This window comes from Meles meles, chromosome 19, assembly GCF_922984935.1.
Source record: "Meles meles chromosome 19, mMelMel3.1 paternal haplotype, whole genome shotgun sequence".
NCBI lineage: Eukaryota > Metazoa > Chordata > Mammalia > Carnivora > Mustelidae > Meles > Meles meles.
In genome coordinates, this window is record NC_060084.1 from 2,261,663 (window position 1) to 2,332,605 (window position 70,943).

Genomic DNA, 70,943 nt, shown 5'->3' on the forward strand with positions numbered 1-70,943 from the left:
CCACTGCCTGGTACCTAGTAGATGCTTAATAAATATTTATTGAAAGTTAATGAATGAATACGTGAGTGTGAGTGAATGCGCTCTTGGGAAAATGGACGTTTTTAAGATTTATTTTCTCATCTGGAAAACAAGGCTAATGTCATTGTGAGCGTCGGATAGGACCCTCACGTAGGGCACTGCGCACGTGCATGCTGGCACATAGTAAGTGCTCCCCGCGGGACTGGGTGATGCTGGTGGTGGTGATGATGGTGGTGACGGTGATGATGGTGATGATGAGGAGGATGATGGTCATGATGATGCTGAAGCCGGTGTTGATGATGGTGATGATGATGGTGGTGACGGTGATGACGGTGACGATGATGGTGATGATGACGGTGATGATGGTGATGTTGAGGAGGATGGTCATGATGATGCTGAAGCCGGTGATGATGACGGTGATGACGATGATGGCGGTGACAGTGATGATGGTGACGATGATGGTGACGGTGACGGTGACGGTGGTGATGATGAGGAGGATGATGGTCATGATGATGCTGAAGCCGGTGATGATGATGGTGGTGACGGTGATGATGGTGATGATGACGGTGATGATGGTGATGATGAGGAGGATGATGGTCATGATGATGCTGAAGCCGGTGATGATGACGGTGATGACGATGATGATGGTGACGATGATGGTGACGGTGACGGTGGTGATGTTGGGAGGAGGATGGTCATGATGATGCTGAAGCCGGTGACGATGCTGGCGATGGTGATGAGGATGACGGCGGTGGCGGCGGCGATGGAAGAGGAGAATAGAAAGGAAAACGAGGAAAGGAATTTACTTTGCCAACCGTCACTGACAGACCAACGTTAAGGCTGGAATTCCATGACCAGCTCTAACTAGAGCAGTTTCTCTGGAAGCATAAGACAAATGAGGGCTCTGCCTTGGAACTCCATGTGAACTCACCCTAGTGGGTTGGGGTCAGACTCTGGGCAGTGGCTTGGCTCATTAAACAAATGACCTAATTTAGTACTTAAGACACCCAGAATTTACTATCCTAATTTGTCAAGTCATCCAGAACAACCAAACCACAAACAGTTGGCCTAGTAGGTTTTAATGGAATTATAGACAAAATTCAGATGAACCACACAGTAAAAGGTTCAATTAAAGTGGAACTGACAATTCAGTCTCTGGGCCGCTGAGGGGATTTTACGGGCTGGAATAAATCTTCCGGCTAATTCTTTCATCTTGTCCTTTCCATTTTTAGCGCCTCTCAAGGAGACGGGTTTATGGAGCTGGGGCGGAGGAAGCGGGAAGTAGGAAACAGGAAGTAGAAGGTTCTATTTTGGATGTGGCGACTGATAAGCACGTTCAGGCCCCGTTTCCTTGGGGACCAGCTGTGGGAAGAGGTGGTCCCACTGGCCGGCGGGGGGGCCCGAGAGAGTGAGACACTCCACCCGGGATCCGGCATCTGACAGGAGCCACAGAAATTTAGAAATACCCACCGAAGTGTGGTCACCACAGTATGTATTCTTTTAAACCGAAATCTCTGGTCATGCCTCCCTCGATGACTGAGGTGACATTTGGCATTTTTCTGCAGAGCTGCAGAGGCGGCAGCGCTTGCCGGTTTCACTGTTTGGAGGCGGTGGAAGCCGTGACGGGAGTTGTGTTGTGGGGCGCTCCCCCCGCCCCCAGATCTCCTGGCCAGCTGCCTTCTCACACGGGGAGACCCGCACACTTCCCATTTCGAGCCGATCTGGTTCTCACATCAGGCGAAGCCATGGTCTTTGGGGAGAAACAGAGCACACCCAGGAGATGCAAAAATGTAGGAACGAGCGTGTTTATATTGTATTTGCATTAATGCTTCCTAGAGTTTGTCTTCGAAGCGAAGAAAGAACAATGTGTGGAAGGCTCTTAAGCCCCACAGCATCAGCTCGAAGCTGGGGTGTGCCCCGGAGAGCTCGAAGCTGGGGTGTGCCCCGGAGAGCTCTTCTCTCCGTCCTGAAGGGCCCACTCGGGCAGCCGGTGGGGGCAGGGGACAGGCGGCAGCGCGCGCTCCTCTGGCCTGGGCCTGCCCCGGGCCACCGCTGCGTGTCATATGGAGTGGATTAGCCTCTCTCACACTGTCAACTTGGGTGTTCCGCGCACAGCCTGTTTTTGCTGGGGTCTTGGTTTTGCTTTTTGTAACGGCAGGAAGTGCCCCTCTCGGACCACATGTGAAACCGTGTGGGAACGGCGGGGAGGGGCGAGTGGGGTGTGGACATGAGCCTCCGCTCCCGGGTCGGGGCGGGGGAGGCGGGGAGGGAGAGATGTGTGCGGGCCGGTTTGACGGTACGGCCGGGCTGGCGGGAGGACAGGGAGGCGGGGGGCTTCCTTGATGGAACCCGCCTGTCGCCGGCAGGGCCGCCCCCGTGGCAAGGCCGCGCAGCATCACGGCGGGGCCATTGAAGCGCGACAGGCTGCAGCTGCTGCTGCATGTGCTCTGAATTTCCTGCCGGCCTCGCCAGACGTGTACCGGAAATGGGCGGTCAATGTTTAATGGGTCGCACCCAACCAGACAATTAACGGGTACTGTCATTTAGAGACTCCCAAAGGCGTGCGCGCCCGTGCAGAGCGGGATCGAGGGGGCCGTTCTGTTTGGACTTCCACGACGAGTGGACGCCGGGTGCCGGGGCCTCTGGGCTCACAGAGAAGGGGCTTCCTCGCCCGTGGATCCTCCGTCCGCCTGTTCCCTCCGTGGCGGTGTCGGGGGGCAGACAGCGAACACAGAGGGCAGCAAAGGTCCTTCTATGGCCTAGGAGCTCTCCGATAGGATCAGAAATCCAGTCGGGTTTCGGGAGGGTTGTGTGTGTGTGTGTGTGCGCGCGCGTGTGTACCTGCGTGTGAACACATGCACACCCGAGCAGGTGGGGGGGCCGTGTCACAGCCAGGCCAGCTTCTCCTCGTGGTGGGTCCCTGTGGCCGTCTCCCCCCAAAGCCCCAGGCCGCTCCGTTCTGCCCCAGCACCTTTCCAGACCCACCGCTAGCCCGAGGACGCAGGTGTCGTGTCACTTGCGCTGTTACAAAGGGGAAACTGAGGCACCGTGGGCTCAGAACTTACTACCGGCAGAGCTGGGAGCTGAGCCCAGAAATCTGGACGCTAGAGCCCTGCATTGATAGCACCACCGAAGGACACGTCAGAAGAGAAAACACTGCAGCTCCATACCCGGCGATGGACCGGCTAAGGTGTGGACACCATTTCCTTGAGCTTTCCTCGGTGGAATATATGTGTATATTTTTTTCTTTTACAAAATCAGTGTTTTGCTCTCGGTGGCGTTCTGTACCCTTGTCCTTAAACACTCCTGCCTGGTGATGACTCCCCATCATTCGCGGGCAGACCCACGGCTTCTGACAGTAGCGTCCGCTCCATCGATGGTGACGCGTCATATGACCCGATCAGTGCCTTGTCTGGACCTTTGGGCTGCTTCCAGTTCCCTGGGTTACAAAGCACGTGCATCCTTGTTTGTATCTCTGATTATTTTGATGCTTTTGCTGTCGGAGTGAAGGAAGCTGACATGGAGAAGGTGCTCAAGTCAGTGGGGGCTGGGAGCCGGGGGACGTCGACTCCGCTCGCGGCCTCGGTGGGCTCCGGCCCAGAAGGCGTTGGGCTGGGTGGAGTCGTCCCAACTGAACGTTGCTGGATTCCAACCGGGGCAGTTCCACGGACTGATCACCAACAACAGACCGTGGATATTCCCCAGAATGCAGACAGAGGGAAACGGGGGCCGAGCACAGCTCCGGGAGAGGGTCGCCGGCAATGAGCCCGTGGGAGGTGCCGTTGCTCCGTCCGCTCCTGGATCTGGTTCACTCCTTCCAGGACTGTGCCTTTCACCGCGGTCCAAGAGGAGTCCGTGGGCTCCAGCCTCTGCGTCGGGGTCCGTCACCCAGTCCCTGGCAGGGTCTCAGGGCTCACGAATCAGAACCGGCATTTAGCGGGAGCCGACGGAGTGACGCTCATGCAAGTCGTCCCGGAGACCTTAGGTCACTCGCGTTGATCCCTCTTCCACGCCCTGCGAAACAGCCCCGGGGGAGTGTAGGCGGCGATTCGGGCCTGTGGGCGCTGTGCCCAGGCTGGCTCTTCCAACACCCCACACTGTGCCTCAACTGTGCCGACGTCGGGATGGCGGTCGTGGTGCTGGCTACCGGGTGGACCTCAGCCGCCGTCCCCCCCGCGGCCACCTGCGTGAAGTTCAAGTCGCCGGGTCAAAGGATGGCTGGGAAACAACATCTGAAAAGACGGGCGATAGTTCATGACTGACGGGCTGGACCTGGCTGTCCAATAAATTCTCTACTCGACGCCGCAGTTACGCTGACGACCCTCAGGCGCCCTTATCAGCACTTGACGCTCGTGTAAACCAAGCCTCGTTAACGACAGGATGAAAGCGGGGACACTGTGCAGGCCGCGCCTGCTGCCGTCCTCGCACTTTGAAGTCCAGCTGCTGATTGCGCCGCCGCCCGCAGACACAGAAACGGGCAGGTCGTGCCGACGCGCCCCAGTTCAGACGTTGATGCCAGCTGTCCCTTCTGCCAGAGGCTGCTCCTGCTCGCGGTCACGGCGGAGCTGGCCTCACGGGGCACCGTGACATCGTACCTGAGAGATTTTGAGAATCAGTCCGAGATGTTTTTAAGTTTTTACACATTGTTCGTAATGCTTAAAAATAGGATATTTTATCTAAAAACCTAGAGCTCCAGCTTTTCCTCATAAATTGGAAGACGTGCCCACAGCTGGACGTTCCCCATGGTGGCGGTTGGCTGGATGTGGGGAGGACCGTCCCCAGGGCAGGCCCCGCATGCCCTGTCGTCCTGCGCCGGCTCTCTGCATCTGTAGCCTCACGGCCTGCTGCTATCCACGATGGACTCGGAGAGACTTTCAGGGTCTCTCATTCTGGTCCTTAAAACCCCCAGTAGGAGAGAAGAGGGTAAGAGAGGCGTGGAGAGAGCTCCCAGCTGGAAGTCACCCGGCTGGCAGTCGGGCGTTGTGTCTGGCCTCCGCCGTGGACGTCATGTGGGGATTACAAGCACACCTGATGTCTGTCCTCCTCACCCGTGTGCCTTCGAGGCAGGAGTGACCTCAGGGGTCCTTGAGATGCTCGGCCCCTCTCTCCGCCGTGCGGTGTGGGGTTTCCATTCCTCGCCTCCCTCCCAGGGTAGGGAAGTTCATGCCAGTGGGCATGTTGGAAGGAAAACGAACTTGGGGGCTTCTGGGTCTGGTGACACCTGCCTAGGTCGCCGAACAAGCCACCAGGCATTTCTGGGCCTCAGTCTACAAAGCAGGAGGGTTGGGACAGTCCGTCCATGTGAATCAGAGCCCTTGGAGATCCCTTTCCCTTGTCCAGGTGACGTGGTCAGTGTTGAGAGACCACAAAGTCTGGATGTGTCCCCACGGCTTCAGGAAGGGATAGAGCGTTCAGTGTGGAGAGGACCTGGGTGGTGGGGGGCTCGGGACCTAGAATGTTCTCACTGGGGCTTCACCTTCAGGCCCTCCCTTCCGGCCTGGGTGACCTCAAGCAAGCTTTTCACCTCTCTGGCTCCCAGTTTCCTTATCTGTCCAATGGTACTGACCTTGGATGTGTTCGTGTTGAAATAGGATCCCAGATGTACAGGACGTGTAGCCTGGTGACTGGCTTCAGGCACTACAAGTCCCTGGGGACACAGGATCCTAATTCTGCCCCAGAGACTGGGTGCGCTTGGCGGGCGCACAAACCCCGTATAGCTCCCTGAGTTACCTGCCGTGGATGGAGCAGGCCCCCTGCCCACCCAAAGCCTGCCTTGGGCTTGCCTCTGCCCTGTAGACCTCCCGTGAGCCCAGCGCCGAGGGGTCAGAAGAGTCGGCAGGGTCCCAGCCTGCAGAGAATGACTCTTGTGCTGAGAATGTCAGAGCCGTGGGGGAGAGAGGGGGAGAGAAAGAGGAAGGAAAGACGCACGCGTGTGGGGAGAGGTTATTGCGTGAGCAGCCGGATGCCCAGTGAGCCCCCTCCTCCCCGACCGGGGCGGCGAGATGGCCTGCCGAGGCGGGAGATGCTGGAGGAGAGCGGTGAGGGTTCTAGGTTGCAGGAGTTGAAGAGGGACTGCCCAGGGACTGAGCGCGGGTGTGGGCACTGTTGGTTCGGGAATGCGGGGCCGAGGCAGAAGAAGTCATCGAGGACGCTGGAGGTTTCCGGGCAGACAGAGGGGGATGGTGTTGATGTTACCAGAAGGGTGGAGCGGTCGGAAGGGTAGGCTGAAGGGGCAGGGCAGGTGCACAAGGCTCGGGGTGTCGGGACATTTGGCTCAAGAGTCTCATCCAGTTTCCTTTGGGAGCCCCGGTTGGCTGGGATCCATGTTAAGAGACCTCAGCTCTCTTGTTCGGAGCAGAGTCACCCCACGGTGTGGAGTGGGTCAGTCAGTATGTGTGGGAGCCGTGAGTGAGCTACCGAGACTGAGGTCAGCCTGACCCACTGCGGGACCCGCCTGGTGACGTCTGCGTGGCCCCGAGTCGGTGTGGCAGGAGGACGGCCAGGACTGCGTTGGCGGCTTCGGTGGCACTGGGTGCCAGGGTAACGGCTCAGGTTCTGGACGTCAGGACTGGGGGATGTGGTGTGGCGGTCGGGATCGGAAGGAAGGCTACGGTTGCAAGGCGGGGAGCGGCCCTCGTGTGAGTTTGTGGGGACGGCGCTTACCAGGGTCCCGTCCCTTGGTCATCTCCGTGGTGGGAAGGAGATATCGGAAGACCCGGGGCACCCCACGGGCTGCACGTCAGCATCACCCAGGCACCTTTTAAAACGAGCCTCCCCCCGCGCGCCCCCCCCAACGGTGCGTACCTCGACTGTGTATCCAGGATCGAAAGTGATCCCATCCCGCTGTTGTAGCGGCGGGTTTGCTGGTCCGCCTCCTCCCTCTCTCGGTGCTGCTCACAGGCCTGCCTGAGGGCCCAGGCCTGCAGTCGTGTTTACCGAGAGTAAGAAGGGATGAGCCGTGGACTGTCCCCCAGCCAGCTCTCCCGCTGGGGACGAGTGGAAGAGGGGACATGCCCTCCCATCTTGGTCCTGCCATTCTCTGGCTGTGCGGCTTGGGAACGAGCCACTTTATAGCCCCGAGGTCCAGGCTCCCCGGGGTCCCCGGGTTCTGTCAGCCCAGTCTGCTCTGCCCGCACTTGCTTCCGCGCATACCGGCTGCTGCCCAAGACGCTGGCACTCACGGGCGTGGATGTGCAGGCACCCTGGCCCCGAGTTTCCGCTGACTCTGACGGCAAGTGGCGTTTGCTCGGCCTCGTTGGCCCGCGGCTACCGGGCAGGCATCAGGGAACGTGGGCTCTCACAAGTTCTTCAGGCCTAACCTCCGGAAGACAGTTCCTGCGCGAAGGACGGCCCCCACTCGGGGCTTCTGGGCCCTTTCGGAAATGCACCTTCCTGCGAGCGCGGCCAAGCCTGACCCCGCTCTCCGAGGGTCCTCCCCTCCGACTTCTCTTTTCCCCGTGTCGGCCCCCGCCGCGGCCCTGTTTTTGGGGTCGGGCCTGCAAGTGCGGGGCTCACGCAGGCCCACCGGCTGCTGCCGCCCCTGCCTCCTCCTGTCTCCTCTCTGTCCTTCCCTTTGAGGTTGGCGGGGCTCTGCTCAGAGCGGAGGAGGCAGGGGTGCCGAAGCCAGGAAGCTGGCCCTGGTGGTTCTGGCCGGGATGAAGGGCAGAGGCTCCAAAAGTCTCACCAGAGAGCTGGGGGATGGCAGCCTTCGAGAGCGCTTTTTCCAACACAAGAGGTTTGGAAAGGCTTCAAATACCCCTTTGACACCTGTGCTCAGAGACCATGGCCTGCCCGCTCCAGGAGAAGGTTTCCGGGCCCACCGCGTACCTCGGGTGAGTTCCTCCCCAGCTCGCCCCGGGGCTGGTCTGAGCCGCAGACGCGCAGCCCAGCCTGGAGCCTTTGATGGGCCGTCACACCTTTCTATGCCTTTCATTCAGGACGGACTTGGAAGCGGCCACTAATCGGATTTGAGTTTGGACAGCGGCCTGTGGCATGCGCGGCTACACAGAGGCCACCTGGCCCGGGGTTGGTGCTGGGGCTTTCGCCAGGCCACGAGGTTGGGCCTGCAAGGGATCCAGCGCTCTTCCATCCCAAGGGGGGCATAACTCGAGCGGGGAGGAGGAGGCCTCCAGAACCCGCTGTCCTCCAAGCACGCTTGTGTCCGTAAGGGCAGCAGGAAGAGGCGGGGAGGCAGGCTGCTTGGGCCTGAGCCGGAATGTGAGCTGGGTTTGCACCTCTGAATGTCTCTCTGTCCTCCATGTGTAGGGGGCCGGGGAGAGGGGATGGGGACCAGGGACACACGGGAAGCAAAGCTCAGAACACACACCTCCATAGTGCGGTCGTTCACCCCACGCGCTGAGCGTCTGACCGATGCAGGGAGTGGTGTTCACTCCGCACCGTCAGAGGAGACGAAGCGTCTGCTCCTTCAGAGGTTGCGGGTCGGGACACTGGGCACGAGCCGGGTTCCACATGCAGGACGTGGGCCCCGAGGTGGGTGGCTTGACGTCCGCGAGCCTCCGTTTCCTGCTCGTGGAGGGCTTCTGAGGATCCAGGGAGCCGAAGCAGGAGCAGTCAGGGCCGGCCGGGAGCGAGCCCAGGGCCGTGGCGGTGGCTCTAACACACGGCACGCGTGCAGCTCGGAACACACTTAGGCACTTCTCTTCCCCCGTCACCCGTTCCTGCCCGCATCACGGCACTGCCCACACGTGGTGACTCTGGTTCCTGTGCCTGGTGACCCCGGAGCGTCCCGTCTGCAGGAGCCCCCCAGGTTCCCCATTGGCGCCCTCAGCCTCAAACCAAGAGCCGGCACGTGGCGTGTCCGCCCGAGCGCCCTCCCCCGGTGCCCGCCCCTGTCCGCTTCTCTGTCACGTGCAGGAGGAAGGGCTGCTTCGCCGTGGTCTCCAGCTCTCCCCACTGGAGTATCCGCTCCAGGAGAGCAGGGATTTCGTCTCTCCTTCCCTCTGTTTTTAGAGCGCGCGCAGTCCGGAGCAGAGAGGGAGGGGGAGTCTGGAGCCGGCTGTGCGCTCAGCGTGGCACCCAAAGCCGGTCTCAGTCGCGCGACTCTGAGACCCTGACCTGAGCCGAAGTCGAGTCGGACGCCCGGGGCCTTCCGTAGTTTATGCTTTTGTGATCACTGATTTACGGCCAGTGCCTGGACGCGTCCTCCGTGCGAAGGGCCTGACACACAGGAGCCATGGGCGTGTGCTGTCCAACAGCTTCGTGGAAGGAGAGACGTTGTGTCGTGACCACGCCGACGGGTTGTTGCGGGCAGGAAAGGCTGCGGAGAGACCAGCGTGTTGTAGCTCAGAGGACAAGCACGCCCAGGAGTCGGGCCCCCCCAGTCCCAGTCTCTGTCCCTCTGCTTCCCGTCCCTGGGACTGCTGCCCGTTACCCTCCCAGAGCCTCAGCCAGCAGGGGAGTGACCGCGGGGTCTGCGACCGAGACGCGGGGGATCGCACCGCAGTCATGGACCGGAGGCGTTAGTGCTCGGCCTGCCACTGGGCTGTGATGACAGTGTCAGCCGCTGTTGCAACCACATTGTGCCCTGAAGCTGGTCACTGGAACAGCTGTGTCCTGTACTTCTGCCGGAACAGCAACACCTTGTCCTCCTGCTACAATCCCTGGTAACTTTCCGTGTGCACCTCTGACTGGGCAGTCGGGGGATGTGTCCTCTGCATCGGTGACCGCTGCGGGACCTCAGCCGCTCGTGGATCCGGTCTGCTGCTGGAGCCGGGAGCCTGTGTCTCCCGTCACTCCACTGCGGTGAGACCCCCGTGACCCATCCCTGCCCCTCCGCCCCCAGCGGCCCACTGAAATGTGCCTCCAGACCGTCCTCCTAGGGCACGGTGTGTGCACTGGTCTGAGTTCAAACTGCGTGCTCCCCAGCCCTGCTGCCCAGGCCTGTATTTCCAGAGCGTCTGCTGTCTGCACGGTGGCTGCGTCCACGGCCGGCCGAGCTCGGACGGTCGGAGGATGCCTCACCCGTCTACCTGCCACATCTGGGACCCATCGGTGCCGTCACAACCGTTCATGTGTAATTTCTGGCTGAGACTTGAAAGTCGAACCACCGCTCCTTTGTCTAAACAGTCACTACCGTTGTACAAAAAGCAGGCCGTCTCTGGCCGAGATGCCGGGCCAGAGTGTCCATTCCAGTGCCCCTCGTGACAGAAATCAAAGGGGCTTGTTTACTCCCACATGGAAACTTGCGAAGTTCAGCGTCCCCCGGGAGCAGCTGCCTCACGGGGAGGAAAATGCCCCCTGAGAAGCTCACGGTAACGCTGACGGGGTTGTTTACGGAGACGGTCTTCTCTGGTTAGGAGTCAGACATCCTGAAACTGTGGGCAGCGGGGGCGTGGCCTCCAGCTGGGGAACGGGACCGTGGCCTCGAGGGAGGGCTGGCGGGCTCCCCTATGGCCCGTCCGGCAGCCAGAACCTCCCTGCTAGCTTGTCCTTCTCTCCCCTTCCTCCCAGGCTAGGGGCAGAGGCAGGCCAGTTTCCGAGAGAAAGTCTCCTTTGTTTCCCCTGCAAATGTTTTCATTAGAAAGCAGCTTCTCCCGTGTGCGTCGTCCCTGACCTCTTGGAGCCCCGGTCATCGGGTTTCAGGACCACGGTTTGGACAGCTGCACACACTGATTTGACAGGTATCTGAGCAGGGCGGCGGCTCACCGCACCCAGGGAGGCCCTGGCCCGCGCCCCCCCCCCGGCCCTCCTACAGACAGGGGCCCTGTGGAGCGTCTGCCCCTTCCATGGCCAGCTGTCCATCAGAACAGGTCCAGCAGCCCTTCCGTGGATGGGAGACCCCCCATGTGGCCCCGGCTTATAATTTCTTTAATTATGCCTTCAAGGGGACTGGGGAGGGGGGCTAGTGGCTGGCCGACTTCCGTTTCTCCCTCCTGCGCCTGGCGGGGTCCAGAAGACTTCCACCGGACACAGTTCTCGGGGACGAGGAGAGTGAATTGTAGGAGGGCCTCATGCACAACACGCGAGCCCCTCGGTGCCCCCAGTGTCTTGTAGGGTGGATGCCCGCTGCTGGCGGGTGCAGAGCCTGGCATGGTCCTGCGAGGCTTTCGGAGCTGCCCACACCACGCTCCAGAAGCCGGGGGCTTCAAACCACCTGCTCTTACTCTGTCCCGGTTCCAGAGGCTGGAAGTCGGAGGTCGGGGCATCGGCAAAGCTGTGCTCCCCTGCGCCCTGGCGGAGGCTCCTTCCTGCCTCTTTCCTGCCTGTGGTGCTGCCGCCAGCCCCTGACTTACGGCCACGTCCCTCCCGTGTCCGCCTCCACCTTCACGTGTGTGTCTGCCGTCTGTGAACGTCTCTGTCCACATTTGGCTCTTCTCAGGCACCAGGCATTGGCTTCAGGACTCACCCTGCTCCCATGGCCTCCTCGTCACTTGATGGTGTCTGCAAAACCTGTTTCTGAATAAGGGCTGGTCCACGGGGATGCCGTGTCCATGGGGACACCATGTCCACGGGGATGCCTCTTCCATGGGGATGCCACGTCCATGGGGATGCCACGTCCACGGGGACACCTTGTCCACGGGGACACCTCGTCCATGGGGACACCTTTTTCCAGGGGGACACCTTGTTCCACGGGACACCGCGTCCATGGGACACCGTGTCCACGGGGACACCACGTCCACGGGTATGTGGTTAGAGCTTGAACAGGTCTTTTCAGGGCCCACAGCTCTGCCCAGTGCAGAGCTCGTCTCTGCAAGGGCGCGTGTTGCTCTTCTCATCTGTAAGCAGGGAAGCTGCCTGGCCGGCCTCACCGGCTGATACGGGCAGCAAACTGCCGAGAGTCGTAGCAGGTTCATGGCCTGGCCTGGCGCACAGCAAGCGGGATACCAGGTTTGTTCTTGCTCTCATCCTCGGGCACAGGCCTCCAAACACAACACAGAAGGAACGGGGTTCGGGGTCAGACGCACACCGTCTACTCCAGTGGCCTCCAGTTCCCGTTAGAATAAAACCCGCGCAGCCCCCAAGCCTCATTCCATCCACCTGGCTGGCCATGTGCGCCTCTCTCCCTGCCACGTGACCCTGGCTGCTGCCGACTGTCTCCCGCGCCTGGAAGGCTCTTTCCAAGGCCTGCAGTGGCTGGGCTGCTTCTGGCTTCCACCTGCCCGGTGGCCGGGAGATCCCGCGGGACAGCTCCTGTCACCCCAGGGCCGTGCCGTCGCGTCGCCTTCTCCGTGCCGCTAGCAGGGTGTCATCACACGGAGGGTGGAGTGAACTTGGGCTCGTTGGTCTGGAACGGAAACCCCATGAGGCCGGGAGCTGCCTGCCCTGGTCTTCTCCATGTGCCCCTGGCACGGTGGTCACTGCGTGGTCTGACCTCCTGAGCCCCTTCTGGGCACCTCCATGTGGGGGCCCGTGGGGAAGAGCAGAGCTTGCTTCCGACCGCCCACCTGGTGTTGTCCTGCCCTCTTCGTTCCTGTTGAAGTTCTTATTTTGGAAAGAATTGGTGTCCACCCATAGAAAAAGCCCCAGATGTTACTGAGGACCCCCACATTTTGGCCGCCTGGGTTCACCTTGGTCAACATTTAGCTGAGTCCGCCCTTTTGTTCCTTTTCTTTCTCATGGTCATATCATGGTCATTGCTTACTGCTTTACTTTTGCTGAACTCTTTGAAAGTAATCTGTGGGCTGTGTCTCTTCTTGCCCCGGAAAGCCATGAGCATTGTGCCCTAGGAACAAGGACATTCTCCCGTATAACTACGAGGCCACAGTGTGCTCGTGTTCCCATGTCCTTCTGTGTCCCAGGACAGCGCTTTACGGCAACCGCCAGCCTCGACCCAGGCTTCAACCTGCACTCGGCACATCCCAGTCATCGTGCCTCACTAGGCCCGTGAGTCTGGAATGTTCTCAGCCGGTCCTTGCCTTTCATCGCACCAGCACTTTGCACGAGTGCAGAACTGGTAACTTGCCTCTCTGCTTAAGTTTGTCTGACAGGACTTACCCGTGTTTACACGTTCTGGGAAGTTCAGGGTTTTAGAGATGAGGGGCTTTTCCATTATTTAAAAAAAAAAAAAAGACTTCACCTGAAAAAAAATCAATACGGCTCTGCGGTCTTCACCAGGAGGCCGGGCTCGTAGTGGTCCATTCACAGCCCCAGACTCCCTGCCCCCTCCACACTGCCCCCGTTCCTCCCCGCTTGCAGGAAATATTGACCCGTGGGTAGGGAGAATGGAAAGCTGAGAGAGCAAAGCCACCAAAACTGCCCAGCTCCAAAGAACTCGGGCATTTTCTTAACAAACAACAAACAAGGCATTTGGGGCGAGCTGAGCTGTTTATCTCCAGATCTACAATGTGTGTTGACAGAGATCTTACTTGGAAACTTTCTTTCACAAAGATTAGGACAAATTTTCCAGTTCGTAATTACAGGTATGAGAAAACGGTCGGGGGGTTTGGCCAGGAGACAAGGCAGGAAGGTTTCCTCTTCATTCTTAGCCGGTGTAATAACAGCAAGAGCCGATCTCAAACAAGATCCCGACGACTCGCTGATCTGAATTATACAGCGTAATAGTCCAATGGGTAAATTAATGGTGACATCTTCTAATTTTATTTGGGCATATCAAGAATGTTTTTAAGCCCAAGTGCACGATGGCATGTTTGCAACCAGCTTTAAATCATCCTTCAGCCTGGCTAAGAGAGGCGGTTTGCAACATGGACTCTGCAGCTTGGGTTCCTGTCCGTAGCTGCCGCCGCCCGCCAGAGCCTGCCTCAGGCAAGCACTCACTCCCTCTGCGCCTCAGTTTGCTTCTCCCAACAACGGGCATGATGCGCATAGTACCCACGGGTTGGGGCGGACGCCGTCACGCACAGACAGTGAAAGATGAAGGGAGTTTGTGTGGCTGGCCCGAGGTTGCACAACCGGGCTCAAGCCGGTCTCCCAACTCTGATATTCTGGTAGTCCTGCCCATGGAGCTACGTCTCTGCCACCCGGACGTGGGGGCAGCTGTACAGGCTTTGCTCAATAGGACGGTCCCAAAAACCCACACGCCCAGATGCGGGTGGGGTTGCCCTCCATGCCGGGCTGTGTGAGGATGACCAGGTGCGGTAACGGCCTGATGGCTGACCCGGGGGCTCGGCCTTTATGACAAACGTAGGAAGCAGATGTGTTTGAAATGGTGCAGGCAGAGACCTCATTTCAGGCAGAAACTGAGAGGCAATTATTTCGTGAAAGAAAGAGCACTGGAGGGAGTTCTGGGACGGAAGCCAGGGATTCTCCCCTGGTCCCAGCATGAAGCTCAAGGGCTTTGGCCCGGACCACACAGCCAGACAGTGATGGGCCATACTGACTGCGGGGCCCATTTGACCCCAAGGCCTGTGCTCGTAGCTGCTTCCCTACCCTGCCCTCCTCAACTAACTTCATTTAGCCTCGAGGAAACCAGTGGCTTGAGACACAAAGGCAAGATAGAATTTCACGAACGGTGGTTGTTAGATGCTGGTGATGACCGCGGGCTCTGGGATGGCGGATTCTCCATGTCTGTGTCCTCACTCACCTCTGTCCAGTAAGGATTATCCACCTCTACCAACTGCCAGGGAGAAGACTCGGGTCTAGTTACCACCTCAGTCCCAGCCTAAAGCTTTGCTTATTTAACTGGAGGCTGCCGTCCTGAACAACAATGGCTTCATAAGGCCGTCCACTCGTGTTCTCACGATGCACTTATATTACTCTGAGGGCCCCAGTAAGACAAGTAGGCTTTGGTTATGTATTTCGTGCTTAATCTATTCAGAGCCTCCTTTTGCAAAGGATCATAGACTCGTGTTTGATGACCGAGTCAGCAGGTGGACATCCGCAGTCCACGTACGCACGCCCAGCACTAGATTTGCTCCTCGAATCGGACACTTGGAGATCCACCCAGGAATTATAAAATCCAATGATGCAAATGGTTTCGTTTCTTCACCTGGAACACAGGCCAGGCCTGTTAGGTCCGTGAGTCACCAGAGCCAGCTCTGAAATTACTTTGGCTTCTCTAAAATCCAGACCAACTCCTAAAGATAAAGATTTGCCATCCCCAAAGATAATCAAAGATAGGACCCCCACACAAGTAGCTTTGAAATGACAATAAGCAGGGAAAGACCCTTTCTAGAATCATGTCGGGGACTGACAACGTCATTAAAGCCAGCGGCTTGGTTCGCTTTAAAGGGCCAGTCCTTCGGCGGTCATGGTAGTGTATTAAAAAACCCCACTACTCACATCGGAGCCATCTCGACTTAAATACTGGTCAGTCTTCACATCAGCCTGGCCCACGAGCTGTCATCACGTCTCCTCTACAGATGAGAAAACAGGTCGCAGTTGTGCCGAATTCAAGTCACTCAGATCACACAACCAGCGAGGGCTGGAATCAGGACCCACACCCGGTGCTGGCCTCTGACGTGGGGGCTGTGGCTGCCGGTGCTCACACCGTCTTTTTTTTTTTTTTTAAGATTTTATTTATTTATTTGGCAGACAGAGATCACAAGTAGGCAGAGAGGCAGGCAGAGAGAGAGAGAGGAAGGGAAGCAGGCTCCCTGCTGAGCAGAGATTCCCCATGCGGGGCTCGATCCCAGGACTCTGAGACCATGACCTGAGCTGAAGGCAGAGGCTTTAACCCACTGAGCCACCCAGGTGCCCCGCTCACACCCACTGTCTTATCTGACTGCCGTTCTCACAGGTTCTGACTCTGGCTGCACACTGGATCTCCGTGGGAGCCCTTGAGAAGTGTAGGCAACAGAGTCCACCCAGATCAACTCAGCCATGATACATGGGGCTAGGACACTCCCAGCAAACGTTGGAAGTTTCCCACGGGGTTTCTGATGTGCGGCTGGGGTTGAAATCCCCGGGGCGGCCCATCCTGAAGGGCCCCGTCGGCCTTGAGCACAAGGCTCATTCAGGTTATGTGGGTACATACCCCGTCTTACAGCTTAACTCCCAGGATTCCTTCGTCCTGCCCCCAGGCTGAAAGCAGTGCTGTGCCACTCAGGGTAGAGGCAGGGTGGTGCCCATGGGCTGAGTGACATCCGACAGTGTCTTCCCGGTCAAGCAGAGAAACAGCATAAACATACCGGAATGTTGCTTCACCTCCGCCTCGGGGCTCTTGGGTGGCCGCCATGGGGCTGTCAGCCTCTTAGAAAGTGTCCATCTGCTCTAGGACAGCCACCAGACAGCAAAGCACACAGCCCCAGCCTGGAGCCGTCTCACACCAGAGCCCGTGGCCCGGGACAGTCGTCCTGTCAGCCACCCGGTTGACCAGCAGTCCTCCCTGGGAGTCCGGGCTCCCGCCTGAAGCTGGACGGGGTCCGGTTAGAGCCACGTTCTTCCCAGGTTTCCCTGGGAGGTGACGGTCAGCAGGCTGGGGGGCAGCCCAGGTCTCCAAGGCAGAGGGTTCCTAAACGCCTGCTGGCCTTCCCCTTGTTAATCAACAAACTTAACTAAACACTGAAGGGTGCTTCCCGTGGAAACTGCTGTCCCCACAGAGATTTACTTCCTGTCGGGAAATGAAACCCTTTTCTCCCCTTCCCAGAAGAGGCTTCATCCCTAGAAGAGGACTTTTCACAAGCAAGTCAAGGTGTTTGGGGATCTTTTATAAAGAAAAGTTCCCCATAACTTCATTACTGGACTTTTGGGAAAGGACAAACGCCACCGGAATGTACATCTGGTCACTAGATGGTCAAAGTAATGACATTACAGAAGCCCTCAAGTACCATTTCTGTGCTTCCCGTATTAACCTGTGACGCCGTACGCATGACCACTCAGTGCTCCTTTGATTGCGGCGAAGCCAGCGCTTGCGCGGGACGCCGACAGCCTAGTAGAAGTCACGCAACGTGAGTGTCAGTGCGGGGAAAACAGAGCGTTCTCTGGTGGACGAATTCCATTTTTAAGATTTTACACAAAGGAAACTGGACATTGAACGTTTGAAGTCAAATGGACAAAGACGTTCACTGCTGGAGCATCTCACTGTCAACACCTGGAAAATATCTAAATGTCCTAGGACGGCGGTTGGCGAACTTTTTCTGAAAAGATCGGATCGAAAGAGTTTCAGACACACGGACCCGGTCACATCAGCCGGCTCAGCCGTCACAGTGCCCAGGCAGCCACAGGCAGTGCGGAAGCCGAGGGGGGTTGACTGTGTGCCAATAAAACTTTATTTACAAAATCAGGTTACAGACGGATTTGGCCCCCAGGCCATCGTTTGCTGGCCCCTGTCCTGTAGTAAAGAATATGGCCATCGTGCTCTGAAGCAATAAAATATGGTTGTTCAGCAGCTAACTGAGGATCCTATAGAAACTTGAAGAAATGCAAATGGTGGGACGTTGACGTAAAAAGCAGAAACGGCACATACCTGTGATCACAGAACGCGTGTGCGCAGAGGGACATGGCGCGCAGGCGGCAGGTGAAGCGTGTGCTTTGAAAGTGGCCCACGCAGTGGACCTCTGCCCTGGGGCTGCGGCCGAAAACCGAGGCCCGGGGAGGCCGCCGGGAGGACGCCCATGCACCAGCCCACGCCAGCTTGCTTCTGCGGACGACCGGCCACCGGCCACGCCCTCAAGGCGGCGTTCTTCATCCATTCGGTGGTTTGCGAATCCGTCAGAGAGTGTCTAAGCGCCAGTGGCGGAACACGCATCCCATGCCAGCCACGGTGCTCAGCGGTGGAAGGACGTTTGCTAAGGACACAGACGGAGTTCCATTAGGTGGGACGAGGGCAGGTCGGCAGGAGTGGGCCCAGGCCATCCTGGCCACAAGACTGCTCTTCGCCCTCAGGCCGTGGGCAGCCCCTGAGAAACCGTCGAGGCTGAGAACACTCTCCCCGCTCTGAGCCCAGCCAGCGAGCGGCTGCAGACGTAGCAGGAAGGCGATGGCGTGAGCGCTCCTGTGCCCACGTGGGTCAGGTCGGCCCTAAGCATAGGGAGAGGGCGAGCACAGCCGCACCCACGAGGATGGGCATGGTTCCCCTGGAGCTGGGGGAACCCCCGGCCCAGCCGCCTCCTGGTGCGGCCCACCTTCCGCAGGCGCCATCGTCTTGTGGACGTGTGGATGGCGCGGAGCGGGCCCGTCTCGCCTGTCGGTAAAGCGCGCCGGGGTCTGGGGCAGGCCCAGATTTATGTCCGCGCACGCACGAGGAGCCGCGAGCGTAAAACCCCAGATGTTCGCGGTGCCGATGTTGCACGTGCCGTCAGGGAACCCGGAACGCTCTGAACAGCATTTCCCCATAAAGCTGCCCGAACGCAGTCCAATTGTGTCCGTAAAAGGTAACCGAATAGCTATTCTTGTTACTAGTTCACACTCTTGGGGCTTCCATGAGGGGTGGTGTGTTGATGTCGTCGGCGCCGGGCACATTTGGGGTGACCTCGGAGGCCCTTCCCTGATGCCTCGGGGTCTGATTGGGAGCGCGAAGCCAGTAGTCGGCAAATCGTCCCCGTCAGCCTGGACGTCCGAGGAGGACGCTTGGAGAAAGCCCCACCGGGCGTTCGTAGACATTCCCCTTGAGGGAGATTCCTGAAACCCCTGATGAGGGTCCAGGCGGGTTCGTCAATGAGCCACCTGATGGGGTGAAGGGGACAGGCCTACTGTCCCTAGGTGGGGCTCCCGAGGGGGCCTGAGACGGGGCATCGCTTTTATTCTGATTGTGGTAAAATACACCCAGCGGAGAAGTCGCCGTGTTAGCCCCGTTAGGGACGGCTTCCACAGCCTCTAGTCCTTCACCGCGTGCTGGGCCTCCTCCACGTCTCCCTGGTTCCAGAACGCTCCCATCAGTAGTGACCCCAACGCCGCTGGGGGCTGCCGTGGGGAATGTAACGTGGGGCAGCCACCATGGAATTCAGTCATCGCTTCTGAACCTACTTACTTAAACCACTGGGTTGGTTCAGACGCTCCACGCAGTGGCTACGTGGCCTTAAGTGCCCCCAGTCTTTGTGAGGCTTCGCTCCTCATCTCTCACTCCCCAGATTCGGTGAGGTCCGAATCAGTCACACTCACAGCTGGCAAATGGCCTCCCTGCTGTGTCCACTGCAGCCCCGTCCCTTGTTTTCTTTCTAGAACTACCCCGTTGCTCACTACCTCCCACACCGGTGGGCTCTCTGTTTCTCAGCAGGCACCACCAACCCCAGGGCCTTTGCCCTTGCTGTCCCCACCTGGAGCCTGGATTCCTCCCTCACTTCCTGGAACTGTTACTGGAAGGCCACATTTTCAGTGGCATAAAGCAAACAGCCCTGTTTACAAGGGCAGTCCCCCCCGCCCCCGGGCTCCTCCATCGTACTTACAGAACGGCACCTGGCTTTGGTTTCTTGGGTTGACGAAGTCCCTCCTCTCCCAACAGAACGCAAACCCTGCAAGACTGGAGCGTTTGTCCTTCTGCTTGTCGCTGTCTCCACGCAAGTGCCCGGCACAGAGAGTTGCTCAAAGGGCCCGTGCGGTCGGCGGATGGGCCAGATGGTGACGAGCATGCAAGCGTGTCACGTTTCCCTGAGCACATGGAGGTCTGCGCGGTTGGCCAGGACGCCCTTGTCCCCTTCCACACGTGCGGCCGTGCGCTCGCACACTGCGGGGGCAGGAGGCCGGAGCACGGGCGGAGGGTAGAAAGGAGCCCGCCGCCTGAGCTAGGTTCTTGGTGACAGGGAGGACAGGCCCGCTTAGCCGACACAAGGGGCTTCCGTGAGAACACTGGGAGGGGCTGGGGCCAGGTCCCAGGGATTGAGGAATTCTCTGTCTCCCCCCACCGCCCTCGGCCTCCTTGCTGTCTGTCTGGTGTTTTTCTTCCTGGATCGTCCTCCGTCAGCCCTTTCCCTCTCTCCCCGGGAAACAGCGTCCCAGCAGCGTGTCCCCAGCAGCACAAACAAGTGAACCGTCTTGAGCCCAGTTCCCGTTCCGGGGAGGCGGTACCGATGGATCTGGGCCCAGCTCGGGTCGGGGGCTCCCGGGGCCCGTGGGCTGTAGCTGGGAGTGTGGGGGTCGGGCAGGTCACATACAACAGCTTCGGGGGTGCGAATGGGCGCTCCGGGGGCACCGGGAACAGGAAGGCCACGTGGGGCCGTCCCCACCGGAAGCTAAGGCGAGGCTCCCAGCGGGTCTCGTTTCTCCCTCCTCCGTCTGCTCATGCTTCAGATGCTCACTGAGCTCCCGCGGTGTGCCCGGCACAGTCCTAGGGCCCGGAGATGGCCTCCAAGGACGGAATCTGCAAGCCCTCAGCTTCAGGAAACCCACAGCTGGGAGAGGAGGGGCTCCGAGAGCGAGGGGCAGATCCGTTCACGGCGCTGGCGAGGAGCCGCTGCCCTCCAGGATTTGGTCAGCGGCAGAGACAGACGGGGATGGCCGCGGAGCCATGGCTTGGCGCAGGTGGATGGGAGGCCCCTCGAAGGCACCTGGGCAGGGGCCTGACCAGAAGGAAGGGGCAGCCCTTGTGGCCGGTGGCAGGCAGGTGTGTGTGCGGGAGACGGGGGGTCAGAGGGACCGGGCCGGCGCAGCGGGTGGTGGGCGGCGGGGCCTGCAGGCCCTGTGCAGCGTGTGGGGCAGCGTGTGGGGCAGCGTGTGGGCGTCTAGGCCTTTCTGCCGGCACTGCCCACACTCTTCATTGTCTCTCTGCGACGTCACCCCGGGCTTCTCCAGGGACGCTGGGCTGGGACAGGGCGTGCGGGATGGAGTCAGAGTCCCAGGCAGGCGGCCGGCTGCTGGTGGCACGCCGTGTCCGTGTCCCCGTCTGCAGGGCGGCCGCAGGAGCTCACCCTCGCCTGGCCGTGAGCGTCCCCGGAGTGCAGCCCAGCCTCTCGCAGGGGCTCCACGGGGCCTGCCTGCCGCTGTATGTCATGCGGGGGTCTCGGGCCGCTGGGCGGAGGCCGCCCGTCCCCGTCGGAGAAGGCCAGCCACGGTGCGGAGATACACGACCACAGTGGTGTGCTTGCCCACGGCGGGGGCCACAGGGCCCACTTGTCACGGACCTGCGGGGACGGTCACAGCCCAGGGTCGGGGAGCCGAGGCCACACACACCCCCGCCGTGGCTCGCAGCCTTGTCCCTCACTGTCAGGCAGCCCCAGGGATGAAAAATGAGGGACGTTCCCAGCGGCGGTGTGTGTGCTTGACGGGAAGACAGAGCTGGCTCTGGGGCCGACTTCCCGGCGGCCACACGGGTCGACCAGGCCGGCCGCCATCGGCCCCGCTGTGGTGTCCGAAGAAGGAGGTAGGAATCCCTGACAGGAGAACCTGAAAGATGGGTCCCCGCGGGCTCATCGCGCTAATCTGTTGGGGGGCCTCTAAGCCCCAGAAAAGGCCACAGCCCCGGTGGAGGCCTCACCCTGCGGGCCCCAGGGGCCCTGTCAATCAGGGCTAAGGCAGGAGCGACGCAGACAGGTCAGGCGGCCGCCGAAGAAAGCCCCGCATTGTGTTTGAAGGGCCGTCCCCGCGCATCTTGGGTTTCACGGCCGAGTCTGTGTGGCCCGCGGGCCCCTTCAGCGCTTGTCGGGAGCCGGGAGACAGGTCTGAGGAACAGCCCTCTTGGGCGTAGGTAGCGCTGGTCAGGCTGGGGGGTCGGGAGGGGAAAGGGCACATTTTTATCCCATATTTGGTGATGCAGTGGGCTTCGAGGCCTCCCCGTTCTCCCATTTGTCAGGATCTTAATGAGAAACCCCAGAAGGATTCAGAAATTCCCTTTCCCAAGGACAGGAAATAAACGGGAAGGTTTGAGGGAATGAGGGGAAAACCCAGTGCAGGGAGAGACAGTGGCCTTTGTTGTCTGCGTGTGAGAGTGTGAGTGTGAGAGCGGGGGTGGGTGTGGGGAACGTGTGTGAGCGGGGGGGGGAGTGAGTGTGAGTACGGAGGGCTGGGGTGTGTAGTGAGAGTGTGAGTGAGTGTGACCGGGTGAGATGGGGGACGGATGTTGGAGACGCGGGATGGGGGTGTAGAGTGAATGTGATCGTGAGTGTGTGCGTGTGAGAGCATGGGTGTGTTGCCGGGTGCGCACGAGAGTGTGCGTGGGTCCGTCCGCGGGTCAGAGGAGGCTCGGAGCCCACATCCTCGGGTTGGGCCTCTGGCGCTCAACCCCCGCTCTGTGGAGGCCCAGGGCTGGGGGCGCCAGGAGCCCCCAAGACAAGGAATTGGTCTTTGAAGTTCTCAGCTCGGAGTCCACAGTCTGTCTGCGGCCACTGGGAGGCGGGAGGAAGGCGGCCGGCCCGGGCCACGTGAGAATCGAGAAGTGAGGACACAGGGTCAACAGGTCCCGCGGCGCCGCAAGCGCGGCGACGCGTGTCTGGGCGCAGGCGGAGGAGGGGAGACGCTGAAGACCGCGGGCGGGCGTCTGGTCTCCCCGTGAACCAGCTTCGCCGACCTGTGCTGCTGCTTGGAGCCCCAGCGAGTCCGCCTGCCCTGGGGGCACGTGCGGACCTGAACCTGGCTGCTCACAGGTGCTCGCAAGGGCGCGACAGTGGCCCCTGGGAAGCGGAGGATGACTCGGAGCACGACACTCAGAGAAGCTGTGGCCTCCCACCTCCCCGCCGTTCAGACGAAGCCGTCATCACCACAAGTGTTTCCGCGAGGTGGCCGGCTCCACCTGCCGGACACCTGTCCCGGGGCACAGGCTGGAGCCGCCCTGAGCCGGCCACCCTCACGGGCCAGCTGACCCCACACAGGTCCCGGCGTGTCCCTGAACCCCAGGCTCCTAAGCTGGGACGTGGGGACTCACCCGGTCCGCCTCGCACTCCAGCCGCCTGGCCCCGCTCTGTGCTCCAAGCCGGGCTGTGGCCGTGGCCGCGTCCTCGAGCACAGGCAGGTCCGGGCCCCTGGCATGGCAGCGATGGGGCCTCACGGTCTGCAGGAGCGGTGGGGGCCAGAGCGCGGAGTGGCTGGAGGGAGCAGGGCCACCTCGCGGCGCACGGCGAGTGCCTGTGCAGATCGACCCCTGCTCTGTGCTCCCTCGTCCCTCCCGGAAACATGTCGCGCACTGATGATGCCCCCTTCTCTTCACTGGGCCACACACCACTCTGTTACGGACGTGCCACCCTTTCTGTCCCGCCCTTTCTGTCCCCGGCTCCTGCTACCGATGTCTGGGCCCTTTCAGTCCTTTGTTAGTGTGAACAACGTGCACAGAACTCCTAGCACTGGGCGGGGCCTTGATTCGCTCCTGGATGAATTGCTGGAAGTGGAAATTATTGCCAACGTGTGTTTCAGGGTTTGACAAGTGCTGTCGGGGTGCTTGTGAAAGGGGCCACGTTTGCACGCCTGTGTGTCCGTTCCACCTGACCCGCAGCCACGTTGACACGCCCGTGTGTCCGTTCCACTGGCCCCACCTGTCGGCATCCGACCTGCCTCCCCAAGCCTAACTCTGCCCCGGCGTCTGCCCCGACGATGCGCACGGACACGTGCTAATGTGAGGCCGGGCAGCTGGTCGAGCAGCTCCCACAGCCGAACGGTTTTGCACCCAAGCTTGCCCACATTCTCCTTTGATGGCCACAGACCCAAGGGCCAGGGAGGGCAAGCGACGCTCCGGGTCATGCTGTTAGAGGTGACAGAAGCCGGGGCCCACCCAAGCGTCCCTCAGCCTCAGGACACCAGCTCCCCTTGAACGTCCCCACCCTCTGCTGAAAGCAGGGCAGAAGCAGACACATGTGGCCTGGGACACCTTCGCTCCACGTTTTCTCCGAGTTCCTTGAAACGAGACAGGGGCCATCGTGTTCCAGTCCTGAATGGCCTGGGTAGTGTCGTCCCCAAGGCACCATTCTGTCTCCATAGCGGGAAGGGCAATGGGCCAGGGAAGGGGATCCGGTCACCAGGTAGTGCGCTAACCCGTGAGCCCCGGCCTGCGGGCGGCACAGAGCCAGCCGGGGCAGAGCAGAAGAGGGGTGCGGGCAGGAGAACGGGAGGCCGTGGGCTCTGGTCTTTCCCTCCTGGACTTCTGGGGTCTTCAGGAGCAGAAGAGAATGTGCCCTTGTCAGCATAAACCGAGAAGGTGGGAAGTCTGCTGAGACACAGTGCGGGCGGAAAGGCCTACTTGCTAGCTGCTGTGGGGTCCTTGCAAGCTGCCTTGGGCTTTCTGGCCCCCAGCCCGGGACTACCAACTAGCATCCATGGTCAGAGGGGTGGTCTCAGGCTCCAGAACACTGCACCAAGTTTTGCCCAATGCAGACTCGGGGGAAAGCGTGGACTGGACCCAGGGCTGAGGGCCTGGTCCCACGTTGAGTGGACAGGGACGTGGACATGGAACGGAGGTCGGGTCCCTGCCGCATGTTTCTGTGCGGTCCCTGAGGGCAGAGGCCAGAGCTCATCTTTGATTCATCTGAGGCCCTCTCAGGCCCAGCTCGTGGGGGTTCCTGCTCCTTGATGTCTGCTGAGTGAGTAAAGGCAGGAAGGGAGGGAGGGAGGGTGGTCAAGCAGACTGGGCTCCCCTGGGGGCCTGCCGCGGCTCTGGGGCAGCAGGGGTCACTTCAGGTGGGTGTGAACCAAGGGGACGTCCCGGCACAGGGCCAGGCGGGGTTGGACGCGGCAGCTTGGCTAAAAGCCATATTTAAGGGCACTCAACAGAGTTGTCACTTGAACAGGAATTAAGTTCTAACGTGGGCACATGAACCACCAATTAACAGTAGAGAAAAAATTAACCCATGAAAGCACAGTGACATCACTCAGTGGCCTGCACGGAGGGGTCCCGACGCACACAGGGCGTCCGGCTGCATTCTCTGGCACAGGATGCTGTCTCCGGCGGCCCCCCAGGGCCTGGGCTCTGAGCTCATCTCCGTGAGATCTGCTGCGTGACGCGGTGGCTAAAACGGCCCTCGTTTCCTGAACCATTCTCTGTGCCTCTCTCTGTCTCTCTGCCCAGCTCCGCGAACTGAGCTCCGGGAGGCTCGGGCGCATGTACCGTGCACGTAAAGTAATTTCATGTCTGGGAACGTAACCCTGCTACCCGCAGAAAGCCGCTTCTCAGCCCCGGCAGCTGGGACCCCGTGACACACGGGGCTGGGGTAGGCACATCAAAGTAGGAACTGGTCAGTGAAATCTCTCATTTTTGGAAAATTTGGCTCAAATTAAAAATGGAAATCCAACCCAACAAGTGCGTGGGTTCCGGGTGTGATCTCTGGGGGACAGGCTCTCCCTGGGGAGGGTTTCAGTAGAAGCTCGTCCTTGCAAGGAGGGGCTGTGGCTCTCCCCAAAATGGGCCCAGAACTTGCCTCTTCCTTGCTCTGTCTGCGCCTTCCCCTTTGACACAAAGGGCAGAGGGCATCGGCCGCCGGGTCTCCAGGTGGCCCGGCCCCAGCATGGCGGTGATCGCAGGAAGCCACGGGAGCTGGGGGGGGGGGCAGGTGTTCTATGAACGGTGCTGTGGGGCGGGCAGTCCCCTTTCAGCCGGCCAGAGGGGCCACCCCTTTCAGCTGAGCATTCCCCATGTGAGCACGTGGCTCCTCTCGCATTTGCTGTGTCTTTGTTTTCGGTAATGGGCGCCCTCTGAACTGCAGACGTCCCTTCCAGCTAACGAAACACAGCGCTCCCCCTCCCCAGAGCGGGCCTCCACCCTACCTGCCCTGACGCAACCCTTTGTCTGAGCAGCCAGTTTAGGGATCTAAATCCCAGCGTTAAGGACTGGCCGTTTTTGCCCGCACGTCGGCACGAACCCCAGTCTGGGAAGACCCCACGATGCCCAGTGCGGCAGAATGGAGAAGCCCAGCGCAGGTGCGGGTACAGACTAAAACAGCAGGAGGAATGAGAGACCCACAAGCAAACAGCGTCTGAGCAAAATAAGCCAGACACGAAGACTCCAGGCCATCCGAGCCCATGGGCGGAGCGTCCAGGAACAGGCAAGCCCAGCCCGGTTGAGGTCTTCTCTCGTCCCGGCACTGGGATACAGGCAGGGGCAAAACTGAATGTGCCCCCAGGGGAGCTCAGGGGCAGGAGGGAGGGCAGACAATGCAGAAAGCAAAGTGTGCAGACGCATGGGGAGGAAAGGAGGACGGGGTGGACACGGGGAGTGTGGACGTGCCATGCGCGTTGCAAACAGGTCACCGAGAGAAGGCTGGGCAAGGCTTCGCCACGGGCTCACGACGTCCCCTCATCTTCTGCAGACCAGGGCTCAGCGGCCACCTCCCCCGGAGCCTCTGCAGGCAGGGGACCCCACCTCTGCTTTGCATGTGTTTTCTCCCCTGTTTTGAAAACCGTTTTTTATCTCGTCATCAAAGAAACACAATTGGCGCTTCTGTGTCAATGCAGATAGGAGCCCTCCCCTTAGATCCCGTTTCCACGTGGGAGTCACAAGCCAGGCCGAATTTGAAAAAGCAGAGTGTGTCTGGCCTGATAGTGGCTCCCCTGGCAATGGAAAAAGCCGTATGTAAACACTGAGGGGCGCCGGCCTCCGTGCCATCAGGGGCACCGCGTGGAGAGAGCGAGGGGAGGCTGCCCAGTCCCGCGTTGCCCACGCGCGCGGGTGGGTTCCTGCAGCTGCCACGGGGATATGTGGTAGCTGCAGACAGGACGCTCCCCAGACACCGGGGACACCCATGTGTGGGGCAGACCACGTTGCCACTCGCCCGAGACTCCCAGTTCTAGAGAAGGTCCGCACCTGCTTCCGTCGGCTTGTCTGGGAACCGCCGCGCGTGGGGCATCGGTGTCTTTCAGTTTTCGGTTTTCTCTCTTCTTGTTTTCGTCCTGTTATCCGAGGATGGCAGGTCTCCCTCGGACACTCTGCAGGATGAATTTTGAAAGTGGCTCTGGCTGGGCAGCAAGAGGGGGCAAGATGGCCCCTGGCGATGAGAGAATTTTTGTCCTGGTTGCACGGCAGGAAGGTGGTGACCGCGGGTCCCGGAAGCCGGGCTTCTCCCACTCGGCGCCTCTGTCTCCAGCTGGCTGGGCGCCGTCTTCCCGACGGTGCCATGCCTACCTTTCCCGCATGCCACACCTGTGGTTCTGGTTTGGTTTGAAGATTCTGTCTATTTATTTGAAAGAGAGAGAAAGAGCCTGCGTAAGCCGCATAAGCCGGGAGAGGGGCAGGGAGAGAGGGGGAGGCAGGCTTCTCGCCGAGCAGGGAGCCCGACGCGGGGCTCAATCCCAGGACCTCAGGATGGTGACCTGAGCCGAAGGCAGGCACTCCACCAGCTGAGCCCCGCAGGCACCCTGTGTAGTTACGATTCTGATTAATGTTTTCCTGGAATCAACTTTGATCTGACCCCCTTTTCTTTATCTTTTAACTCAGCTTATCCCAGACAATGTAACGATCCCTGTCCGTTACGTCAATTTTTTTCTGAAAACACATTGTTACAAGTGCGGCTGATTCCCGTGGTTCACGTGTCCTGCACACGCCGTGGGAAGTGTTCCGTGGACCCGGTTAAGCCTGCACCACCTGGGAGCGGGCGTCCTGCGCGGGCACTGGGGAGGACGACTGGGGCTTTGAGGCAGAGTAGTCCTATCCCACCCCTTCCAGGGGATATCCCTGGGCATATTGTCCCGCTTTGTTTAGAATATGCATTGCCTGAGCGTGTTGGACATTGAGCCGACAGACAACACACGCAGAACAGAACAGGCCAACCCCACCCCCGCGCGTGTCTGTGGGAGTTCTGCAAGGACCGGGGTCTGTTTGGCTCACTGCTGTCCCCTCACCACCTACAACAGTGCCGGGCACATCGCAGGTCCGCAGTAAATAATATTGAATACGTGCACCAACGCGTAGTAGGGGAAGTTGGGTTTCTCCCTCTGGCTTTGCTCTTTTCTATCTCCAAGCCACAATGGGGCTAACGTGGCCCTTTAACGCACAACGCGGTTTTTGTCACTCAGCTCCTAAGACCATCCTGGTGACCCTCGCTGGTATGCACGAGGCTTCAAATAGCGCTTCTGGCCCAGTTCCAGCGTCAAAGTCCTGACCTCTCCCCGCGGTGTGATGGCATCTGGAGAGGGGCCCTCGAGAGGTAATTAGATGAGGGCGCGGCCTCCTGATGGGATCACGTCCCTATAAGAGGAGCAAGAAAGACCAAGTGAGGGCGTCGGGGAGAAGGCGGTTGTCTACAAACCAGAAAGAAGGACCTCACCCGGGACCAGACCTGGCACTTTGATCTCATACTTCAGCCCCCAGAACTGCAAGAATCTGGGTGTGTTTAAGCTGCCCTGGGCCGCGGGGCTTTGTTGTGGCAGCCTGAGCCCACGTGAGCTCACGTAAGACACACGATGACGTCCCAACCCTTCAGCATGGTTTTCGAGGCCCGGCTCCCCCTGCCTGGAAGTGCACCTGCCCCGTGGTCCCTGCACGCTGGACCCTTCTGCGTGTTCTTAGATACGCACTTTTTCTTCCCTTCAGCGTTCGCCCACGCTGTCCCTCTGCCTGGAATTCTCCTCCTCCACGGCCACCCGAACGGCTCCATGGTGGGTCAGTGTCCCTCTCACCCCCAAGAGATGCCTTTGCCGACCACCATCTCCTCCCGCCACCCTTCCCCTGCCCCAAGTCACATGTGCTTGATTGCCCGTTGGTATCAGCCAGGACAGGCAAGTAAAAATTAACCCTGAAACCCTAAGGACTTCCCACAGTCAAGGTTACTTCTCACTTGGTTTACATGTTCAGAAAAGTTACAAGTTCACAAAAGGTCCCCTTTCCCCCATCATCATTTAAGGACCCAGGCGGGTGGACGTGTCCCTTCTGGACACAGGTAGGGGTAGAGAGTGTCAAGAGCGCACTCCTGCCCTTAAGTGCCCTTGACCCCAAGTGCCACAGGGCACTGCCCACCATCCATTGGCCGCTGATCACGGGCCCCCAGCGTAACTGGGAGGGAGGCAGGAAAACATACGAACCCCTCGTGTGTGCTCAGGGAAAGGAAAGTAAAACAGAATGATTTCCGCCGTAACCCGTCAGAGAACACCTGATGTGACGCGTACGTGCCTATTTGGTGTCTCCTCATCCCCCTTCCCACGAGTTCCTCTGGTACCCAGATTTCCATCTTTCCTCCCAGTTTTACCCTTGACTTCGAGCATAGTGCCTTCCTGAAGGGCCGTGAGGCTTGAGGAGAATCCCCACGGGTCGCCCGGCCTGGTGTGCCAGCAGGCCTCCTGCCTTCCCACGTGCAATCCCATTTCTCCGCTGACTTGCAGGTGTGTGCGACCGCGTGAGACCTCTTCTGTCCCCTGTCACTGCTGGCCTCGAGAAGATGCCAAGCGTCTCTGGGAAACCCTCGTGCCCTCCCTCGGCTCCGTCTGTTTCTCATTGCGTTTGGGCGGGCTTTCTTTCTTTTTTTTTTTTTTTTTCCGATAAACAAGGATAAAACAAGGATGTAAACAGCATGAGGTTTAAAGGGTTTTCAGCAAACGAACGATACCTGTGTTCTGTTTTGGGAATGTGAATCCTTGGTTTACACCATAGCTGACCACACATTTGGAGAACGTTTGGATGCCAGCCAGTTTTGCAGCGTGAATAAGCACCTCGAAAGGGACAAATATTTTTCCCATTCTGTCAGTGAAACGGAGGCTCAAATATGTAAAAATAAATACATAGAAAGGGAAGAAAGAAAGAAAATAAAAGGCAAGGAGACCCCGCTGACCTTCATTTCCAAATGAGCTAAAAACAAGTTTTTGTAGTTCTCTCTATTGCTTCCAAAGAACAGAATCTTTTATTTTAATTACCTCTTCTGTGCTGCTACTCCCGGAACACGCTTTTCTGAAATGTCTCTCTTAAGAACGGACAAGGGACTGCACTCTAGGGCTGAGCTTCCTCGGCTGTAAAATGAGGGTAATTGTATTTCCTCATCCACAGGGCAATCATGAGAAGCAAAGGGGTTAATATGTGTGAAGGGCTTAGGCTAGGGGCTGGCACCTGTGGTTCCGTGTAAGTGTTTATTGTCACCACCGTCACGACGATCATTCTCACCCTCATCATCATCACCGTCATGATCACCTTCATAACAGCTGTCATTACCACCATCAACACCATCACAACAGTCCTGGTCACCACCATCGCCGTCACCGTCCTCGCCAGCGCCGCGCTCCCCGTCATCACCATCACCATCCTCACCGCTGTCATCACCACCATCACCACGACTGCCACCATCCCTACCATCACCGTGACCGTCACTCATCACCATCATCATGATCACCATCATCACCACTATCATTACTACCGTCATCATCAGCACTGTCATCATCATCATCATGATCACGATCACCATGATCGGTATCATCTTCACCACCGCCACCATCACCGCCACCATCATCGTCATCATCACCGTCATCAATCACCATCATCACCGTCACCATCTTCTCCATCGCCAACATCGCCATGACCATCACCATCATTACAACCATCATCATCACCGTCATCACCATCAGCAGCAGCAACATCACCATCAACAGACACAAATTTCATCTGATGGAGACAATGAAAACAGGTATCAGGGAGCCACCCTCTGGTTAGTGTTAGACAGTAGCCATTCAGTGCGATATGCTTGCCTGCTGAGACATAGACCTAAAATTTCAGTATACTGCTATTTCCCTGGCCTTCACCCCAGTGAGCCATAAGGGTCCACACACCCCATACACCCATACCCTTGATTTCTTTCTGAAAATCTCCTACACTGATTCCGCCCTACTGTGAGGATCAAGACATAAATGCCATGCGTGGCTGGACGGTTACTCAGAATTCAAGCAGAAGCAGCATCGAACCCCCACAGCCAGGTCTCAGCGCAAACTCCAGAACATCGGCGGTGGTCCCCCCGGGAGCAGCATGACAGTAAGGTGCCCGGATGTTCTACTTGTCTCTGCCAGCCATGGTTTAAGCCTGGCATCTCCTGCTGCCATTCACAGTGCCCCCTCATTGCAGAAATGCCCCAATTGAGATAATAAATTATACGAGCCCCATAGTTTTGAGCAATTTCTGTGTTCTTTTGCTCATGTTTATTTTCTAAGCTTTCAACGGGAAACTTTTCTGATGGAGTCAAGCAGCCGAGGTGATCGAATGCCAGTCCAGGTCCCCCTTTCCCCAGAGAAGGTTCCCTGCTCCCCCGGCGTCGATCACTCAAGGCGGGAAGCTTGCGTTCCCAGCTCTGTTCCTTGCCTGACACGCGGCAGCCCGCATTAGATATAGGCCACCCAATGGGACGTCGGAAAGCCTCGCCCTCAGCTTTTGGGCACTGGCTGTCCCACTGGCAATGGTGCGGAATTAGAGCCATCCTACTGTGGATGTAACATAGCCTCTCCCAGGATGCTCTCCGGTTTTCTGGGAGGTGTAGGACAAGGCTCGCTCATGCCGCCCACGATCTTTGGCTCTGTCTGTCTGCTTGGTGCTGCCATCAGTGAAAGCTGTCCTTTGGGAGCAGAAAGCCATAAGCCCAGGAGCCCCGCCCTGGACTGACCTGTGGCATCCGCACCTTGTGCTCCTTGGGGGTGGGATCGCCTCCTGCCCGCTGTTACAGGTGCGTCTTTCCCACACGCCTTCGAACTACCTTACGACATTCAAGTGCTCTCTTTGGACAGGTTGGCCTGGTGGCAGGATTGGCCTCATTTCCATTCTCCCACCAGAAGTGACAGTGCAGTTGGGTGCTACCTCAGGGGGCCAGTGGGGCCCTGTGATTGGACGAGGGAAGGCTTCACACCATGGCAGTGACCCTTTGGGAAAGGAAGCATCCGGACATTTCCTCTGCACATTGTCTTTCTGCGAAATGACGAATAAGGAATATTTGTCCGGGGTTGATTTTCCTTCCTCGCACGCCAGCAAAACCTTGCTAAGTTTAAGAGAAATGGAGAAAAAGCCTGCGTTATTACATTTGAATGGGCGGTTGTGTTCAAAGAAACCAAAGTGCCTGATGACTTCCCCAGTCCCACATCTGCCCGGGAGCTGCAGCCACCCACACACCTAGAGGCCAGAGACGTTCCACCCGCAGGTTTTAGGTGAGTGGATTCTCACGCCGAGGTTTTCTCCCTGGCCGCAACAGGAACCACCTCTGTCCCTGCCGCTGTGTCTCTAGGGACGGCTCCTCCCACGGCGTCCTCCAGGCCTGGCTTCTCGTCCCTTTCTGGGGCGCCACCCCTGACCACCCCTGCGCAGCGCTCTGGTTCTTCCCACGCCTGCCATGCCTGTAGCGGAGTCTCCTGCGGGTTGATGTGTCGATTCGCTGATTCTCTGTTTTCCCCCTGCGAGGAAAACTCCACGAGGGCCAAGACTCGTGCTGTTCATCCCTGGAGCATCGTTTCCGAATGAACGAGTGAGTGAATGAATGAGGGATTATAGCTTGAAATGCCCCGTTCTTAAAAGCACCGGACTTGTCGCCTCACGGGAGGCCAGGCGGGGCCGTCTCTAAGTTGCCTTCCGGTTCGTGATTCCAGCACCACCCAAGTCCAAGTCGCACTTAAAACCGGCTTTTCTCTCCCCAGCAGAACCCATAGCACCACCTCGAATCAAGTTCCCACAGAAAACATCCCCGGGGCTCTCCCCATACCCTCCCCATCACGCCCTCAGTGCGCAAACACACATAGCACTCTCACGGGGGTTCCTGTGCAGCGGGTGTCTCGGGGGACAGGCTGCCCTGGGGTAGGGGGCAGAGACGTAAGGAATAGGGGCCACACGGACTCTGCGGGCTCGGGATCTTCCCTCCCGTCACCTGGTCTCCTGCTCTAGACTGAGTCGGAGGTCTTCTGGGTGGTCCCAAATATCCTAATTGTGCAAATTTCTGCAAGCTTAAGGCACTGTCCTTCATCCCAGCTAGATGAAGCCTTTCTAGGCCTTTCCTCTGCTGATATGAAAGTGCGTAGCTTGAATCGTCAAGGGCTCCATCCGGCATGAGGGCAGGGGACACTGCTGAGTCACAGCTACCTTACGGAGAAGCAGGTGGAAAGTAGATGTTTAGGAGGGGACGGCCCCCTAGGAAATGAGGGAGGAGACATCATACCGTGTTATTTCTTGTGCTCCTGGGCTGTTTACCAAGGGCGCTGACGGAGAGCGTCTGCATAGAGACGTTGTCGCCCCGAATCACTGCCTGATGCGCCGCCAGACAGACCCGGCTCCTGACTTTCCGACCCCCTACATCACGCACTCTCATTACGCACACACACCCACACAGGCACATGTGCCCACACATCGTGCACACACATACACTTACACACACTCATGCACACACACTTTTATAAACACACACAACCTCACACACAGACATGCCTACATGCATGTACCACTCACATATTTGCAGCCACGTGCCTTTGCACACTCAGGAACACAATTAACTCTCCCAGACAAACGCATGCACACACACACACACTCCAGATGTTATCATAACTAAGTCGCACCCCTCTTTTTTCAGTGTCTAAAAAGCTGCATCACCCAGATCAGCAAACCGCGTGAGCTATGGCGTCCACCTTGTTGAAGGGCTGGGTTTTACGGGCCAACTGGTAAATCAAAACACATGGAAAAGTGCTACATTTAGGAACACACTGCGACTGTATTACCCCTCATTTTACTGGTTCGTCTCTAATCGGAACCAGCTGGTAATAAAGAATCGAGTTCACGGGAATCCAGCCTTTGTTGAAAGCTGGGCTGGGGTGGATGCTGGAAGTTCATGAGCACAATGCAAACAGCTGTCATGGACCTGCAAGGTCAGGCTCTGGGTAGCACTCGGGGACAGAGGTGATGTTGCAGCTGGTGCATAAAATGCCGGGATCCTGGTTGCCTGTTACTGTGTAAAGAGGAAGCCGAAGAGAAAGGCGCCCATTTACGAGGCTCCCCCCGTGCCTGCCTCTGCTGACGTGTCTCAGGCAGCTTTAGAATTATTGCACAGTTACTCGGGGCTACTTGTCGACATTAATCTTCTTAGTCATAATGATGGCACCCACGATGATAATTATGGGGATGATGATGGTGATGATGATGGTGATGATGATGGTGATGTTGGTGATGGTGGTGATGGTGGTCGTGATGGTCATGATGGTCGTGATGATGGTGAGGACGACGACGACGATGAAGTTGGCAGCTTCAGACAAGCTACAGGAAGCACACGGAGCATCTCCACATCACAGTGCTAGTGTTAATGCTGTGAGAGTGTAACCTTGACAACAGAAATGCGGTAACTGTCCTTTTTCCATGTGATTTATCTATTTTAAACACTCTTCCCCCAACTAGGAACCCGGCACCTGAACTCTAGAAATGGGACACACGCTCCTGCCACCCCAGTTCCCCTTCCTGTCTCTGGTCACCTCCACGGCTCCGCCCTTTGGAAAACTGTGAAACATTAGGAGGGCCTGTAGGATATTTTTAGCACGGTTCTACGCCGTTTTACCTCTTCCTCTTCCTGCATGGTTGTGTGATACGTACCTTGTTTAATGACATACTTTAATTTCACATGTAGATTTAAAAAATAATTCTGCTAATAATTTGAGATCGCAGAGGGTTCAGCCTCACAGCTGAGACTGTCAGTCTCGACCTGGGACCAGGGCAGCCTCTGTGCATTTTGTGTACTTTCCCCGGCCCGGGCAGGCCTTGCAAACTGTCTTACACACAATCTACAGCGAGAGTCCCATTTCTTCTTGACACGGGGTATCTGGGATTCGGTACCGATCGCTGGAAGTCCGCGAGATGAAACGGAGCTGTCATTCCCGGAGGCATGGTTAGAAAAATAATACCAGGTCTTTCCATGTCTGGCTCAATCCCTTGGCTTCCCCTGACCCTATAGTCAGGGTATGGAGTTGATTAGGGGTCATGGCATTTCTACATCACGAACAGAAAGGTTTGTCCGTTCGGTGGTTAGCATTCGCTGCTCTGCTCATCCAGTCCATTCAGGAAAGCTGCGGTTTGAAGTCATACAACGCGTTCACTTATCTTTGGCCATCGAGAAGGCCGTGTGTCTGCTCTGCTTGCAGCCCCTTGCTGAGAAAAACAGCCCCTTGAGAGCACCCCACCTGGTGGCACCGTGCTGCGTCACTTTGCTGCTGGGATGTGAGCCCCACAAGGGTGGGGACTCCTTGTTGTCTCGCTCCCTGCCACACCTCACTGTCTTGACCAGCGCCCGGGGCAGAGCTGCTCCGTAGACCCGAGTGGGGGGGCACCTCAGATCTCTGAGAGCTTGGCCAGAGGGGTGACGTTCTGTTGGGGAGTAGGTCCCCTTGGCTGGCTCCTTGCTTATGGAGAGAACAGCGTGGGGAAGACGCCCGACTTGTGTTTCCAATAAGAAATATGTGATTTTAAAAATTTACGTTTGTGACCATGGGGAGCCCCTTTAGCGACAAGTCATCTGCTCGCAGGGATGCAGCTACGGAGACCAGGTGCCCGGGGACGATGCCTTTCCCACCATGTTTGGAGTCTGTGCCCGTGAAGAGGAGGGTGAGGGCTTCACCAGGACGTGTGGCAGAGCGAGTACGCGGGGTCTGACTGCCTTTCCTCACATGTTCCTCCCTGCTTTGCTAAGGCAATGACGAGACTGGAGCTCCTGTCTCACAAGTCGGGCTCTCGGCCTTTCCTGGCTCCGTTCTGGCGCCGTGTCTGGACCTGGCTCTGTGGTGCCCTGGAGAAGGACGTGCAGAGTGGTGTGCATCTTTGGGGCCATATGGCAGGGACATCAGGGTCTGCGGCTTCCAAACAGAAGGACAAACGCACACTTGGGTGGGGGCCCATCTCTGGCTGGCGGACAACCCCGGGAGTGGCCTTGGGCAGACTCCCCACGACCTGAGAACGACAGTGGGCTTCCTTGGCATGTCTGACGGATTCCAAAGCCGTGACTCTGGCCCGTTGACTGTTCTCTGCAGTGACAAGGGCTGTCTTCTCCCAATGAACGGGGTGTGGAGAGAATTTCCTTCCCTTTAGACCTGATCCCCAGTGCCTTGTAGGACCCGGGCTGGACAGGGCGGTGTAGGGGGACAGCAGACCTCTAGTGAGTGACCTGTGATGATGAAGACTGGCCTTTCCACAGCCCCAGGCCTGCACCAAGCTGGGAAAGGTGTCCCAGCGGATCATGGCAGAAGATGTTGGACCCCAGCTCTGGAATGAAGATTTTTCTTGGCTTCAGAATAGACAGAGCTCCCCTTCTCTTCATCCCGGCCTCCCTTCCACGTACCCTTTCCAGTGCTGTGGTCTCCAAAGGGAATGTGGACCGTGACCTCGCTCATGGTGTAGGAGTGACGGGAGGGTCAGACAGTCAGGTGGGCCTTCACCATGCTCCCGGGCCTTCAGGCTGCTTGCGAAAGGGCTTTGGTCATCCTTGTAGTCCTGGGGTGGTAAGAGGCAGATGAAACTCCGCTCGCGCTGTGCCCGGCAGGAACCCCCGGTGCTCTGACAGGGAAATGTTTCCCTTCCTCGATCTGGAAACGGCCGGTCTTCCCCACAGGCACGTTCTCGCCCACCCACAGAGGCCGAGGCCACGGCTCTGTCGGCGAGCCACGGAGGGTGCGGTGCTGAGCGGAGCGGGCACCTTTCAGGCGGCCGGAGCCCGACACGAACTTTCCGCTGGCGCATCCGAGGGGGCCGCTTGCCTCGGTCTCCACGGCAACAGCATCAACAGGAAAAGGAGCGGGGCCTCTGCCGTCCTTGGCGGGACGGTTCCCCGTTTCCCTTTAGGTCTGGCATTGCTTCACCAGTGGAATAAAAACGGAACGTGGGATATGTTTACCGTCACCGAGTTAGCCTCGGAGAAACTCGTGTGTTTGCCGAGATGCGTGTGAAGGGAACGCTCAGCTCCGCCACGGGCCCTGGCCCCACCCAGACAGGAGTTTTCTGATTATTGCCATGTCCGACAGACGTTCTGACAGCTGGCTGGTCCCAGATGTGGAGCTGCAGGCCGAGGCAGAGTCCCACGGGATGCCTTCGTGTGTGTGTCGTCGGTTGGTGGTGATGGCCCATCGCCCCTGCAGGGAGAGGTCCCTTCCTGACACAGGAGGCGCAGAAAAGTCATGTGCTTGGACACAGCACCCCGGGCTCCCCCTGCTTCTAGGTGCCGGTGGAGGCTGGGCATTGGCCAAACCAGAGACTTCGAAGACGGGTCCTGGCAGGCTTCCCGGCACCCCGAGTGCTGGAGCACAGACGAGAGCCGAAGACGCATGCACGGCAGGCAGCCAGACCCTCCTTCCTGAGTGTCCCCCCACTCGGCAGAGTCTGCACTCGGAGCGGGCTGCGGGGGCAGGGGTGACTCTTAGTAGACCTGTGCCGCGTGAGGGCCCAGGTCACCGCCCCCAGGAAGCTGCTCGTAAGATGGGGTCTGTCGCCCACCTGTCGGTAAAACGGGAGAGTCTCCGCCAGCCCCAGGCTCTGAGGCTCGTGCGCAGAGGAGGGCTTCAGGAACGTACGTGTTCACAGTATCTGGCATTTCTCAGGTGGCGGTGAGAAGTCACACTTTGAAAAGCAAGCCGTGGCGCCGTGGTTCTGAAACTGTAGCACACGCTGGGTGCCGGGCAGGTCCTGTCCGAACCAGGTGTCCAGCCCACCGCACACCCACAACCCCCAGATCAAGAGCTGCACGCTCCGGCGACCGAGCCCGCCAGGCGCTCCTAGAAGCGGCGTCTCTAACAAGCTCTCAGGTGAGACTTTGCTGCTGCTCCGGGGACCCCACTTTGAGAACTACTTTCTTCCTGTCTTGGAGGAAAAAAAAATCAGCCTCAAAGGAAGGGCAGCCACGCCTTCTTCTTGCGCATGTCCCGGCAAGGGTGTGTGAGCTCTCTCTTGGCTGGTTCCACTCACCTCGAGAACTTCTAGAAGCTTTGAGTGATGTTCTGCTCTCAGGGCGGCGGGTGTTTCCTGCATCGGTGTATTTTAAAAACTGTCCTCCCCCGGGTCAGCCAGAACTGAGAGCCCCCCGCCCCACCGAAGCCAGTTTGAGCGAGCACGTCCCTGTGTGTCGGGTGCCCTCGTGTCCTTCGTTCGGAAGCCGTCGGTGGCTGCTGCGAGCTGCCCAGTGCTCCCGTCTGGCAAGCATTGTCAGGGGCGGTGGGGGCAGGAGCAGGACCCGCCTGGTGCCGAAGCGGCGCCCGGCCCACGGGAGGCAGCCGGCCTGCAACGTACCCAGGTCGAAGGCAGGCGGACGTGGTACAGCCACAAAGCGGGGAGGACAGTTTCTGCGGGAGCTGGGGCAGGGCATGAAGACCTTTTCAGAAAGAGGCAGAGTCTGAACCAAACGGCTCCGCAAAAGGCAGAAGCTCATTCCAGGCCGGTGGGACAGAACTTCCGGTGCTTAACCCTGAAACGGTATAGAATATTCCAGAAATCTTAGGAGGCTGGTGTTCCTGGAGGAGCAGGGGGAGGCAGGCGCGGCGAAGACGGGGGAGGGGAGTTCAGAAGTGAGTTGCCTTTGGAGAGCGAGGTTGGGTCATGGTTCACGTGCCCCTACCGAGCGCTGGAGCTGTGGCCGCAGGGGGGGAAGGGTCCCCACCACCGTTCCACTGGGGGACCCGCTCTCCGAGTCTGCGTCTCCTCCGCAAGGACTCTGATCCCTTCCCGTGAGCACTCGGTGCCAAGTCCCTGTGGGAGCCCGGGTGCCCCTCCTTCGAGAAACGAGCAGGAAGATGGGGCGGACGGGGCAGTTAGCTGGGAGAGTCCGTCCTTCCTCCCGTCTGTGCCTCTTGTGCGCACTGCCCCCCCTCCTGGTCACCGCTGCTTCTCTGAATGACCTTGGGCAGGAGACCTGAGGCCTCACCAGCTCTCTCTTGAGGAAATTGTCTTCAGGGAAACCCGGAGGCCGCAGGTTCTCACTGTTCTTCTCTGGAGCTCCTGGCCTCTCCCTGGCTCCCGCCCCACTGGCTCCAAAAACCCCCACCCCCGAACCCCTCCCGACGGGTCTGGGTGTCGCCGTGCGGCCCCGTGCGTGGCGTCTGCCACATCCGCTGCTCCAGTGTAGAGATGACCCCGGTTGCTGATCCCTCGGGAGAAACCCTTTATTCCACGCTGTTTTGGAAATGAGAACCAGGGCCTTGCTCTTGTGTTTGTCGAGTGGGATCGGAAACGCCAGGCTTGAAAGAAGGAACTCGGACATCTTCTCAGGGGCTGTCTTGAGAAGGAGCCTCCGAGGGGAGCCTTGGACCCGCGGATGCCGGGGCTGGGCTTCTGGGTGCCTCGTCCGTGCTCTGGTTGCTTCCTTCACAGTCCCACCACACGTGCAGTCAGGTCCCTGCGTTTTGTCTGTTTTCAGGACTCGGGCCATTCTCAGCTCTCCTGCGTGGACCCTAACGGACATGGACGGCAAGTGGCCTTCCTCCCGTGTCACGGCAGTAAGGGACCACGGGGACGCTGGGGACCCGCCGTACGTTCCGATGACTGGGGGAGGGCAGGGAGGGTGGACCAGGCCAGGCGGGGCCATCAGCCTCGTGCGGGTCGGCGGCTACGATGTGAGGGCAGCCGCTGCTATGCGTCCAGAAGGATCTGGGGGGGTGGGGGAGGGCGTGATCACACTGTCCCCAGCAGGGGAGGCGTGAGACTCAGAAACACGGCAGATGCTGGGATGTGTCCTGAAACGAGGACTTGACTTTTACAGGCCAACACGTGCCAGGGGCCCGGAGAAATGTGATCCCACACTTCCAGGGAGCGTGCGCTCACGGACGCACAGATTTCAAAGGCCAATCTCTTTGGGGGCTCTTCTCGCCCCTCAAGTGAAATGGAACAGTGTTTTAGGGCCTGGATGTAGAGGGGAGAGGACTCCAGGAGCCAGCGAGGTGGAGGGGGCTGGGGGCTTCGGCAAAGCCAGCAACAAAGAGCCCAGTGACCCAGCGAAGCCTGAAGCAGCCCAGACATGAAAGGAATATGCTGGAAAAATTAACTCAGTGTTTGCTTTGGGAACCAGTCTGACGGCTCTTAATCCAGTGGGCGTGTGTGCATGGCAGCGCACGGGACGCCCCAGATCACCGGCAGGGCCACAAAGAGCCGTTTGTGAGGTTTCCATGCACACCCCGGCTGCCGGGAACGTGCCCCGCCACCGAGCCGTGGTCCTGCCGTGGGGGGCTTCCAGCCTGCCCTGAGCGGCCTGCGCTGAGCCTCCTCCTTGTTGACTCGTCCTCCTCTTCCCGCCTGGACATTCCCACTTTGGAACGATGAATGCCAAGAAGTCACCAAGCCTGGATGCCAAAAGCACGTGACAGTTGTGTTTCAAGAGCGCGTCCGTTAGGTCCAGAGGAGGAGATGGGCACCCTGGTCCTGGAAGGGGGCTCGGGGGCAGGGGCAGGTGGCAGGACCGAACGGTGAGCTTGTGCCCCGTGGCTCCGTCGTGTCTGTCCTGCGAATCCCCACGCACACGCGTGCGGACTTTTCTCGTGCGGGCATCTGGGGAGATGCTCTCGGAAAGAAGTCAGGTTCCAGTTCCTTTCTTCCTGTTCTGACCAGCCTGGCCTCGGGGAGGGGGGAGCCGTGGCCAGAGTCCGGAGACCAGCAGCAGTGACTCTGGAGCCCCTTCAGCTCCCTGAGCACGCGGGTCCCGGCCGTCAGGCGGCTTCACCCACTTTCCGGGGTCGCCTTGGCCTTACCAGAGCCGAGAAGGGGCCCGGCTCCCGTGCTGACCGGCAGACGTGGGGGTGCGAAGCCACCACCCACAAGACCCAGCCTTGTCGCTGCAGAAGCCGAGTCCCGCACCCGGCGCAAATTTGAAAGTAACCCGGGTGCTAGCTTGTCCCTGGGCCAACACGGGGGGCGTCGGCGGGCCGCACCTGTCTCGGGGTATCCCCTTTGCCCCCCATCCACCCCTCCCCTGTCACAGCAGCTCCCCTGCCTCTCCCCGCCCCCACGGAAACAAGACCACTTCTTTCCGCCGGCGGCCGAAACGCTGCTCCGAGCCGTGGGGCTGCTCCCTGGGGGTAAAGCCCGCCGGGTGCCGAGTCCTCCGTGGGGGCTGCCTGTGGGTCAGCGCCAGCACCAGCGGTGGCTACCCCACGCACCGTAGCTGTCACTGCCGCCAGAAAAGAGGGTATTTGAAGGACACCTGTCCTGTTTCGCTTGCTGCCAGCCCTCGGTCTGGAAGGGACGCTCCCCGCTCAGCCGGCGCGAGTGGTTGAACCGCAACCTGTCCGGTCTAGCGTCTGGTCAGGTCTAGGTCGCACTCTTCTCTGCAGGCAGGGCAGGCCCGTGTCCCCACACCCCCGGGGCGCACCTTTCCTTCCTTCTCCACCTGTGTGTGCATGGGTCCAAACTCCTCCATCCCGTGGAGCCGCCCTGGCAGCCCAGGTGGGAAGGGGAGGAGAGGCTCAAGCTATGGAAGCCGCTTTCATGTACGTCTCTGCCAGCCGCAGCCGAACACAGCTCTAAGCGAGAAGTCGGTGACGGTTATTGGGTTCATATAAACAGGACGCTCGTAATGACCCACCGTGGGGCAAACAGGTGCTCTGGAAATAAGTGTCTTCATTCTCCCAGGGGCCCTGTCCGGGGCCCACCCTGTCCCTCCCGGCCTGCACGGCCCAGAGTGAGAAGTCAGGTGCGGTGGGTACCAGAGCGCACGCCGCCCCATTCAGTCCCCCCCCCCCCCCCGCTGGCCCCCACGGCTCTGCCATCTGCTCTTTCCCTGGAACAAGCATCCTGGAACACCACCACGCCCCCAGACCCAAACTCGCTCTTGCCCTGCTTTGCAGTGGTTTCTGGTCAGGCTGTTCGAGGTTAGCCTGGCGTTGTGGGGAATCGCGCCTTGGCAGGGACCTGGGTCCTCCGGGGCACTTGGCTGCTGGCTGGACGTCTTCGGGCATCCTTGACTTCCTTTGTACGTCGAGGGGTGGAGGCAGGTGTGCTCCGCCCGAGACGCAAGCTCATCGGGGGTGACGTGGCGAGAACGGGGGCTTTGCGGTTAGAGAGAGCGCGGTGCGAACCCAGACTGTGCTGTTCCCATCTGTTTGGACTCAGGAAAGTCACTTAACTTCTTCCACTCCTGCAGCCGTGGAGCCGTCCCTGTCCCTGCTCATCCAACAGGAATAGGAAGGGCACCCGTCCCCGACACCGGGGCGTGTTACCAGGGCTCGGGGGCTGCTGGGACAGCATTCCACAAACGGGGTGGCTTCCGTGATTCGGCCGTACGCCCCTTGCAGTTCCGCAGACCACAGATCTGACCTCAAGCCCTGCGTGGGGTCAGCTTTTTTGAAGGTAGCGAGGGAGAACCCGTTCTGTGCCTGCCTCCTGGCTCCGGTGACCTCTGCTGCTGCCAGGCTTGCCGATGCTGTCCTGCCTGTGGTTCCACATTGCCTTCCTCTCTGGTCCCAGTCTCCAGGCCCCAGTTCCCCCCTTCTAATGCGGACACCTGTCATACTGGATTGGGCCCACCCTGAGAGCCTCATCTTAGCGCGATCACCTGCAAAGACCTGTTTCCAAGTAAGTTCAGATCCGCAGGCCTCAGGCTGGGGGAGGGAAACAGCTCAGCCCATGCCAGGAACCGATGGAGAAAATCCATGTAAGAAAGCCCTTTCCCGTAGGCTCTCCTGTCCACCTTGCGACAACGTTCGCCTAGCCCCACTGTTTTGGGGTTGTCTTACTTTTTTGCGGACGGTGACCCTGTGCCAGGAGGTCCTCGGAGGCTTTAGGTGGCTACCAGCAGCGAGCCGTGTCGGTCCGCTCGCACCATCCTGGGATCCGAGCTGGCTGCGTGGGGGCTGGAGCTGACCTCGTGGCCACTCTTCAGACGGACACACCCAGTCAAGGGGTCAAGAGTTTCAAATCTCCCCAAATTCCTCCAGCCTCAAGAGTGGGGTTTTTACCACGGAATGAGATGCACTCGAAGGCATCTTTGTTTTCCACAGAACTTGCCAGCAGCGGGGAGGCGAGGCAGAAAGGGTGGCTCCGTCCCCAGCTCTGCCGTCCTTGAAATCGGACCTCGTCTTCTCTCTCATGCCCTTCCTCTCCTCCTGTTTGTGGGGAAGACACAAAAACACGTGGGGATCTCGCCTGCCATCCCCAGCCCGAGGTGAGGCCCCCCCTGGAGGTGCCCCAGGCGCCCCGGGGGACGGGCAGGGCAGGGGAGCGCAGAGCGTGTGCACAGCCGCCGAGCTTCCCCCTCCGTCCCTGATCAGTAAATCATCTTTCGACGAAGCCGTCCCCAAGCCGCTAAGCGGTGACTAAGGCATCAGCACTCGTAGGAAACGGGAAACACGTCCGACCCCGAGTAACGGGCTCTTTTTTCATACATGAGTTGAATCTGTGTGAAATTCCTTCCCTCGGATTATAAATAGAAACCAACGTGCCTTTTGGTTGGGCTTTTCCTTTTTTGTGAGGTTTTTCCCACAGACGAAAGGGATTTTCACTTTGGGGAGAAGCGAATGCCAAAGGCAAGAGGGTTCTCAGTGGACGTGGAGGGGGGCCCTGCCCCCTCACCAGAGCCGGCCGTGGTGGACTGTCCGCAGCCAGACACCCCAGGCTCTTTCCTCTCTTGAAAGAAAACGCCTCAGAGCAGGAGCAGGAGATGTGGCTCCAGCCCCGCTCCTCTGGCTGCTGGGCGACCTGGCGTGGGACCTGCCTCGGCTCCCGCACCCCAGACAGCTTGGGCTTTGCCCTCGAGACGCAGAGGGAGAGAAAACACGTCTATACCTCTCAGGGGCCCGGTGGAAAAGTGGTAGAGACGGAGAACAGGGGGGCGTCAGCTGCGAGGGACGGGCCACGGGCTCCACCTAGGTGGCCCAGAGTCCCCGGCAGCACTCCCGTGAGAGCATCTCAGCAATGCCAACGTCCGGAAAGCCAAACACGTACATTTCAAAAACGCTCGGCTGGTGACATGATCTTCCGCAAATGTTCGTGTGCTTTTCTCGTCTGTGTTCATACCACGTCACTGTTCGCCCGAGCCCGCTGCGCCCCAACCCCACGGTGTGTGCCGTAGGCGCCGACTCTGAATTCTGCACGCGCCTGCCCCCAGCGGTTTCACAATAAGGGACCTGAAATCGTTTCATTTAGAATTGTCACCAGCAAGCAGGTGTGCCCGGGCAGGAAGGCTGGGGACTCTCCCGATGACGGACACGGCTCCCCAGATCGGAGCCGGTCATTCAGGTCCCGCGGACAAGGGGCTGCACGTGCCCAGGCCTGGGGCCCAGGGCGGGGCTCCTCGGACACCCTTATCCCGCTAGAAACGGACATGTCGTCTCACCCTACAGCTTCTCTGCGAGGCAGGTAGGACACGTGTCAGCTCCGAGATGCAGGCTACCCCTTCCCCGAGATTACGGCAGGGAAATCGAGAGGACACAGCGCAAGAACGTCCCAGCAGCGTCCAAATGCTGCCGGAAGATGCGGAGGACGCCGGTCCTGTTCTGCCGCTTCCTACCCAACTTGGCTCTGGACGAGTCCCTTATGTTGCGTATTTCTCGGGTCTGTTTTCTGACTGACACCCCTCACGGGGCGAGCACTGGCTCTAAGCCTTCGTAAGCCGTGAAGCCCGAGATGGTGGCCCCGTTGCTGCTGGTGCTGCTGCCACCGAGGAGACGGAAGGGCCCATCGGTGCCGCTTGAGCCGTGTGAACAGTGGGGACTGGACAATCTCAAAATGGCATTCTGGAAACTTCCCTGGGTGATGGGGTCTGACGACAGAACTGAGCACCACGTGTGGGTCCATCTGACGGGGGTGACGCTGAGTCCCCGTGAAGAAGCGGATTTCCCAACAACGCTTCGCCACCCAGACTGCGTGGGGACTTCGGACAAGAAGCAAGCGCTCTGCGGTTTTAGTGGTCTTCCTGGGCGCGTGGGGACCCCCTGGAGGACCCGCTCCCGCTGTCCTGGCCGGGGTCACATCAGCTGGCCTGCAGCTCAAGGTTGTCCCCAGCTTCCCCTGGCCCTCTCCCTGCTCTCCCCAAGCCCCCTCCCTGTCTCTGAAACCCCCAGGCTCCCAGGGGGCCGGCTCACGAGGCCACGTCCTCCTCGCCACCGTGGACAGGAACGTGCACGGCCTGCGCACCCGCCATTCGAGGGGACTCTTCCCGTGGAAGGTGCTATCCCTGCTAAATGCAGCTCCTTCTCTCCTGACCCTCTGCCCTCTTCAAATGAGCTTTTAAACCTTTAAAACCATGTGGTTTCACTTTCAACTGTATCAGAGATTAGAGCGTGTTATTTTGGCTCAAGGACAGAGGCTGGGTGGGGGCTCAATTTCCCAGATGTGAGCTCGATGAGCCTAATGAGCGAGCTGCTTGCAGAGGACCCCGGAGCGGGGACCCACACTCGGAGCCAAGGTGGTCCTGCTGGGTCCGCCGCAGCTCTGAGCCTCCGCACACCTGCCCTGCCGCTGGCTCGCCGCCCGACCATACGACCTCGGGCTGGTGGGAAGGTATGAAGCTACGTTCCTGGCCCTGCTGGCAGGTTGAAGTCTTCTGGGCCCAAGCCTCATACAATCTGGAGAACCTTGTTTAAGAAAAAAAAATTCAAAATTAAAAATACAAAAGCAGGGGCGCCTGGGTGGCTCAGTGGGTTAAAGCCTCTGCCTTCAGCTCAGGTCATGATCCCAGGGTCCTGGGATCGAGCCCCGCATCGGGCTCTCTGCTCAGCAGGGAGCCTGCTTCCCCCTCTCTCTCTGCCTGCCTCTCTGCCTACTTGAGATCTCTCTCTGTCAAATAAATGAATAAAATCTTTAAAAAAAAATACAAAAGCAGTTACAAAAGGGAGTATTTGGAAAAGAAGGCATAACGAACAGCGGATTTAATTTAAAAGCGTCGCTGAACCACCCGTAGTTTTACGAACAAACAGCCCGACACGCATCTGTAACATCTCTTTCTTCCTATCTTCCCTGGGGCTGCGTCTCCTTTGACCGCCTCTTGCACGACACCCGCTGGGTCACGTGTCCAGAGAGGGAGGAAGGCGAGCCAGGCTCTCCGTGGGCGTGTTGGCCGCGGTGCATCCGTGGAGAGCCCGATGTGTCTGCTGGTAGGTCAGGGAGACGTCGCTTCTCCCCACGACGACGCTCTGTACCGCCACCGGGACGGCAGACCCCAGCGGCGCCTGCGGCGAGAAATTTCCAGACTGCCGTCAAACAGAGGGAGACTTCCGTGGACTCTGGACACTTTCCGTTCTCACTCCCTTCTCAGCCTCTGGACGCCGCGGTCCTGCCTCACGGGCATCGCCTCTGTTCCATAAGCCGACATCTTGCCTCCGTGTGTCACTTGGTTCCTTAACAAGGGAGTTTAACCGTGACAAACCAGGGTACCCTTCACATAGGTCCAAATTAGGAGTCTGTAATTTCTCACTTGTTTTATCTAAATATTCCCACATGCTTTTCCGAATTCCAGTTATAAGGGCGTACTCAGACTTTGCCCGATACATATCTTGGTGCCACCAAAAGTGACTTACAAGGGTACGGTTTGCACATGACGTACGCACACACCGTCGAGGGTGCTCCTGGTGGAAATGAACTTGCGTGTGACCGTGAGCCCAAGAAAACCAAATCCTCCGTCTACAACCGTGAGCCTCTGTTTGGAGGAATCTTCCAGACTGGTGTCTGGGTCTGTGCACCCCAAACCTGGTGTGCCCTCCACTGTGTGCGTGGCATCACGGGCCTCTCTGTCTCCCCGGTCCGACCTTCAGTTCTGCACCTCCGAGCTGTGGTGGAGGTCAGTCAGAGCAGGGCAGCATGCGTATCCCAGAAGCACACCGACCCTAGGAGGCCAGATACGTCCCGACTGTCCCTGAGGACGCCAGCACCACTCTCTGTCCTTACAGCACAGACCACACTCGCCGACGTCCACGTAGCCACATGCCAAGACGGCTATGCTTCCCACAGTGTGGCAGAGGGCTGGTCAGCGTGGAAGGCAGAGAAGTCCTGGTCAGTGGCAATAAAAACACCTGCTCTTGCAAGTTCCCGAAGAACAAAGGACCCTGGGAACTCACTCGAAGAGCCCCAGGCATGCCAAGCCCTGGAGCTGGAGCCGCATTAGTGTCAGGGTGAATCCGCTTCTGTGTGGACCCCGCGGAGGAGGCGCTTCAGGACCCAGCTGGCAATGGGTGGTGCCCCAGGCCTGATTCCAGGTCACAGAGTCAAAGCTCCCCTTGACCCACTTGTGAATCTCTCAGACCATCAAGTCCCTTCCGTCTGTGCCCAGAGCCACCGGTTTGCTGGCCCAGCATCTGTCACTAACTTGCCTTGACAGCTGTCTAACAGGACTCTCTGCCATCAGATGATGTCGGCTCCTTCCAGGTGCCAAGGCCACCCATAGAGTTGTGCAGTGCTCCACCTACACAACCAAACATGGCATCCAGCTGCCTCCCTTCACAAACCATCTTCCCCACTGAGGCCCGACTGACCTTTCTGAAGTGGAAACGCAACACCACCACTTCTACCCAAAACAAAACAAAGCACCACCCTTGGGCACCTCCAGTGTTCTCACCACGAAGCCTAAACTTTGTAGCCGGGACTCCAGGCCATTCCTCACCTGTCCAGCCTCATGTGTCACCGTCTTGGTAACTTGTATTCAAGGAGGCAGAGTCCCTCACTGCTCCAAATCCTCCGGTCTGCCCAGAGCACTCCTGCCCACCTCTCTGTCTGACAGACTCCCGCTCATCCTCCAGTCTGCCCATCACCACCTCCAGGAAGCCTTCCCTGACCTGCCCACCCCCTGCTCTCGGTCGGCACTCCCTTTTATGTGCTTCCACTGGATCCTGACCTTGCCAAAGACCCGAGCCCAAGCCTGTCCCAGCTTGTTAACAGGGGCAACCGTGCATTAGAGACACCCTCCATGGCTGCAGGCTTCCTCCTGATGTCACGGGCTGGTTAGGAGCGTAGCACCAGGGGTTTTTCACTGGCCCTGAATGTTCTAGTAACGTCGTCTCATTGGTGGGATGTGTCCCAGCCTGGGTGGCCTGGCTGGACCTTCTCAGGACCTCCGCTGGGAGCTGCAGGCTGGTGGCCTCCCTGTGGGCATCTGCTCTCTGTGTTCGTGGGCGAAATTCTCAGCCACACCGCCATGCTCCGCCCGCGAGGCGCGCCCCTCCCGCCCCAGCAACTGCGGTAAAAACTCGGCTTTCAGTCCCTGGAGTCGGAAGAGCTGGATTAGCCCCCAGCTTCCCAGTCATCCCGCCTGGGGCAGCCCAGCCGGGTGCCGGGCTGGGGGGGGGGTCTGGCCCCAGGGTGCCCCTTGCCACTGGCGGTGCTGGTTTGGGACCGCCTGGAGCTTCCTTGCGTTGTGCATAGAACGCTCGTGTGCGGTGAGCTTCTGCCGCACTCGCAGGGCGACCAGCATCATCCAAGCAGCACGTCACTTCGCGGCCGGCTCTCCAGGTGCACAACCCCCACCCCTGCAGGAGGCGGGGTCCTGCGAGCCTCCTGCTCCGGAAGGAAGCAGCGTAGGAGCCGGCCGGGCCACAGCCGTCAAGGAAGGTCTGGCTTCTGCCCCGTCCCCACGGCCTGGCGCTGGCGTCCGAGTTGTGACACCGTCTCCTGGAGGCCTCGGAGCTGAGCCGGGCACCCAGGCTGATTTCAGGGCCTCCAGGTCTGACGCTGGCCCTTCTGGAGTACGGGAGAGAAATCCCAAATACTCCCTCCTGCGTTGCTCCTACGGGGGCTGCATTGTCGGCCGGAGTCAACAGGGACTGTCTTAGAGGCTCCGTGAGCCGTCATTCTGTCATTCACGGGCCAGTCGTATGTTGACGGCTCAGGGCACCACGCGGCTGGGGGCTCTGCCCGGTCACCGCCCGCTAAGCACGTGTTATCAGGACCATCCCTCGCACTATACAACAGTAACACTGAGGCCGTGAAAACAGCCTCCAGCCTGGAGCCTCTGGAAAGCCGAAGGACATGCCGGGGAGTCTGGGGCGGGGGTCTCCGCTCCGGGCGCGTGCGGGTCTGCATCTCTCTGTGCCCCTGCGGAGAGGTCAGTTAGACGTGTGCAGTGTTTTCCGATCGCAAGCTTTGAAGTCCTGGGTACGCTTTGCCAGGGCTCCCTCTGCCTGTGTCCTGGAGGCTGGAAACAGGGGTCGTGGGCTCGGGGCCATCCCCGGGGGTCATACTACCTGGAAGGGACACCAGGCTTTGTCATCTTCGGCCGTGAGTTTCGTCATTGCAGCAACCCTAGTCCGGCCAGCTGGCTGCAGTGACCTTAAGGTGACCAGCACGTCGGCTGGAGGGGGACAAACTCTTTCCACGATCTGCTTTCATTTTCTCTGGTCTACGTGGGTTTTGAATGGGAATCTGTTTCCAGTTCACCTCCAGCTCGATGTCTGAGTGCCCCTGGCCAGGCCGAGGCCCCAGCGCCAATGAGCGCCAGGGGCATCTCTGGCCCCGGCGTGAGACCCGGCTCCGCTGGTCTGCCTCTTACTGTCCTTGTAAAGCCCGCAGGACACACCTTCTGCCTTGTCCGTTCTCTTAATCACCAAAGAGGGGTCTTCTGGGGCCGTCTGTGATGCCTCGTGTGGAACTCAGGGCAGCACCAGGTCGAGTCTGTGTCCCTTTCAACCTTCTATCCGTGTCATTTCGGTGAGAAAGTCTTTACTCCTGAGAGACAGGTGGTGCAGACAAGGAGTTGCTGCCCCGGCGGGCGCTCCGGCCGCAGTCCAGACGCGTCAGCGTGCCAACGGCCGGGGCGTTCCGACCTGCGCTGGGCGACTGCCTGGGCAGTGGGGGGCGTGGCTTTTGCCGTCGCTGTGGCTGTGGCTGAGTGAGACCTTGCCCACGAGCTCACGTGCGCGCAGGCAGGTCTGTCTGTGACTGTCTCTCATCCCAGACCAGGTGCCTGTGGGCGTCTTCAGCCGGTCTGTTCGCTTCGTGCCTTGGAGGCGCCACGGCCGGGCTGCCCGTGAGAGCTGCCGAGTGCGCTGACCGCCGGCGCTTGTTGAATGGCCGCAGGGATCTGAAAAAGTGGACTTCAGCCTCATTTGGGAAGATGTTTGCGGATTTTCCAGGCACACCCCATGGCCAGTGGGCCATTGCCCTCACTGGGCGCTGCCCCTGTGCGTGCGAGTGGGTCTTCTGAAGCGGAGGGACGGTCGGAAGCAGCGCTCCCTGCCGAAGGCGCAGAGCGTTCGCTGGCCAGAGGGAGCGTCCGCCGGCGCCCGTCGGCACGTTGTCTGCACGCCCCGGCTTCTCCGGCCCCGTCGTCAGAGTCCGTCTGGAGCACTTCCCCTCTCCTCACGGGGACACCACACCTGGGCAAGCCCAGCCGTGTCCCCCGGGCCGTCGTGGTCGCCTCCTCCCAACTCTCCCGCCTGTTCTTAACCTCCTCGTCCGCTGCCTCTCACCTGGCAGCAAGGGATGCTGGGAACGCACTCGGTAGGTCCTGGTCCTCCTGTTTCAAATGCCATATGGGCACCGTGTCACAGAGGCGACCGCAGGTTCCTACAGTGGCTTCTCCAGGACACCTGTCCAGGGACCTGTTTGGTTGTCACAATGGGGGGCTGCTACTGGCATCTTCTCTCCTGGTGGAGGCCAGAGATGCCACTCAGGGTCCTGCAGTGCACGGGCAGCCCCAGCGGCCCCCAGGTCGCCGTGCAGAGACGTGGATGTCCCTACTGTGTGCCGTCCATCTGGAACACCGAGTGGGGTGGGATACTTTCGAGTAATCTCGCTCAACGGGGCCGAATTTACCCGGCCTTGTGTCTGCCATCGTTACTGTGTGACGGGGGAGGGCAGGGGGCGGGTGCTGAGCAGGGGGCAGCTTTCGGGTCGGAGGGCAAATCCGAGTTCTCGTATGTTCGTTTATTGGCTCGTTTCCCATACAGATGCCTGCAGGTAGATAGCTCAGGGCCATTGGCTGGCCTCCACACGGCATCGCGGTGCCCAGGCGCCCGGGCCTTCCTGCCCTGCCACCCCCGGGAGCGCCCGTCATGGGCCTGGCTTCCGTCATTCCCGGCGTTTGGAAGGGAAAGGGGTGAGGAGCAGAAGACCGACTGTGTCTCTGTCTTAAAATGCCTTTTTAAACCACCCCCCAGTCTCGTCCACTAACAGGACACTCTGGAAAATGGAGATTTTTACTTGGGCACGGGACCTCCTTGAACAAAATCCCCATGAGAACGGTGGGCGGGAAGCCGCGATTTCGGCCATGCTGCTCAAACCCTGGGTGTGTGAGGCACGTACTCTCAGGTCTTGGTCGTCCTGGACCAGCCTGTTCTTGGGGTCCCCGGACTTGCTCAGTGACGCCGTCACTCTCCGGGTCGGCTTGCTGCCAAAATGCGCTTCACGCAGGAGCGTACAGTCGGTGCATAGGGAGGGTTTGTGATTGACCCGAGGAAGGGCCTGTCCCAGAGGCTCAAGGTTAGGATGATGGTTGGGTTCACCCACTCCCCTGCGTAACGTCTTGGGCAAGTGTGTTCCTGAACTGTCAGCGGTGATGGGGGCTCGGTCCCGGAGGCCTCTCCAGCTTCGAGGAAACCGTTTCTTTATATTCCACGGTGTTTTCCGGCCTCAGACTGCACCGTTGCTCCGACTGTACCCCAGGAAGAGACTCGGCGCTCGGTGCTGCCAATCCTCAGACCCCTGGGATGGCCGTGGACCCAAGATGGCTTTCCTCTCCGCTCCACAGGAGACAGAAGTTGGCACCCCAAGCCAGCTGTGAGCCTGACATGAAACCGTCCAGGTGGTGACTCTTTTCTTTCCACACGCTGCCCGTCTCCAGACTGCACCCCACGGCAGAGCGGGGCCTCAGAGCACGCTCTCAGCAGGGGGGTCCTCAGGACTCCTGCAGACTGCACCCCACGGCAGAGCGGGGCCTCAGAGCACGCTCTCGGCAGGGGGGTCCTCAGGACTCCTGCTGTGTTCTGTGCAGGCCAGTGCGGGCTATGGGGATGAGACCAGGCCCTGCCCCACGGGGCCCCAAGCCGGTCCAGAGGCTCCTGGGTGTGGAAGTTGAGACACAAGGAGGAAGTGAGGGTCATCTGGCCTGGGGGCATCCCAGAGGACTTCAAAACCCGAGACCCTCAGCCTCGTCCTCGTCCTCATCCTCTTTGGATGGGCTCCTGCCCCAGCTCCCAGCCGGGGCTCGGCTTCTTGGGCTACTCCAGAGTCTGCGAGCCCGCGCTGTCCCACCAGTGGCCCTGGCCTCGGGAGCCAGGCGGTACACAGTTGTGCCTTCCGGAGTGAGCTGTTCGGGTCTCCGTGACGGCGGCCACACTGCTTTGGGAACTTAGCACTGATTCTACGCTTGAAACTGCTGGATGGTCCGGTCTGTGACTTCCTTCCCAATGGAGATGCTTTTAAAGGAATCTCACCTGAGATCGTATTCTCTGGCCCAGATTTGGCGACAGCCCACAAAGCCCAGGATGGTCCTCTTGCTCCGTCCCGCACGACTGCCCAGGCGCACCCCGGCTCTGAGCACGGCTCGTCTCTCCCGCGTCAATACCGACTTGGTCGTCATGTCTCCCTCGGGGGAGAAGCCGGCTCCCCTCCCCACATCTGTTCGCTTCAGCCTGGCTACTCATGTGGCCCCCAGACCGGCAGCATCGGCCTCCCTGAAGGGACCAGGAGTGCAGACCCCAGACCTCAGGCCCCAGCCGGACGGACTGACTTGGAATCTGCCTGTTAACCAGGTCCCCAAGTGGCCAGAGCCTGGGACTGCACTGCCCGGGTCTGCAGCCCGGGGTGGCCACGGTGCCCAAGTGATTGTGGCTGGCGGCCCACGGAGGGCTGGCTGCACGTGGCTGTGTGTTGCCAGCCTCCGGAGCCCAGCCTGCCGACCCTGCAGCGGACCCTCCCCCCGCCCCCACTCTGCTTCACGACACGGAGCAAGCCCCACGGTCTCCGGGGCCATTGTTCAACTTGGCCCCGAACCACACTGGGGCTCACAGCGATTGTCCAAACACTGAACTTCAAACAAACAAGGAGAAAATAACACCAGCGAGTCCGCCGCGATAAGCCGCCTTTATCAGCCGCGTGGCCGTCTGCGGGCAGGGGCCGCTCGGGCGACCGTCCCTTCCACGCGGTGAGTAAACATCACCTGTTTGTGCAGGAGGACACGGGCGGCTCCCGCGGCCGCCGCTATCGGGGAGGAAGCACGAGGCTGGGCGTGTGCGTGTTTGGACGCGCCCGACCCCACGGGACCGTACCCGTGCGCTGGACGTGCCCGGGGGAAACCAGGCTGCGGCCCCTGCGGGCTCTGCCCTCACCGAGCCTGCCTGGTTATTGCTTCCTGAAAGGCCGCTGCTGGGAAAGGCGACTTTCACCTCTTCCTGCCACGGGGGCCCCTGTCGGCGTCTAGACTCCGGGCTCACAACAGCAGGCGGATCCCACTCCGGCCGTTGCCAGCTTCTGAGGCTGTGGAGCTAAACCGGGATTTCCTGGATTCCCAGAGTCTTAGGGTTGGCGGGGCCTGGAGAGCCGCAGAGCCGCCCCCTCTCTCGCGCGGAGGGGAGGGAGGAGCAGCAGGTCTGGAGTCGCTCTAGGCCCGCGCCCCTCGGCCCTGCGGAGTCCGGGCAGATTCGTTGGGCCTGATGTCGGGGTGCACCTTCCGCGGCTTGTCCAGGGGCATGACTCCGGTTTCTGGGCAGACCCGGCTGAGCTCCCCGCGACGGTGTGGAATCTGGCACCATGTTTCTCAGGCCTTACGAGGCACTCGCGTCCCCGCGGCTCTTGTTACGAGGGCGATTCTAGTGCACTGGGTCTGGGAGTCTCATTCCTAAGGAGTCTGCAGTCCGGGAAGGTGTTCCTAAGGCCGGCACTGGGAGTGGGGGTCCCAGATTCACTGTGTGGAGGCCGGGCAGTGGGAGGGGGGCAGCCGTGTGTGCCCCCCGCCCCGGCACTGAGCTCACCGCGCGGGCACGAGCGACCCGGGCTCTTGTTTGGGCTCCAGACAGCTGGTGGTCGGGGTCACCGTGCCGGTGCTCTACCTGGGGGGCGGAGCCACACTTGGGGGACCGCAGCCCTGTCAGGCCTCTCTCCTCAGGCCTGGACTGGGATCGCGGCCGCGGCCGCCGAAAGGAGGTGGAAGGGAGGTCGTGGCCATCGCAGGCCTGCGCCATAAGGGACTCCCGCAGCCTGTCCTTCGTGCGGCCGGGTGTCCGGAGGGGCACCCGGGAGGTCGGACCAGCTGCTGCGGGAGCCACTCCGAGAGAGGGAGGTGCGGCCGTCCCAGCGCCCCGGTCGCGCTCAGACCGCCAGCCGCCAATCTCCTGTCGCCACAACCGGCCGCCCCCAAGAGAGCAGAAGAGCTCCCGGTGTCCCCCCCACCCGGCCCAGCCCGCAGGACTGCGTGCAGGAGAGATGGCGGCTGGGCTCGGCCAGCAGGTCTGATGTGGTTTGTTACACGGTCCAGGTCCTGGAAGAGCGACCGTCTGGCTCTCTGCCCCCGGGGAGGTAAAGGGGCGCTGCTAGCAAAGACAGCGGTCACAGCGACGCCGGGACCGCCCCGGGAAACGAGGACGCACGGTGGCCCTGGGACCAGCCCGGGAGCACTGCCCACACCGGGGCCTCCTCCAGCTTCCAGCAGTGCGAGGGGAAGAAACAAAAGTCGTGCCCGGTTTAAGGCGAGACGACCGTGTGTGACCCCAAAAGCCCTGGGTGGTCCCGTTGCAGATGTAGCTCCCGTCCCGTGGCCTCCCGTCCCATGGCCGTCCCATGGCGAAGAATGCGTCTTCGGGGCTCGGGCTCTCTGCCCCTCCGCCTCGCTGTCTTTGGTTTCATTCTCTGTCTGGCTCTCCCCGGAGCAGTGAGGCGGCGCCTCACACCGTCAAGCTCCACACAGGTGCTGGATCTGAGTCTGGCACTGAGCAGCCACGGCGGGCCACGCGTCGTGACCCGACCACTCCGGCGGGGACGGTGATGCCCTGACCGGCCAGACCTGAGTTGCAAGAGCACCTCAGATCCGCGGCGGGGTTTAGCCCACGCTTCCATTCAGGGCAGATGGGGGTCACCCTGGAAACCCTGGTCTCCTCTGGAGCATGGGAATGCAGGGAGCGTGGGTGCCAAGAGCAGCACGTGGGGCCCCCACGTCCCAAGTCAGGCGTGTCTGCCTGTCACTGGGGAGACTGTCACGGGAGAGCTTCTCCGAGAACAGCCGGCCGCCACCGTGGACGTGGCCAGAGGCCCACAGATGGTGCCGGCGAAGGTCTGACGGGCCCTCGTTGGGGCAAGCTGGGAGGCAGCTCAGAGTGCGGCTACTTAGAAGGGAGATTGTCATCACTGACTGTCACCAAATCCTCCGTGAAACCCTCAAGGATAAGTGGGAGAAATGACCGTCAGAAGCCATGTCCCGACACCTTCTAGAGCAGAACTGACCTAGCCTCCCTCTGAGCCCAAACCAGCCAAGGAAAGTGGCCGGGTTCTCCAGCCCCTGCAGACATGCGTGGTGAGCCTGTAGCTCTCCTGGGGCATGAGGTGGGGACACACGACTGAGTGGGGGCGTCCAGGGCTCGGTCACGGGGCTGAGTGGGGGCCATCCGGGGGCTCAGCTTGGCTCCCAGTGGGTCCATGGTTCCCCACCTCATGGCAGCTGGATTCTGAGCAGGAGCTCACCTAGGGGGTCCTCCTAGACGTATCTTTTCTAAGTCACTTATGGGCCCAAGAAGTCACAAGAGACATTTTTTTAAGGCATTGAAATCCTGTATTCTTTCCTTACCACAGAAAGCATGTAGTATAATTTTGTCAATTAAAAGATAGTTTTGGAATGAATACTGTTACACTGAAAAGAAATTAAAAAAAAAAGATAGTTTTTGAAAAATACAGTGACCTAAGTGAAAACCAAGAAACAGTACTTGTAAAAAATGGTGGGGTGCGGTAAGACGGTGCCTGCAGGAAACGTGTGGACAGAAGCCGCTGCGAGGAAACAGAGCCCAGGTGAGGGCGGGGAGACGCAGGGTCCCGCCTCCATTAAGCTCGGCCAAAGCAGTCTGGGGTCCGCCCACATTCCAGGTGGGGAAAGGTAGACAGCGGGAACGAGTAGCAACGCAGATATCCCTTCCCAGAGAGCGTGTGGGTGGATGAAGCTGTTGTGCTCTGGGAAACGCAGCCTGCCACCTCTTCCAGGAAGGCCTCCTTGTTACCCCCCCTCAACAGTCCCATCTTGATGCACAGAAGGATTTAGTTAATATCTATGATATCCACGTTCCTCAGCCCCGGCTGCACAGTAACCTCCCGTGGGAAGCTTGAGACAAACACCCGGTCCGGGGCCTGCCGGGAGATTCGGACTTGAGTGGGCTGCCCTGGGACCGGGCTATCCCGGGTGATTCTCTTTGTAGCAGGGCCGAGAACCTCGGTGGTGAATGAACGAATTTACAATTGATGCGTTGGGATGAAGTGTTCTGGCTAAACAGGACCAGAACAGCAGTTTAGGAACTAAATATTTAGAAACTAAATATTGATAGAGCCGCACAGCAAAGAAAAACAAACAGGAAGAGAGGCGTGTAGAAGGGATGAAACCGTGGAGGAGGAGGGGCGGGCGTAACTAAGGAGACACCTGTTGCTGTGGGCGGTCGCGGCCCCAGTGGGGGACGTGAGCGCCCAGCATGGGGTCTCGGAGCCCAGGTGCAGACCCATGACCTGGGGACCAGATGAAAAGCCACAAGGGAAACCTTCCCCAGGAAGGAAGACTGGCCCAGGCTTCCCGCTCTCCATACCACTGTTGCACGGGACACATCACAACAGATGTGGGAAATCTCTGCTCAACCAAGTCTACGTTTTTTTTCCTTTCCACAAACGCGGCAAACACTCTGAACGTATTTCAAGATGCTTTGAGATATTTTTCTTCGTGGACTGAGCCCCTCTAACTCGGGCTGCATTTCTGTATGTGAAATTGTGCGTACAGACGTGCGTAAGTACACGCGTGCACACGCTATAATAGGGAGGCAGAGTTCTCAGGGAGACAGGTCTCCGGCAGCCTGCCACAGGGCTTTGCACAGAGCCCTGCCCTACTCACTATTCTTCCTTCCTGTGGCCAAAAAGAAAAAACCCACAAATATATATATGCCATAAAAATACCTTAAGATCTGCTGTTTACCCATTTTTAACCGCGCTGTGCAGTGGTGTTAAGCGAAAGCACACTGCTGTGTTGCCAACAGTCTCACTGCTTGTATGATCTACTCGGCCGAAGACCAACCATTTCGTCCCACTGTAGAATTCACAAAGCTCAGAAACACTTCTCGTGAGATGCGTGAGGAAGTAACAATTCACAAGACAGTAGACGGTCACGGCCAAGGCATCTCTGAAAACCGCAGCTTAGGACCTGGCATTTAGCGGGTGCCTGTTATAAATGTTAACGGACTAAATTAATCGTACTCGTTGGAATGCAGAACCGGAAGGGTCGACGCTCTACGGTGATGTGTAAAATCCTCGTTTAGATCTAAAACCAGAAAGACCTAGACTCTAAAGTCCAGCTCAGGAAGGCAGAAAAGTTGTTCTAAAAATCTGAACCGCCTGAAGCACGCAGGTGAGCACAGAGCATGAGGCAGCCAGTCAGCACGCGCCACCCAGACGTAACCAACACCGACCTGTCCCCTGCGTGTCTGGGTACAGCGTTCGGGATGCACTGGCAATCTTCCGTACGCCGCTCCTGGCCCCATCGCCCCGGCTTCCTTGCCTAGGCTTGACCACCTCCTTGATGTGGACGTCCGTCATTCCGTGTGTGTTTATATGTGGCCACACATGGGTTCTTCCAGAACACGCTACGAAGGCTGTTCTGCGTGTTTTTATGCTGTATACGAATGGTTTCCTAGTGTACTTTCATTCTGCACATTGTTGGCTTCCCACGACGCTTCGAGACCCACGGGGGCTCTGTTGTTGGAGTCGGCTGCGCTGGGGTGCGCTTCTGAATGACTCCCTTTGCCTGTGGTGGGACCAGTGCGTGGACGCTGAGCAGCCGTGGTTCGCGGGTGAAGCTCGACGCGGTCGAGAGCCAGCCGGGTTCTCACGGTGACTCATGCCCTGGAGTCTCTTTCATTGACAGTCAGAGGCCAGTGGTGGTTTGTTTGACCTTTGTGGGTCAGTCTCCCTCCAGATAAACTTTTTATTATTTTTCTCGTTAGAGCATGATTTGATCAAATGTCGGATTTGGTTGACTCATTTCTCCCTGATTCGAACAGGCATGCAGGTTGCCCTGAGTGATTCATTAGCTGGCTAGTTTTCCCACTGGCTGCAAGTGAGAACCACCCGGGGAGCTCCCAGCAGGTCCCGCTGCCCGACCCCGGTGCCAGAGGTCCCATCCCAGTGTCTCAGGATGGGGCCTGGGCGTAGGGGATTTTTAAAGCCTCCCCAGGTGGCTCTTGAATGTGAGAGAAGGCAGGTGGGAGCCAGCTGCACAGGGACGAGGCAGCTCCCGGGGGAGTTAGCAGTCGCTGGGCTCTGGGCTCCGTGCTGGGGGCAGGGTTCGGCTCCAACCATCCCAAGACCATCTGGTCTTTGAGTGACAAGGGTCGGCTCCCACAGTTGTTCGTGTGATGTGCACAAAGCTGCTGATGGATTGGGCCTTTTGTAGGGGGCCAGATGCTCTGGCCTGTGGTGGGGCCCTTGCCCCCGAGACACTGGTGGGGTGAGATGGGGGAGGAAGCTCGCCGAAGCCCCAGGACGCCAGACGACCAAGGGACGTGTCACAAAGGCCCGATCAGGGTAGAGCATCAGTGCGGCCTTTAAAACGCACACAGCAGTTGCGTTCGGGTCTTCAACCCCGAGGAGAGGGGGTGGGAGGCTGGAATTCCTATACTCATTTTGTCAATGACCGCACGGGAGCCTGGGTGAAGGGGGTCGGGCGACGTCACAGCACATGGCAAGCAGAGGCAAACTCCGTTGTTTGTTAAAGATCCCACGTACTGGACATCCAGACCCAACGTGCCACACAGTCCAAAAACCAGAGTCAACGCCGGGCCGTTCTCACCCCGAACAGCCACCTTCCTGTCTCCTCCCGTCTGGCTCCTGGTTCTCTCCAGGGACGGCTCCGTGGTGTGGGCGGGAGGGGGTTGGCCAAGCCTCTCTGCCGGCTTCTCTTGGCAATTTCCACCCAGAGCAAGAGGAGGTTTTAGGTCAGTTTCCTGTCCTTTGCACAAATGACGCCAAAACACATCGCGGACCCCTCATGCGGCCGTTGTACCTGTAACATCCGTGACTGCAGGAAGTAGACCCCTGACAAAAAGCCCTTTGGGAATCTGGAGCACTTTTAAGTTAGAAAAGCCGTCATTGCAGTAACACGCTCCCCAGAAACTAAAGTCCAATGCGCCTGGGCAGGATGGAGTATTTTCTGTAAAGATGCTTTGCTGTTATTGTAAGAGGATGTCTGTATTTTGTCGAGATGTCGGCTTGAGTATGTGGGACACGTCATGCACTGTGGGATGCTAGCAGGTGTATGAGGCCTCACGTGCCTACTTGCTATGGAAATTCTCATAATAAAAAACATAAATTCAAATAAAGCAAATATCTGGCCCAACAAGAATTCACGGACCCCTGAAAAAAATTTTGTCTCCTCGTCGTTCGAACATCTGCGTCCGCAGCCTGGGGCCCGCGGTTTAGCTCGTTCGCGAACGCCTGTCGTCTAGGGCTGGGTTGGGTCATCTCTCTCGTTGGAACGATCCAAACCGTGATGGTACTTGTATTTTGCTTTTCCCGTTCCGATCTGCGCGGACTGTGTCAACAGCCCATCAGTAAGCCCTGACCGATCCCTACCACAGGGTAGCCTCTCGTGCGGGAGGGTTAGTGACCTCGAGAGACACGGACTTCCTCCAGGAAGCTCACGGCACGTGGGAGATGGGAGCCGAACACGTCAAACAGACGGTGAATAGAATCGGGGAAGAACAGGGAGTGTTGGAAGAAAAAGAGCAGGTGCCATAGACGAGCTTCATCTGGCTGCAGGCAGGGAGGCTTCCTGGAAGAAGTGACATTTCAGTTGAGACTTGAATGGCCAGTGGGAGGCGGTCAGGCCCAGAGACCACTGCAGAGTCTTTTCAAGCATTCCAGAGAGCCCCCGGCCCCCAGCTCCCTGCTGTCCACGGCCTGGGCTCTGGGGGTGGGAAGGAACTCGCTGTCGAGCGTCATCAGCTCCCAGAGAGAGCGGCGGGGATGCCTGCCTGCCCCGTGCACCCTTCCCTGTCAGCAGCCGGCCCTTAGCACGTGACTGATCTGTAGCACATTTGATACGAAGTGGGGCCGCAAAAATAATCACCGGTCAAGGGTTCTGTCTTCCTAAAGACACGGCGATGATCGGGTTTCAGAGTGCGTGGACGGCGCGAACCCGGGAGCTGCCCCTGCAAACAGGGCATCGATCTCCTTGACTGCCTGGGTCGGGCCACGTCCGGCCACAGCTCGTATTTCCTGGACCCTTCACAGGGATAAATGCGAGGACGCGATAAGAAGAGAGCACAGAGCCCTGTGTGGGGCCAGGCATTCAGGCCCCGCTCCGGGAGCTCACGGTTCTGAGCGCTTCAGGGTGCCAGGCACCACACGCCACACTCCGTCTGCGCGTCGGATTCACTCCCTCGGATTCCTGGATCCGCAGATCCCTCATGTTGAAGCCTGAACTTTCGACCCCCGCCCCTCTGTCTGCTCTCCCTGCATTCCTGCCAGCACCGCTGTGGCCCTCCCAGCCCCCGGCCGGTGGGTGAGCACGACCCATGGCCCCGGCATCGGCTCCTGCCTGGGTGACTGCTACCCCGAGCCAGACCTATGCCCTCCCACACCCGCACACACCAGAGCCTTTGTCTCCCGTGGCCTTCCTGACTCCCACCGTGGCCTGCAGTCCTTTCCCGCCCCGCAGCCGGGGATGCTGCCTGCGGCAAGGGCGTGCGGTCTCACAGCGGTCTGCCGCCGGCCTCTCCTTCTACCTGCCCCCTTTCCTTCTAGATTTTTCTCCACGGTCACGTCACACTGTTGGGTTACTGCATCTGTAGCTCGGCGTCTGTTTCCCTCCCCAGCTCCTATATTTCTCCTCGGTCACTCTTTGCTGAGCGCCCGCAGCTAGGCCCTGGGCTGTGATCCGGAATGGACCGACAGATGGTGGCTCTGGGCCAAGCCGCCGGGCTTGAAGTCCAGCTCTGGTACTTCCCGGCTGTCTTCACTGAAGGCTTCGCCGTATCTTATGCGGAAGGCTGGCTGGTTCACCCATGTCCGATACCCATGACCCCTCGTGTCCTAGAGCACCCTGGCACCACCCCGGCACAGCAGGAGGTGAGTCCTGGCCAAGGGGATGTGGGCAGAAAGGACAGACGGGGGCCCTGGGGCCCGCGGTGGGCCAGCATGGTCTGGAGCCCGCGATCCCAGGCGATCGGCTGCAGCCACACACGGAGATGGCAAGACTCGGGGCAATGGGGCCATCCGGCCCAGAGCACGAATTCCCAGAGACTTAAATCCCTTCCCCCTGAATCCAGTAATTTCGCTGCTTGGGGCTGAGCCCGGAAACCATCCGAGACGCACACACAAGTTTGTGCGAGAATGTGGGCGGTTCATCACCGCAGTTACAACAGGGTAAATTTAGGAGTCATGTCAGAGTCCGAAACGAGGGGATTTGATCCTAAGTTACAAGTAACGAGCCCAGTGAGGGGAAGCCGTGCAGCCGTTGACCTGAATTTCCCTGTCCTCACGCAGAACCTGAAGACACAGCCTCGCTCTCGGCAGCCGTGAGCAGCGTGTGCCGTGCTGTGAACGTGGGCTCGTGTGTGCGCACCTAGGACAAGGCTCCCGTGCAAATAAGACACGTAGCGAAACAGGGATCAGGCCTCAGCAGGGACACCACTGCTGATTCTTCTTTCCATACACTGCGCTTCCCAAATTTTCGAACATGAAAAAGTGAATCACTTTTGTAATTGATATGAGAGAGTAAAGGTTAGGAACTTAACCGCTCGACCAGAACATGGCCATTCTGGTTACAACGCCGCAAGGTAAACCAGTCCTCTCATCTGGTATCTCCAAAGAGCCTTGAACAGTACCATTATGTCACCTTTTCAAAGAGTCCTGTGGACAGATAAGATGTTGAATGAGACCAACATCTCGATGAGCCAATGACTAACGTCTGTGGTCCTGGGAGAAAAGTCATAATAAACACATGAGTAAATGAACGAACTACAGCCGAGAGCTCCTGGGGACAGAGGCTCTCCTCCATGATCGGCTGCGATCCCACGCTGGGCCAGTGGGCCAGGAACGAAGCACCCCCACTGTCCTCACTGTGGAAACCACAAAAGGGGCCCTCCAAGAGGTGAGGCCACTCACCCAGAGTCACCCAGCTTGTAAGAGGTGTCTCCTGGGGCCCTGAATCCATGCCTTTCTGAGGCATCACACTCCAGGATGGGACGTGGGACCCATGCATATCAGCTGGAGAGAGAGGCACTTCTAGCTGGTGGGGCAGCAGGGGTATGGGGTGCCTGGTCACCGGGAACACTGGCATTTGTGAAAGCAAGGTTGTGAGCCTGCCCACAATGGGGGTGCTGTGTCCTGGTTACACCCACTTGGGGCCCATGCCGCAGATAGATGGCCGGCCCCGAAGGTCCAGGGGCCGACCAGATGCACCGTCAGTGACACGGCTCACGCTCAGCTTGGCGCCCCGCCTCTGAGCCCTCCTCGTGCCCTCCTGCGGGCACAGCGAGCCTGCTGCTCTACACGTCCGCCCCTTGGCTCCGCAGGTCCTGTTTGTTTGCAGGCCGTCGTGTGCGGGACATTCTGTCCCCAGAGCGAGTCCTCGAGGATGGTCCCAGAGGAAGAGAAGCCCAAGGGCTCTCTCTGTCTCTGAGTGCGTGCTCCGTGGAAACGCCATGTGAAGACCCCGTGAGACGGGTGGCCTCACCAGGGAGTACCGTGCCCACACCTAGATCTTGGGTTTGAGGCTTTCAGAACTGCGAGGACGTAAATGTCTGTGATATTCTATGGCATTTTGCGATGGCAGCCCGAGTGGACTCCTACATCCCCGCGGCCAGCAAGGGAGCACGTCACTCACTCAAGGGAGGCCACCTGAGAGCCCCCCACCCCCGGACTTCGAGTCAGTGTTGGTTGATGCACAGGCTGGAAACTGTCGGCGTTGACTTGTTCTGACAGTGGCGTCAGGCTGGGGCCTCAGCCTCTCCGGGTTCCCCACGCTCTGGAACCTCGTTCTAAAACCCCTCTGAAGCCCATGGGCTGTCCCAGAAGAATCCATGAATTCCTTCTTTTCTGAAGTTAGAAATGTTTTCGCTGCAGGGAGAAATCCCCAAGTATTGAAATGTTTATTTTTATCCCCTGGTAGTAGAATATTCGTTTGCACGGCCCTTAAGAGAGCAAAATGCTTTCACTCTTATTGTGTCTGGATGAGCAGAAACAGCAATGCGCGGGCCCCCAAGTGCGACTTTTCATCTCCTTTTATCCCCCTGCCCCGCCTTTGCTCATGCAGATGGGAAGAGAAATGCGAAAACAATTCATTCTCCAGCTTAGCCTGGCTCCAGCCTCAGTGGCAAATTCATGGATTCTATCCAAAACTAGATGAGCGCGAGGGCCCGCCGTTTGGGAGGCAGCCAGAAACATGGTTGGGATGGGGCTGTTCTGCCACTGTCCCTAGGTCGTGGGGAAATGACCATTGTTTTTACTTTGCCAAGGGCTGGTCACTTATCATAAGGGCTAGAGGGCCAAGGGAAGTTCATTCCTCACTGCTGTTTTGCTTTGCAGAGCTAAATTAGTAATGCAACAGCTTGGTCCAAGGGTTTTCTTCCCAGAATTTAATAAAAGGCACAGGTGTGGCTGAGGGGCACTCAGCCATGTGCAGCTCGGGGCAGCAAGGAGGGCTGGTTCCAAGAGTTCCTATCGACGCAGAATCAGTCTTGTTCTGATTTAAGGCAAGCTCGTTGCCAAGTAGCAAAACACAAGGAACCCCTTTCTTTTGCATTTGGATGCTTTCTTGGGCTGTGCATGTGTGTCGCTTTGTAATAAAGATCCAGTCGAATGCTTAGTCCAAAACATTTAGCCAGAACTAAGTGAAAGAGTTGAACGTGAGAAAAGAAAAAGTGGGCACAGTTAGGGCATTCATACACCCCAGTTAGGATCACTGAAAGTTGTTTCGAAGGATGGAAATAAATGAAGGAAGGGATCTGGTGTGACAGAGTTTCAGGGATCACGACTGTCACCGACATCACCACCGACATCACCACCACCATCATCATCACCATCATCATCGTCACCATCATCATCGTCACCATCATCACCATCACCATCACCATCACCACCATCATCATCATCATCACCATCATCATCATCATCATCATCATCACCATCACCATCATCATCATCATCACCATCATCATCATCACCATCATCATCATCACCATCATCATCATCATCATCATCACCATCATCATCATCATCACCATCATCATCGTCACCATCATCATCGTCACCACCATCCTCATCATCACCATCTCCATCATCCCCATCACCATCATCACCATCATCACCATCACCATCATCACCATCATCACCATCATCACCATCTCCATCATCCCCATCACCATCATCACCATCATCCCCATCACCATCATCACCATCATCATCATCATCACCATCTCCATCATCCCCATCATCATCATCATCACCATCACACCATCATCATCATCACCATCATCATGGTCACCACCATCATCATCATCGTCACCATCATCACCATCATCATCATCATCATCATCACCATCATCATCATCATCACCATCATCACCATCATCATCATCATCATCATCACCATCATCATCGTCACCATCATCATCGTCACCACCATCCTCATCATCACCATCTCCATCATCCCCATCACCATCATCACCATCATCACCATCATCACCATCACCATCATCACCATCATCATCACCATCATCACCATCATCACCATCTCCATCATCCCCATCACCATCATCACCATCTCCATCACCATCATCATCATCATCATCATCATCATCGTCACCATCATCACCATCATCACCATCTCCATCATCCCCATCACCATCATCACCATCATCATCATCACGATCACCACCATCATCATCCCTATTTGACCGTTATTATGTTGCAGGCATCATGCTAACTTGTCGCAGTCATCAGCACCTTCCTCTTATTTTTTTCCTCACACTCGATTCCGTGTTTCTTCATGGCACTTACCTCTCCTGGGCATTACAGCACAGATTTATTTGGGTTTTGGTGTGTGTTTCCTCCACCCCATCCCGCCCAGAATGTAAGCTCCTCCAGGGCTTTCGTTTTATTGGCACTGGGACTCCCAGAACCTCACCCAGAGCCTGTGACACGGCAGGTGACTGGTAAGTTGTAGGTGAATGAAAGAATAACAAGAAGGACAGTGCTGTGCGTTGATGCCGTCACACTGTCACCACAGAGCTGAGGGGAACGATCTCGCTGTAGCTGACTAGCTCGCCCGCATGTCTCAGTATAGAGCAGGACTGAGCTGGTGGTTAATACTCTCCTCATGTGCCTCAGCCTCTAGAAAACGTTGTGCCTTCCTCTTTGCCCAAGAATTAGCAAGACGTAGATGCTTCAAAACTTTTAATCCTCTGTTTATCTGGCTGTTTTTCTAAAGCATAGGAAAGGCATCTCCACTCTCCAAAACGAGAAAAAAAAAAGTGTCTAAGCATGGACAGACACCCACGTCTGCTTCTCTGCTTGACGTAAAAACCAGAACTGTGTTCTCCAAAAGACTTAATTCACGAGTTGACAAAGTAAGGACCATTTGCCCCGAACGGAGGCGGGGATCAAGGTTGATTGACAAGGCTCTAATTAAACCCCAATTTATAATCTAGCAGCCTGAGCTCTTTCAGGTCACGAAGGACTTTGATCCCAGACGTTGTGCTAATCGTAGTTCCCCACCCCCCTCCCCTCCATCTCTGTCGGGCTTCCCTGCCTTCTGGATGGGTGCTCTGGAGCAGGGCTGCAGGCCTTGTTGAAAAGAAATTAGTTTCCTGCAGTGGCGGAATGAGCTGCCTTTAAAAATAACAACAGCCCCAACATGGGGCCTTGAGATCCAATCTGGCCATGGGCTCCCTCCGTGGGGACACCGTTTGCATAGTGATGCATGCCAGATGGTTCCGAGACCAACTCCTGTATCTGTGATGATGGAGAAGCTGTCACTGCTTGGGGGAGGGGGAGCTGGTGGGGGGGGAGCGCGCTGCTCTGTGGCACTCAGGGGATGACCCTCTCTAACGGTCTGTGGGGAGGGGATCCAACTTACGCGCTGGGAACTGGTGCGGTGTGGTCGGAGGGGCGAGTTGTTCTCAGAAGGGTATGGGTGTGGGGTGGCCAGCGGGCCCCCCCCCGGGGGTATCCGCTCCCTGCTCAGCCACAGAGGTCCAGATAAGTGGCTCCAGAGTCCGTGATTTCCAAGATCAGGAAAATTTTTTTAATCAGGTGACTCGACCTAGGCTTTCCGATTTCCACTGTATCTATCACGTCCTTGAAAAACATTAAAGAAACAGAAGAAAAGAGACAAATCCCTACCATCTACCTCTACAGCCAATTAATTTATTTTGAAAAGAACATCTTAACACACACAGAAAAGTGAGAACATCATCACAGATGAAGGATAGACCTTCTCAAGATGGGGGCGGGGTAGACGATCGCGAACAAATCCATCCGTGCTCACGGGCCCTCATTTCTCCTGCTTTTCCTTTGGTGAAAATTCATTACCGATCCGCTGAGCCCAAGGCCTGAAGTCTGAAGACTGACCGTAAGGCCCTTTGGGCTGGCACAGTTAGGTTGGGGAGACTGCTAACTACTTACTGTCTACCAACGGGTTGGAGTGTCTCCTTTCATTCTTAAATGGGCTGTAGTTTGGGCAACCTATTGTATGAGCCCCCTGAGAATCTGGGGGCCTCCAGTGCAGACAGTGGTCAAGTTTTTATTTTACTCAATGACCCTGGGGATATATTCTTTTTTTTTTAAGATTTTATTTATTTATTTGACAGACAGAGATCTCAAGTAGACAGAGAGGCAGGCAGGGAGAGTGGAGGAAGCAGGCTCCCTGCTGAGCAGAGAGCCTGATGCGGGGCTCGATCCCAGGACCCTGAGACCATGACCTGAGCCAAAGGCAGAGGCTCAACCCACTGAGCTGCCCAGGCGCCCCACCCTGGGGAGATATTCTTAATAATCTCTCGAAATACTTTCATTCCGTATCTCACTGAGGGAAGGGGGGCTGGTAAGCTGAGAGCTGTTTTCTCTTCGCCAGCCCCCCAACAGCTTTGATGAGGTATCACGGACATGTAGAAAGTGTATGTATTTGGGGGCAGCTGGGCGGCTCAGGGGTTGAGCGTCGGACTCTTGGTTTCGGCCCAGGTCTTGATGTCAGGGTCCTGAGACCCAGGCCCACGTCGGGCTCTGTTCTCAGCGCAGACTCTGCTTCTAATTCTCTCTCCCTCCCCCTCCCCCTCAGACCCCCTCCTGACTCACACACGTGTGCACCCTCTCTCTAAAATAAATAAATAACTAATACCTTTTTTTTTAAAGTGGATGTATTTAAGGTATATAACCTGATGTTTTGATATACACATACGCTGTGAAATTTCTTCCTTCTTCCTTTTCTTATTCTCCATGATGGTCTGAAAGGTCTTTGTAGAGATGAGCGGACGGTGGAAGGGAGATTAAGAAAACATCATACATATCATTCTGTCCCAATGTGTCATCTGACTTAGAAAAGCCGGGAACTCAAACGCTCCCCTTTGCTCACTGGTGCGCCAGAAACTCCCTGGAGACCCGGCGGATCGGAACAGGACGTGGTCATAACGGGGTCTCCGGCCTCTTCCCGGGCTGCGCTTCCGTACCCGGGCTTGTGTCCTGCTCGCAGAAGCCCCCGCGCACAACGGGAGAGGAGCCCTGCTCCGGCACCACCTCCCACGCGGCTCACGCAGTGCGCACCCCCGCGTGCTCTTGGGGAAGGACAGGAATTTGAGGCCGGGGGCGTTGTCAAGGTGAAAACCAGAAGCGTCAGTATCAAACATGACCCTTGTGTTCCCGGAATGCGTGAGTCACCTCTGAAAGGACGCACAGCCGTCCTGACAGTCAGGTACATGGGCACGGCCGCCAACCGGGGTGAGGACGATGACGGCTGAGGATAGCGACGGGGACGCCCCAGCCGATGCTGCTGCTCAGGGCCCGTGGGCCTCCCCCATCTGGGCAGTGCCGGCTCCTTGCACGGGAGAGTGAAGGCACAGACAGGTGGGTGCCCATTTCCCACCGAGTCACCTACTTGACTCTAAAAAACATCAGGTTTGAGGGGAGCTGTCAAGAGTTCCTGGTCCGACCACTCGACCGACCGACGAGGAAAGACCACAAGGCCAGGGAAGGAAAGTTCAAGGCCTTCACGTTCTTGCCCAAGACTGTAGGTGCCCAGCAATGTTCTCTTAAGCTGCGGAGAGGGCGGTCGTTGGGTTTGGCCAACATCATGAGTTCCGCTGTGACGCCGTCTTCACCCTCCTCTGCCCTGCTCAGGGCTGGGACTCCGAATGTCCGTGTGCAGCTGAGCTAAGCCTGCCTTCTGCCAGGACATTCCACGGGCCAGACCTTTTGCCTCAGGACCCCCGTGGCGGCCACTGGGGCTGGGGGTTGGATGGAGCCGGGCCCTCCTCCAGGGGAACATCTGGGCATACAAGCCTGAGTTCTCATTTCTGAGTGACAAGATTGTTGGGGAAAAACAATTACCTGCTTTGTGTGTCTTTCTTTCCTTTTGGGGGGTCAGGAAGGCTTGACAACGGACGTTGCCAAGACAATCAGAAACTCTGCAGGAAAGGGGAGCCCACTGCCAACATTCAAAGCGGCAGCCAAGGTTTAAGAAGCTTAGACACCTAACCTGCCTTGATTTAGAACCCGTTCAGGCTGACATTTAATACCCACTCGCCTGGTGGGCAGCTGTCGTGCAGTGTTTGGGGAAGGCTAAATGGGGCTGGAACAGTGATGACCTCACCCGGAGCTCGGCGCCCCTCGGGTCTGGTGCCTTACTGAGCTCAGAGCAGCTCAGCTTGTGGAACTCCCAGGCCAGCCCCACATTCCCTGTGGGACTTGGAAAGCCCAGTGTTTATCCCTTAGGGCAGAACGGGGTGTTTTTGCCGGGGAGGGGTGCAGGCCCACCAAGGGAGATCTATACAGGCTACATAGCGATCTCTGGTCTGCCCGCGGAGAAGACACATGCAGAGCTAGGCCAGTTAGAGCAGACCGGGACCAGGGGATGGATGTTCTGGGGAGTTTCGTTCCACATATTGTTTGATTGATGGCAGCTGGTTAAAGAAAGCTCTGTCCATCACGGGAACTGTTCAGAGGGCTTCAACGGCTGTGTGGGTGGGGACACCGTCGAAGGGTTTCAAAGGCTGGGAAGGGCAAGGGTGGGCTGAACAAAGTCTCAGGTCTGACCGTCGGTCCACCCGCGAGAAAGAGGACATGGTCACTGGCTTCTATTTAAGGGCCTCTGGGATATTAGTAAACCTCACCAAGTGCGGTTTCAAACGTTAAGCTCTCTTAACTGGCTGAAAAACACCAAGATTAGCAAGAGAGTGCGAAATGACTCGGAATTCCGAAGCGTTGCTACGGGTTTGCGGTTTCCGAGTAGGGAGGAGCACAGGCTTGCATCCGTGACCCAGTGAGTCCTCCTTTACGCACAATTCTGGTGGACGCGGACGGCCCAGCAGTAGCCGAGCAAGAAGAGCACATCTGGGAAGTTGGGGGAGAAAATGATTTTTAATATGAAGATAACAAAGGAGAGAAAAGTAATCAAAAGTACGGCAAAGGCCATTTTCTTAGAGGACCAGTAACTGAACAAACTTGGGAGATCGTGAAGAAGGGCCAGGTTATGGGTCATCGGTAAGACGTTAAATTTTGTCCAGTGGCCTCTGTTAACAGAGTTACATAGACCGTGTTTCACAAAGCTCTGTCATGGGAGACTGAGAGGTATTTCGGTAACTGGGAGTTTGAGTCCCTGTGGCAGGTGTATGATTAAGATCCGCACGATAAAAGCACAATTCTGTATCGATGCGAAAAGTATAAATGGCTGAAAGAGAAAAACAAGCAAAGGGCAGGACACGAATCAGCATTTCACAAAAGCACCATACAAGTGGCCCATCCACGTGGAAAACAGGCCTGCTGCGATTAGTGATCAAAAAGGAGCCTTGAGTTTTGTCTGCCAGATTGGCCAAAATTGCAAAGACCAAACATTCCTAGTTTGTCGGGATGTTGGGACGTAGGTCCTCTAAAGCGTGTTGGGAATGCATTTTGGAAAAGCCAGTTTGGCACTTTGTATTAAATTGTCATCTCACCCCTTATCAACTTTATCTAGAAATTCCCAGCAATTGTTGGCCCCACTCAAAAATGAGCCCAAAGACTTGTGTTCAAGGATCGTCATGGAGCCTAGAATTGTAGGACATTAGAAACAGCCTAGACGCCACCAGGCTGTTCATGCTGTGGACTACTCATGTGATGAAATATTATGAAAACACCTAAAACGACATATCTCTGTGAAGCGATGTGGACAAGATAATAAGAATAAGATAGTGTGGGTGAAGTATTTCATTAAGGAACAAAGGAAGTATTGTATTTCGTATATGACCCTTTTGGTATAAAAAACACTTAGTCCATATTTATACAAAACTCTGAAGCTGTTCACGATCGTTAGAGCCGCTGTTCTCTCCAGAAACGGGGCCCGGAAAGAGGGTCTTTTAACTTGCTGTTGTTTTCAGCTTAGAAAATTGGTTGTTTTCTTTGGGCTGGGCACTCTGCCAGGTTCTTACAAAGATTATCTAATTTCATATTCACCAACACCCTCTAAAGTTGGCTTTTAAAGTACCTGAGGTGGAGAGTCGTTGCGCAGCGCATCACCAGTTAGTAAGTGGCTCAATCAGGATTCAAATCCAGATCCATATGCCCCCAGAATTGGGGCTCTCAGCAATTCATCCGTGCGTCCTTGCATCCGTCCACCTGTCCATCTGTCTGTCTGTCTGTACATGCATCCATCATCTATCCACCCATCCATCCACCCATACATCCATCCACCCATCCATCCATCCGTCCATCCACCCATCCATCTATCCACCCATCCATCCACCCATACATCCATCCACCCATCCATCCATCCGTCCATCCACCCATCCATCCATCCATCCATCCATCCATCCATCCATCCACCCATCCATCCACCCATCCATCCATCCACCCATCCACCCATCCATCCACCCATCCATCCACCCACCCATCCATCCATCCGTCCATCCATCCGTCCATCCATCCATCCATCCATCCATCCACCCACCCATCCATCCATCCACCCATCCACCCATCCATCCACCCATCCATCCAC